Here is a 72,089-nt window from a genome sequence, read left to right on the forward strand (position 1 = left end):
TCAAAACTGAAATGTAAAGACTTTTTCTCCTTTTTAGATAAACGAGCATTAATTTGAATTTGATGTGTGTTTCGACAAAACTTTGCAATATATTTATTACTAATATGTAGTTGCTTCCTCTTACAAATATTTTACATTTACATTTACAGGGAGGAGATAATTCCAAAACTTGAAACCCAAAACTTACTTTTCTCAAATCCTTGAGGTGGAGATAGTCATTTTTCTTAAAATCCATTTTTTGTGCTCATGTTCCTTACACTCTGAAACGTGACACTTGTCCAGCTTGCAAAGGTTTTATGTTCATCTTTGCAAACCACATCACTAATGATCATAGCATAACTCATGCTCTGATCAAAACCCTCAACCATGAACAATGCACTTTCAAAGAAGATGAATGCTCTGTAGTTATCACAACTGTAAATAACATGATTGCTAGTAAGATTCTTTTCGAGCGCAGTCACACATGTTCCAACATGAACTATTTGTAGCGTCTCACAAGTCGCTTGGAGATCGTCAAGGATCCTCCCCAGTGCTTGCAACTCTAGCTTTTGGTAATCATTGTAAAAGAGAACAGCTAAGGTACTGCCTTCCTGAAGACTCGATGGATGAAATTGCTGACCATTAAGATTTAGAAATTTACATTTGCCATTGAAGAACTCGTAAATTCCTCTCATTAATTCTTCCAAATTTGGTGGTCGCTCTCCCCGCCCACCACTGGAAAAAGTCGAATATCACGCAATCCGCACAAGTCTCCGCCAAAAGCTTCTCAAATGGGGCTTCCAATCCATCCACGGCTGTGTTAAACAGAAGGGTCAAATGCATTGGGAGATTGGCGATGCTCTTTATTTCTTGTGGAAGTTTCGCTACTTTTGGCAATGGCAGCTCCAAAAGCTGAACTTGTGTGACGTAGCGGCTTGTAAAGAGGGGCTTTATCTTGGCTATATTTAGTGGAGTTGAAAAGAATGAAACTTTGATGCCTTTCTGCGTGAGCCTAATGGAGATCTCTACACAGGCGGAGATGTGACCGTGGGCTAACACATGAAGCAGCAAAGTGCCATTACTTTGATATCTGCCATTCTCCATTGTGCAACAAGAGATTTGAGTTTAAAATGTGATATTGGGATTGAGTTAGCTTTAAAGAGTGTGTAATATATAATAGAACAGGCTAGCTGAAAAAAGAGCATTCATTTTGCAAGAAAGACCATACCACTTTTCTGATTCATTAAACTTGAAATTCCATTTTGAAGTTCTTCGTATTTTCTACCAACCCTGACTTATAAAATTTATTTATTTCTGAAGTGAGAAACCCTAAAATTCATGCCAAGTGGTTGGTCTTCAAAATACTTAATTGTTGTGTAATTATGGGCCTCAGCTCGCCATAAATTAGGGAAAAAATAGAAAACTATCCTCAGAATTCCAGTTGACCGAACAAAGATAATTCATTTCAACATTGATATATAATATGCAAGATTGTTAAGCCTTTCAACAGGAGAAATGCTTGCAACACATAAAAAAATTGTAGCGAACGATTTAACCACCAACCCTAAAAAAACTATTGATATAATTGTGCAAAAAACATTAGCCATGTCGGAATTCCTTACCACACACATACCTAGGCGGCTGCCTTCACACAAACAAAAAATAATAATAATACAATAAAAATAAAGGGAAGACATTAGTGAGGTTGGAGGACAGGAGGTCCCCACTACCCCTCCCCATTCTTGGCGCCAACATCCTTCCTTAAGACATAAAGGTGCATTGGGCATTGGTTTCCACTGACACATGTCAGTGCCTTCTTGTAAAGGCTTCCCACCTCAATGAAAGTCAAACTCGACTTTTACCATCATTTGCTGCCATGATCCTTGCAAACAGGCGCAATAAAAGATGGTTTAGCCAAGGTCACATCGTCTTGGAAGTTGAGAAAGGTCGGGAACGTGCTCCTAACTTTGGAAATCGCCTGGGAGTAAAGGCAGGGGTGAAAGGGCGGACATAGGATTTAAATATAGTCATGTTTCATGATTAAGGGGAAGTGGTTTGGTAAATAGAAAATTTTGTTTTGAGTGTAATCCCAATAATTAGAAGGTAATTACTCTATCATAAAGTGTATGGAGAAGAGATAATAGGATGGGTGGCGAAGTGGGTGCTAAGAAAAAAACTACAAAATGTTATTTGGAGTAAGTAATAGTTCATGGGTAATAATTGTATTAATGGAGAGGGAGACTAGTATAGAGTGTCATTAATAAAATTAGTAGATGGCTCATATGGATCACTAGAATTGTTTAATAAATCAGTCTAGAAATTAATTTTCTTTAACACATAATTGTATGTCACTCTAAATGTGTATATCAAGTTTGCCTAACCCCTAGAATATTTTTACGTAAGAAGGGTATAGTATATGCGTGGAGTTAATACTTTAGTGGGATGAATAATTAATTGTGATGTTGTATTAGGAGATTTAATAGTTGAATTGGTTGTTAACTGAGTAATAATTAAATTCATAGTTAAAATTAGTTATAAATAAAATGGTAATTAAATTAGTAAGGTATGATGACTCTATTAAATTGAGAGAGTAGTTAGTGTAGAAATGTACTATCGATATCAAAGGAGAGAATGGCTAGTAAGAATATTTAGGATATAATCTTTCAAAGTTTAGGTGGTCACTAGACATCCTAATATGTTGTCAAGGGTGCCATCGACACATTTTATGCCATCTAGTTTATGACCCAATAAATTAACATCAATGTGAATTACAAACATATTTTTTTGTCACTCTTAAATCATTATGCAACATCGTATGTTGGAAATAAAATGAAATGTAATAATATGATGAAAAATGTTATTAAGTTCTAAGAGATGTATTGTCTAGGTTGCTAGTGAGGAATAATGTGTGGTTGAGTATTGAATTTCAATAAGATTTGCACAATTCTATTATAGACCGTGAGCTTCTAACTTCTTGATAATCAAAGGACAAATGTATAGTCCATCATGAGCAATCCTAAGTTATCCTTCAAAAAAAATACATATAAATATATAATTCGAATGGAAAGATGAATAACTGATGATATAGTTGAAAATAAAAGAAATAGTTGGTCATAGAACTCGTAGAAATTATTCCACGTGACCATGAAGTGGATAATCAATAGTTAAATTTATGGAGAAAAGAAGCCAAAAATAAATGAATATTAATAATGATAAAATAAGTAATGAAAATTCTAAAAAAAAGGAAAACAAGAGTGTTAGCTTTGGATAAATGCGATGATAGAAGGTAATGCTGCATAGGATATATAATTGAAAATCATCTTATAATACCTAAGTGATAAACATTAATTTTATCGAAAGACTATTGGAAACATAGTCATACCCTAAGATGGTAGAATTATTGTAGCTACATGGTTGCACTATTTGAATTGGATGTAGAGTCAATGTTAACCTAACTCACCCTTTTATGATATTACCTAGCTACTATGTTATACGTCAAAGTTTGATAGAACATTCAATTAAGTAAAGAACGATGCATCATGCTGCTAGATCACTCTTAAAAGGGGAAAAAATAAATAAAATATAAATATAAATAAAACAAAATTGTTGGTTGTGTTTTGCCTCATAAATTTAGGGCATGACAAGGTTACTATCCAGATTATAAATTATCATATAAGATTATCAAAGAAGTGTATGATTGATATTATCATAAGCTTATTAGAACATTTTCGAAGTTAACAACAAGATGGAGAATGAGATTAACCCTAAGATCTATGATCAAGATTATGTACAAGGTTAGCAAGAAATCATGACGTAATAATAGAGAGTGAGATACAAAGAGGGACATAAAGACATCGAGAGACACAAAAATATAAAGAACAAAGAGAACAACAAAAGAGGTCATCACAAATAGAGGAAAAAATAACAAAGGGATTGCATAACCTTAAGGAGAAGCACAAAAAAGATCAAGTTATCTTATACAAATACTTAATTAGTTTTCTACCAGATTTTAAAAGTATTTTAGAGGATTTGTTATGTTAATGTATGAACTTTTATTAAATCCATTAACAAGGTGAATGCCTAGATAGGCAGGATAAAATTACTTAATCGAGTGGTCTTAGTAGACTAATGATATAATTAGAATTGTATTAGTCTCTCCTCATAAGGAGCCATTAGAGTAATTAAGGAATAGGCCATTGGTTAAAATATTGAAAGAAAATTAAAAATTTCTTAAGTATGTATTCACCCCCCTTCCCCCTTTTCCCTTTTCTCAATACATAACCTTTCCTATCTATAATCGACAATTGGTATCAAAACTGATTTCTCTTAAAAGAAGTTTGAAAACTTGATAATAGATATAGGAAGATGGAAAGGTACAAGAAGAAAAGGCTACTTGAAGAATCCCTAAGTGCAGCCATAGCCCAAAATGATGAAATTAAAATTTTCATTTGCAAAAAGGAAGGAACTGTAATAAAGATTGAAAATAAGTCTTGAGGATCTTGAAGAACTTTCCCAAAATAGTACCAACTCTAAGGAATCTAGTGGTGTAATTCTAATCTATTAGATATAAATACTATTGATGTGGTGCAAGGTAGGAGAATCCCCAAAGGAGATACCCTAGCCCGCAACAAATAACCACACAACATAAACACAACAATCATGCAAGATCCAATACCAAATCACAACTCTTTGTTCATAAAATAACTGATTACATGCAATGTGTTAGGTTGTAAGACCTTCCTGTTTATGACCAAATACAAAGAAAATAATGGTTCTACAAGACCTCTCAAGATCTAATGCAAACCCTAGCTATCCAAATCCACACTCTGATAGAAACCTCCAAGGAAGATCTAAACTTGTGCTTGCAAGCCCACTAAGCAATCTCCTTCTTCCTCAAGCCTTAGCTACTAGCTCTTCTTAATGTTTTCTCCTCTACCACATCCTCTTCTCCAAGATGGATGAATAATGACTAAAAGCTCCACAAGACCCCCTACTTATACCCGATTAAGCCACAAGTTGGCCTAGTAAGCTACAAATTAAATAAACCCTTAAATTAAATACATGTTGAGCCACAAGTCGGCCTCTAATAGATATTAAATGCATGATTTAAGGAACTTTCCACAAACTTCTACAATTCCACCTACACACCTCGATAAATGGAATGAAAACCATTTTTCTTACTTTTCTTTTTATGCCACCCATTCACCTTCGTAAATGAAAAGCATTTTCTCTCCATTTTTCCATTTTCTATTTTATTTAAATTATTTTTCCTCTAATTTTTGTCACTTTCTCTCTCCTCCAATTTTTTAAATTATTTTTTATCACAACCCCTTTTATTTCATGAAGCAAGATGCTCCTACATCAACTATCCTCAAGGAAAATCTAGAACAAGCCAAAAGGGAACTTGAAAGTCAAGCTTTAAGAAAATTTGAGCTATTAGAGATAATGAAGATTGTCAAAGATGAAAAAGGAAAAATGGAAGCTAATAACAAAAATATAGAAAAGAGGATCAAAGATAAGGATAATGTCATCCTACACCTACAACATGAAAATAATACACTAAAAGGTTGCATGTGTGATACACATGAGGAAAATTAAAAAATCATTGTTGAGAATGAGAATTTGAGAAAGGAAGTAGAAGATCTAACAAACAAACTAAAGATAGAGCAAGAGGTGAATGAAAGACTCAGTTTGATCTAACCATGAAGAAGATTAATGAAAAGTTAAAATCTCAAAGGAAATTGGGTGATACAACTAGACTTGGTTATACCGATAACAATAAGTTTAAAATTGGTGAATCATCTAAAACAACCATAGAAAAGACATCTCAACCAACCAATAACCAACATAAGAAACCTGCATGTTACAACTGTGGAAAAGAAAGACATACATTAATGTATGTAGAAATATACCATCAAATGTCTCATTGAAAATATCCTTCAATTGTTACTGCTACAACTGTTACAAATTTGGACATAGAATAAGAGACTGCAAAATGAGAGCATCAAGTACTTCAACTGAAAGAAGCTTTACGTGTCATTGCTATAGTTGCAACATATTTGGTCACAAAGATGAACAATGTAGGAATGAAACATCACAATATGGAAACCAAGAAATATGCAATCCAATAATTATGAAAATTTTGGACACAAGACAAGAGAATGTGGGTTTATAGATGGAAATATGGGCACACCATCGACTTGTATACCATGTCATGTCTATAATAATTATGGTCATATAGCACGAGCTCATATGGATAGGAATTGTATGGGTATTAGAACACCAAAAATAAATGTTAAACAAGTGTAGATCAAGAAGGAAGATAAAAGTGTATCCAATACATATTAGTTTATATATAAATGTATAAACCAATATAACACTTAACTATAAAGGGCTAAATGTGTGTGTGTGTGTGAGAGAGAGAGAGAGAGAGTCATGTTCATTACATTATCCATTACCTTTGCAAGCCTTATAGAAAGCTTAACTATAAAAATACATAGAATCTCGAACCCAACCTTAAAGCTATCTACAACCCCTATTATAATCTTAAACAACAACATGTTTGACCCTTAGTACATAATTATACGTAACCAACTCTAATTCCAACTCTAATGCTAACTCTAAGACTAACTCTAATTTTAAATCTAACCCTAATCCTAACCCCAAATCCAACTCTAATTTAAGTTATGCAAATTAAACACCATATATAGAATTATAAATTTAAATGTTGAAGAATAATTTTATAGTAACTTAACTATAATTCATAATTTAATTAAACTTTATAAACTATAATTAATTTTTCCTAATAATTTGATACTAACTTTATGAAAAGTAGAAAAATAAAAAAAATACTTTTCATCAATTGCAATTCAGAAAAGGTAACCTTGATACTCTAAAAGTTATATAAATGTGTGTGCGGATGGACGTGTGTGTGTATATATATATATATATATAGTGGTTGTCATTTATCTCTTGTTTTCGACGATGTTTATGCCTATCCGTTCCCTTCTACTTTTATCAGTCTACCATTATTTACATATACATAATGAATGTTTGCACATTATTAACAGATTTTCACACAATTATACTCATCACTTGCCACCTCCTAGTCCCATGAAGGACGGACAAATTATAAATTACCGTTAATGTTCCCCCCATATTGGCACAAATAATCAATGCTTCTGAAGTGATCCTTTCATGGTTAAGAAAACACCAGTAGCTGTACATATATCAGACACACATAAAGACACCTTGCTGGTTACACGATGCCTTCAAAGACTGTTTGCATTGTAGTCGAAGGGTCTGGACAACAATTCAACTACATTATTACCGCTTCTTCAAATAGTTTATTCACTGAAACCATTCAGTTTTTCTAAAATTGTGGATTATAGTGTTAAAACATTTGCCTCGGCCATGGAGGAGGATAATCTAAACGCGTCTTTAATCCATAACAATGGCGATGATGATGAATTTAGTGGAGATCTTGCAGCCATTGAGGGATGGAGAGGCCTCCTCAAGGAAAGCTTTGGCGTTTGGCAGGCCCTGCTATTTTTTCCTCAATGTAGTTTGAATCTAATGGGATGGGAAACCATGATCAATATTGCCATCAGCTATGCTCTCATTAGTTTTACATGGATTTATGTATGTAACAGAATGTGTTGTATGAACTTCAAATAAGCAATTATAATATTAAATATTATGTGGACTACAAAGCAAAGGAATTTAAGAAACCCATTTTTTTAATGATTCTTCAGCGTAAGAGTTGCCAATGAATTGGGAGCTGGGCATCCGAGAGCTGCAAGATTTGCAGTGATAATTGTTCTTGGAACAGTCTTCACAATAGGAGTCATTTTAATGGGTGTAATCTTCATTGCTAGAAATGAATTCGCTCTAGAATTTACAAACACTGAAGAAGTGAGGAAAGCCGTTTCAAAGCTTGCAAATGTACTTGCTGTTACTATGATTTTAAATAGCATACAGCCTGTTTTGGGGGGTGAATAAGACTTACTCTTATTAGTTACTAATATTTATATATGGAATAAATATTAATATTTATTAGTTACTAATATTTATATATGGCAAGCTCTAGTAGCATATATTAACTTAGCCTGCTGTTACATTTTTGGAGTTCCCCTTGGCTGTTTGCTGGGTTATTTTTTTTGATTTGGGGGTGAACGTAGCGCTCATTTGTATCATAATATTACCGTCTCTTGTTTTATTTGAGTGTTATTACTATATAATATATTTTCGAAATGTGGGGAATTTGGGCTGGTATGATCTGTGGAACTGCCTTGCAAATAATTATTCTATGCATTATTACATTTAGAACCAAAAGAAGTAAGAATCATTGTTATAATATCTGTTTTTAATGTAAATTTTATAAAACAAACTAAAAATTTATTTCATGTTCATATGAAATTGAAATAATCTTGATTTATTTTTATCAATTATGTGTCCTTGGTGCAAGCTTCTTAAGCTATAGAGAGGATTGAAGTGTGGGGTAGGCCTATCTAAGATCAATGTAAAATGATCAAAGATCTCAACATGTGGTTTTCACAAAATGGTTATTGTGCTAGTGACGCTAAAGGCCTGTTTGAAAACAGGAATACAAGGAATAGGCATATGTATATTGTTAAAATTTTGAATTTTCTTTTGGATGCACCAAATTGAAATTGGAATAGGAATAAAATTGGAATGCATATTCCAATTTTGGCCCAAAATGAAGATTTGTTATTCCACCTAAATAAGTGGAATTGGAATATGTATTCCTCTTCCAATTTTTTTATTTTAGAAAACATAAATTTTTGAGTTTGTGAATTCCCCATCAAATTTTGGGTGAACCAAACAAGAATAGGAATACATAACTCCATTTTCTATTCAAGAATAAGTATTCCTATTCCCATTTTTATATTCCCACAGCCATACGGACCCTAACTGTTAGATCAACAATTATTACTGGTAGTCAAGTTGAAAAGGCCTACATACTAAACTCTTTGAATGGTGTTACACTATGATCTAAAGAGAGATTATTAAAGTTTGGGGAGGATGCACTTAAGATCTAAGTAGAACAACCAAGATCACAAGATGTGGTTTCTATAAAAATAGTTATCATGCTAATGACATAAAGTTTTAGATCAATAATTACTAATGGTAGCCAAATAGAAAAGAGCTATGAAAAACATTAATATGCATGTTGTTTATTTTCCCATTTCCTTTCATTATGAATGCTCATTACCCATACTATCCTTAAAGGGGGAATACTAAGCACACTATATATTCACATGTTGAGTTTCTTTCAATATCTATGATAACACATGTTGCTCAAATTTTTTTACTATAAAGCATAATATTTGTGGCTTTAGGGTTGCTATTATATATGAAGGCCACCTATAATTGAATGAAATGTATCCTTTATATCTAAAAAGAAACTAATCATGTGATGTAAAATTAGTCCACCAATAAAACATGACTTAGTGCAAAGTATTAGTCTCACTTTGTTTTGGGTCCTTTTGGACAACTTTGCAAAAAGTGTGTTGATATATCATCATGTTTGATGGTATGACCTTCAAATCTTAATTATATACAAGAGACTTGCCAAGTAAGTTATTATATAAAAATGAGACCTTAATTATATAATGGGAGTTTAAAAACTCTTGAAAACTTCTAATATTAAAAGCCAATAAATGAAATAATAGATCTAATTTACATTTCTAAGGTTTTTCATGATTTATCCTTCCAGGGTAGCATTTTGGTTAAGATGCTTAGTTTTTGTCAAACAAGAAAGCTTTAAATTTTTAAGGGCTCTTTCCGATGGAAGAATATTTTCAACTATAGTAGTAGTCAAGGTTTGGGATATTCCTCCCATGGAAGATCAGTTCTTCATCTAAGAATGGTTTTAAAGATCTCCTATGGGCTGGTACGTTGGCTCATAGGGCCATGGACTTAATGTGTTATGGTTTGGGGAACCTCAAAACCCCTTTGACCTCAACTCTATAAGAGTTTCAAGTTGAGCTAGCTTTATGTGCTAGTTTTACTTGAGTAAATTCTTTCTCTTTGCCTATATTTCTCATGAAGCTGCAACTTGTTTGTCTTTTTATGGATTCCTAGACAATAGTTTTTAATATTTGTGGCAGAGCTTCTTAGAGATGGGCTTCTAGATCCTTAGTAAAATATGTTTTTAAGGGGCTTTGGGTCCCCTCAAAACCTTCTTTATCCTTAATCAAAAAATTTTAGCATGGAAACTTTTTCATGTGAAACTTATCATTGGTAACGTCCTCGTATTCTTTCATCGCCTACCTACAATTATTTTTTGTGCTCAATGTAAAAACCATAAATATACCTTTTATCTTTTCCCTCATGTGTGGAGCATTTGGTATTCCCTATTGATATTGTCCTTGCGACTTGCCCCTTTCTTGTGCATTTGAACATGTAAAACCACTTTTCTTAGTATCTCTCTTATACATAATATTGTCACTTGATCATATAAGAAAGACATCCCTAATTTTGTCTCAAAGTTTCATTGTTTTGTTATTGTTTTTTAATACCTTGCCATTCCAAATAAAAAATAATGCCTATAATAAGATTTAAAATACTATTTACACTCTTCAAGAAGAGCTATAGTTGGTAGTTGAATATGATGCTACCACTTCAGATAATACTACTAAACTGGCTTTTGGTGGTGGTGTTCTTATTGTTGTCAAGAATGTTTATCAAGAAAATTGAGATTTTTTATTGTATTTTGAGGTGCCTTTTGTTTTATAATAAATTTGTAAAATCTTGGCACTATTCTAGTTCCCCTAATAGATTTTTTTTTTAAAAGATGATTTTGTGACATATATTTCAGTGTTGTTTTATAGACTATTTTTTTTGCTTATCTACCTCACATGACATATGAGTTGTAATTAGATAATTATTTTCCATTTCTTACTTAAATTTAAAAAAAACATTGTTTTATGATTTTAAAGTTAATTAATAAATAATAATAAATATCAATTCATTTTAGAAACTAGATTTCAATGTAAAGTAGGCTTAATTGTACAAGAAATTTTTTGGTTAAACATCTTTGAGTTGTAGTATACTAGGGTGGGTAACCTTCCTAGAAGTCCTAGTGACCTTTGTGAACATCACTTGGAAGCGGAAAATGTCAAGTGTTGCAATCATTCTCATGAGAGACTCATTTAGATGTGATTCAATATTACTGAAACATTCAATGACATTGACTTAAAAACTACATAATGAATTTTCTCTCTTGGAATGTGTGGGGGCTAATAGACCTTCCTAGAAAATATTATGTTTGTGATACCAAGAATAGGCTTGGCAATATTGATGTTTTGTGTTTGCAAGAAGTCAAAGTCGTTGGGTTCCTTCTCAACTCAACTTGCCATGTGATATGGCCAGATGGTGTTAGTTTTGCTTCTTAGCATGAAGCTAGTTAAGGTGATGTAGTCACTCTTCTCTCCCCTCAGCTTTTCCCTTTTGTTATTTCCCATGGTTTTGACCCCATGTAGTGAGTAGTTTGGATTTTGTTGTCTTTTCAAAATCATTCTTTTGGCATTGTCAATATCTATGCCCCTAATGATGTGATTGAGCGCTCACACTTGTAGGGGTGGCTAGCTGATTCTTTGCCACCTACCACCTAGTTTTTCTGCAGGGATTTTAATATGGTTGAGCTAGCTATTGATAAAGTGGGCCTTCTTCCTTTCAGATGGTCAACTGATGAGTGAGAAGTCTGGTTCTACATGCGAAACAAGTTGGGCCTTTTTTATCCCAATGTTCATCGCCGTCGGACTGATGGCATCTAGTACACGTGGTCCAACTTTTGAGAGGGAGCTGACAAGGTCCTTAAAAGGTTGGACCATGCTATGATTTTTTCTTAGTCCTTTTTTTTCTTTTCTCACACGAGTCTACTACCTGTCACTCTACTCCCTTATGTGACTCTTTTGGATCATTCTCCCATCCACTTCTCCATTACCTAGCATTATGCTCCTGCTCGTAATTGTAAAAGCCAATTTTACCTTAATACTTCCATGCTATCCCATCCGCCCAACCCTGCTCATATTTTACAAACTTGGAACCTTGAACCTAGGCACCACTCATCATCTGGGTGGATTCAATGGTGGAATGATGCCATCAACCATACTATGAGGTTTCTTTACATTTATGGGAGGCAATTGGCCACATACCGTAAGAGATCCTATGATTCCACTATCAAAGATCTTCGTATGGCCACTGAAGCTCTTGCCATGAATCTATCAGGTTTGCCAACCTTTTCCATCAAAAATAAGTTGCAGATAATTATACTGCCTAGGGAGCTCAACTCAAAGCCCACCTTCACTAGCTAGACGGTGGTGATCAAGCTTCCAAGGAATTCTTTAATGTGTTGAGGGCACGTCACTTTGTGGTAGGGATCAAACACATTTGGGAGGGTCAGCATACACTCTATGAGCTTCCTGATATTCTTCAGGCCTTTTTTCAACACTATGAAAAAAATTTCACAGCTCAAGGTCCCTTGGTGGCCAAGGACCAAGCCTTGCAAGCTTGTTTGGCTATCATGCATAAAAGACTCACTCTAGAATAATATGTGTTCTATGAGTAGAAGCTCACTCTAAAGGACCTCAACGAAGCTATTTTCTCCATGGTGGATGATAAGGCCCCTAGTTGTGATGGTTTCCCTTGTGAATTTTACAAAGCATTTTGGGATGTGATTGGTCTAGACTTGCATAACATTTATATTGAGGTATACAATTCCTATTCTCTGGGTAATCTTATTAATAAAGGGAATATTAAGTTCATACCTAAGGCGGGTGACCCTAAAGACATCTGCAATTGGAGGCCTATCACATTGTTGGAAATCTCCTATAAGATCATTGCAAAGGCTCTCTCACTAAAAATCCGTCATCTTCTTCCTCAAATCATTCACCCTGAACAAACAGGTTTTATCAAGTCCCATTATATCTTGGATAATATAATTGTTGTGTGGGAAGGGATGGAATGGACTTCTCATTCCAAGAAACAAGCCATCTTTCTCAAAATTGATTTTGCCTAAGCTTATGACAAGATTGAGTGGACTTTCATTCTAGCCATGCTTTAGGCTCTTAGGTTTGGCCCTACCTTTTTGTAGTCAGTCCAAATGCTCTTTGGAGATGCCTCTACTTGCATCTCTATTAATGGCTGTCAGTCTCAAGTGTTTGGGCTTTATCGATCAATTTGCCAAGGATGCTCACTGGTGCCCTCTTTATATGTATTAGCAGCAGAAGGTTTTGGGTATTTGCTCGCAAATGCCATCTCCCAAAGAAGGGTCTAAGGCATTTCCCTCCTAGATTCCCTTGATCAACTTGTGAATGGTCATTTTGCAGACGACTCTTTCCTCACTCTCATTGAGGATGAAGAGAATATTGCCTCCGCTTTGCAATGTCTTGACACATTCTGTCTTGCTTTAGGGTCTACCATTCAATGAGACAAAACCCTATGTTACAGGCAGTCTTACCTTTCTCATCCTACTTGGCTTGAGAAATATCAATGGAAATGGGTTCAACATGGGGAAGTTTTTCATTTTCTAGGTATCCCCTTCACCTTCCAAGCCTCAACTATTGAGCTCTAGAATGCAGTTCTTGCCAAAATAAAGTAGAAGTTGGAGTATTGGATCACCAAACCTCTTTCCCTAGCATGCAAATTCCAGATTTATTCCAAAGTGTTGGCGGCCACCCATGTTTATTATTCTTCCTATTGGGCTCCTTCAAAGGCCTCATAGCTCAAACTTGAGTGCCTTTTATGTGACTTCCTCTAGGTGTTAGACACTTCTCACCAGGGCTTTCATAGAGTTTCCTGGGATTTCTGTTGTCTTCCCAAGCAATCTGGTAGCCTAGGCTTGCTATCCACCTAGAAGAAAGGTACTATTTTATGTGCCAAATGGGTGATTTGAGCTCTTTCAAGCAATGAAGCCTGGATGATTTTGTTAAGACATTGCATTTCTTCTGGCTTTCTAATTCATCGGCTAGCCTAGAAGAGGATTGGGTTTCAAACCCTTCTAGTTACCCCTGAACCTATTCAAATTCAACGTAATTTTATTACCAAGAGTATTTGGAAAGTCTGGGAAGCAGTTAAGCCATGGCTTCATTGGGTAGGCAATGGATTCAGAGATGGGCTCTCCTTGAACCAACATAATCTTTGGTGGTTGCCTTTATTCACCATTCAAGGTGTTCCCCTGGCTAAGGTGCATTCGACTGGTGCTCTATGTTATTTCAAACATGGCATAAGGACCCCTAAAGATCTTTTCTCCAGAGCTACTATGAGCTTGTGTTTGTGGGAAGACATGAGGGTGCAATTCTGGCTCACTCTTCCAGATCAATAGACTTTTGATCTTCTAGTTTCTACGGTGCCTTCACATTTGTTACACAAAGTGGGCATTTAGTCTTGTTTCCCTTGGTAGAAAGATTGGAAGTGGTATCTAGACACTCTGGTAACTAGCTATAAACCTTAGTTGGGTTACTGATGGTTGGTTCCTCACCTGCCCATGGTTGATGTGCTCAACCAATGTTGGCATTTGTAATCCTTGCTTCGTACATGGAGTCATAGGTTCTCCACTGTGTGGCATGCCATTACTGAACCCAAAATTGCACATTTCACCTAGTGTATTACTTTCTAGGGCTTGCCTTTGGGCTCCCAGCTGCAACATCTAGGAGTTCCTGACCCCTGTTGCCCTTTTTGTGGTCAACCAGAGTCCTTTTTGCACATTTTTTGGTTTTGCAGATGGGCTCAATGTTACTGGTGATGGATACATGATCTCTTTGACCCCTTTTTCCTAGAACCTTTTTCTTGGCATATGATTCTCCTGGAGGATAATGCTTTGATACCCTTCAAATACCCCCAGATATGGCATACTTTCAAATTGGAGATCTTATTTACCATTTGGAAAGATCGCAATGCAGTCATTTATGCTCACAATACACTTGACATTAATGTGGCTATGTATGCTAAAGCATTTATTTATAACAATGTCATGTTGCAGATTCAAGTACAGATGGATAAAGTGGCTTTGGAGGTGGCTCACTTATAGGAGTTGTGTTAGGAACCTGTGTGTTCCTTCTGTTTATTTTGTTAGAGTAGAGTTGTTGGACGCATATGCTTTGTAAGTCGTCCCGTGAGTTTATTTTATTATCCCACATGCATAGGTAGTATTACTTTTCTAGATCGTACCCAGTATATAAGAATAGGTTGAGGCCCTTGATGGGTACGGACGAATTTATTGTATTGAGCTTGCTCAAACGAGGTTACCCCCTCGAAGTGGCCTGCGATCAGTAGATTTATTTTGAGTTCTGCTATCACTTTGCATTCTGTTATTTCGAGCATTCTCACGATATTGCTATAAGGAGGTTCTTCTCATCTGGTATCAGAGCACTCTCTTGGGCTCGCTGGGTGGAAATTACATCAAATTTTTTTCTGTCGTGGCCTTCAGGTTCCTCTCACTTCTAATATCTCTTGTTATTGCAATAACTCTTTTTAGTTGTTCTGTCTGTGAGTGAATTTTTTTAAGTCGACTGTTCAGAAAAAAAAAAAAAAAAAAAAAAAAAAAAAAAAAAAAACAAGAGTAAAATTTTTTCTGTTTTTTAGTCGTAGCTTCCTTGTTTGCTTTCTGTTTCTGCTCATACTTCCGCAGAACGTCTGCAATATCATTTAGCATACTTCCTTCCTTGGCGACCCAACCCCAAATTTTACATATCAAAGCCCTAAAACCCTCATTTATCTAATTTTAGGGTTTGCCCTATCTTTTTCACCTCTCATCCAATCGCCACCAAACTGAGCCACAAGATTCAATTCCTCATTTTGCTCCCTTATCCCTCTTGGACTGTTCGCCTCATTTCGCCTCCCTACCCTTGAAACCCTCATTTTTCTTTTTCCCTTGTCCCCAGATAGTCTCCCACCACCCGTCGAACACCCATTTCCTATATGAGTTTTACCCAAATCCAAGTTTGCCGTAACTAAAAAAGTTTTTGTTTCTCATCTTCTACCCATTTCAAAAAAAAAAAAAAAAAAAAAAAACCTTGTTTTATGGTTGTTACGCGTACAGGAGCAAAAATCATGGAAGAGGAAATTGCATCCCTCAAAACCAGACTTCAAGATCTGGATGACAAAATTCTGGGTCTTAACTTTCAGCAGTCAGCCATGAGCCGAAACCATTCAGGTGATACTGGGTCCTCTTCTGGCAATTTCCGTGGACCAAAGCTTGATTTTCCACGCTTCGATGGTTCTGATCCGACTGGATGGATCTATAGGGCAGAGCAGTATTTCAGCTTGCATAATACTTTGGATAACCACAAAGTCTCCCTTGCATCTTTTCATTTGGAACATGAAGCTCTTCAATGGTTCCGTTGGTACATCAAGGCTAATGTAGGCCCAACGTGGAGCGAATTGTGCACCCTCATTTTGGAGCGCTTTGGCCCTAGTTCCTTTGATGATTTCACAGGAGCACTCACTAAACTGCGTCAAACAGGCACTGTAAGAGAATACCAGACAGAGTTTGAAAAATTAGCTAATCACACAGAGGGCTTGTCTGATGAATTCTTCCGTAGTTGTTTTGTCAGTGGTCTGAAGGATGCACTTCGCTCAGAAGTCAAAATGTTTCGACCTACTACAATGATGGAAGCCCTTGGGTTGGCTAAGTTAGCGGAAGACAAGATTAGTGCTCTACAACGCTCCAGATCTAATTTTGTTCCATTCAGAAATACAGGTTCTCACAACCCTCCAGTCATACCAGCTCCCAGAACTACTCCGATCAAGCACTTGTCTGAAACAGAGATGCGAGTTAGGCGAGACAAAGGGCTTTGTTATAATTGTGATGAGAAATGGTCTCGGGGCCATAGATGTGTTCAGCAAAAGCTCTATCTCTTGGATGTGGATTCTCCACCGGAACTGGAAGAATATGTAGATGCTCAGGAAACAGTGGATGCTGAGGTTGAGCCTCACCAGCCTGAACCTCCTTCCCCAGAAGCTCCACCAGAGATATCTGTCCATGCTTTGGCAGGAGTCACTACTCCACAAACCATGCAGGTCCAGGGTTTCTTCAAGAAGATCCCTCTTACTATACTCATTGATTCTGGTAGCACTCATAACTTCATTGATCCACGCATAGCCAAACAGGCTGATTGCTTTATCCATCCCTGCTCTAGCTTTGAAGTCATGATTGCCAATGGGGGCACTTTACCTTGTAAAGGGAAATGTCGCAATGTGCGTCTCTCTATTGGAGATTATAACATGCGCTCTGACATGTTTGCCTTACCCTTAGGTGGCTGTGATGTGGTTTTGGGTGCCCAATGGTTACGCACTCTTGGCCCCATTCTCTGGGATTTTGCTGAACTTTGGATGCAGTTTTCAGCCGAGGGGCACCAACACACTTTGAAAGGCTTACAACCAGGGTCTCTCAGCATCATCAGTTCACACCGTATGGAAAAACTTCTTAAGAAGAATTCACATGGTGTCATCGCTCAGCTCCATTCCATTCAGATGCAGCCATCAGCAGTCTCTAGCACTCCTGCCGATCTCCAACACATTTTGGACAAGTATTCTGGTATATTTGCTGAACCTGTGGGATTACCTCCTTCTCATCCAGAGGACCACCGTATTCAGCTCCTTCCTGGTAGTGTTCCGCCCAACATCAGGCCCTACCGCTACCCATTTCATCAGAAGACCGAAATCGAGATACTTGTCCGTGACTTACTGAAGCAAGGTATTATTCGCCCTAGTACCAGTTCCTTTTCTTCTCCAGTTCTGCTTGTTCGCAAAAAAGATGGGTCATGGCGACTCTGCATTGATTTCCGAGCACTTAATCATCTCACTATAAAGGACAAGTTTCCCATTCCAGTTGTTGATGAACTTCTTGATGAACTTCATGGGGCTCATTTTTTCTCCAAGTTAGATCTTCGTTCTGGGTATCATCAAATTCGGGTTAATGAGGAGGATATACCTAAAACTGCCTTCCGCACACATGATGGTCACTATGAATTTTTAGTCATGCCCTTTGGCCTCACGAATGCTCCTTCAACATTTCAGGCAGTGATGAATAACATATTTCGACCATACCTCCGGAAATTCATTCTGGTCTTCTTTGATGATATCCTCATATATAGCAAAACTTGGGCTGAGCATCTCCATCATCTGGAGCTTGTCTTGCAACTTCTCTCTGATCATCAACTCTGTGCAAAACTATCTAAATGTGTGTTTGGCTAGGAGGAAGTGGAGTATCTCGGGCATATTGTTGCACACCATGGAGTGCGGGTGGATCCTACAAAAATAGATGCCATGAAAACTTGGCCGCATCCTAAAACTCTCAAGAGCCTTCGGGGTTTTTTGGGGTTGACTGGCTACTACCGCAAGTTTGTCAAAGATTACGGGAAAATTGCAGCACCATTGACAGCTCTGTTAAAAAAGGATGCCTTCTCCTGGACCCCTGTTGCTGAGACTGCATTTGAACAACTGAAACAGGCTATGTGCAGTACACCTGTTCTCGCGATGCCAGATTTTTCCAAACCCTTCACTATTGAGAGTGATGCTTGCGGCAATGGATTGGGTGCTGTTCTCCTGCAAGATGACCATCCTATTGCGTTCACTAGCAAAGCCCTCTCTGGTAAGAATCTAGCCCTCTCTACTTATGAAAAAGAAATGATGGCTATTTTGCATGCTGTACAGAAGTGGCGGCCATACCTCTTAGGGAGTCATTTTTGCATCAGAACCGATCACCAAAGTCTGAAATACTTCCTGGAACAACGGGTATCCTCTCCTACACAACAGAAATGGGTCAGCAAACTCATGGGGTATGATTATGAGATCACCTACAAGAAGGGTAAGGAGAATATTGTGGCAGATGCTCTTTCTCGCACATTTGATAATCAAGCTTCCCTTTCCGCTATTTCTAAGCCCATTCCCAATTGGTTAGCGTCTGTTCAGCAGGGCTATGATAGTGACTCTTCTTTATCTCAAATCATTCACCAGCTAGCCAATAATCCTTCTGCTATACCACATTACTCTTGGGATGGTGCTTCTCTTCGATACAAGGGTCGGCTAGTGCTTCCTCAGAACCCAGCTCTACATCAGGCTATTTTTTATGAACTCCATGCTTCTCCTTCAGCAGGGCACTCAGGCTTCCTCAAAACTTATGAGCGAGCAAGGAGAAACTTCTTTTGGAAAGGAATGAAACAGACGATTCAATAGATGGTGGCTGAATGTGATACTTGCCAACGCCACAAGGGTGAAACGACCCTCCTTCCTGGCTTGCTCGAACCATTGCCCATCCCTACACGGATTTGGACTGATATTTCTATGGATTTCATTGAAGGGCTTCCTAAATCCGGTGGCAAGACAGTGATCTTGGTTGTGGTTGATCGTCTCTCGAAATATAGTCATTTTTGTGCCCTCAGCCACCCCTATACTGCCTCCTCTGTTGCACAAATCTTCATGGACCAGATATTTCGTCTTCATGGACTCCCTTCTTCCATTGTCTCTGATCGTGATGCAACTTTTACCAGTCATTTTTGGACTGAACTGTTTCAGAAAACTGGCACCAAACTGAAGATGAGTTCGGGCTATCACCCACAAACTGATGGTCAAACGGAAATTGTCAATAAATGCTTGGAAACTTATCTTCGTTGCTTCACTTCCGAACAGCAACATCAGTGGGCCAAGTGGCTCCCTTTAGCTGAATGGTGGTATAATACCTCTTACCACACTGCCTCTAAAATGACTCCATATGAAGCAGTCTATGGTCAGGCACCTCCAGTGCTCCTTCCCTACACTCCCAACAGCTCACCAGTCCAGGTAGTTGACATAGTTCTCCGCAGCAGGGATCAGATTCTTCGTACCTTACAGGATAATCTTCACATGGCCCGTAATCGAATGAAACAGCAAGCAGATCAACACCGTTCTGAGCGCTCATTTCAAGTTGGGGATATGGTTTTTCTTCGTCTACAGCCATACAAACAATCCTCCCTAAAGCTGAAAGGGCGTCATAAGCTGGCCCCAAAATTTTATGGGCCTTATCAGGTTCTGCAGAAGATTGGTTCAGTTGCTTATAAACTGGAACTTCCTCCTTCTTCCCGCATTCATCCAGTTTTTCATGTTTCTTGTCTAAAGAAAGTTCTGGGTACCACTGTCAGAGCACAAACTACTCTCCCTGAAATGGATACGGAAGGATCCATTATCCTGGAGCCGGTAGCAATCATTGACCAGCGCACTCGCCAGCTTCGCTCTCGCTCCATCTCTGAGGTCTTGATTCAGTGGCATGGCATGCAACCAGAGGATGCTACCTGGGAACCCCTTCTTCAGATTCAACAACAATTTCCACACCTTAAGCTTTGAGGACAAAGCTTTTTTCTAAGGGAGAGGGGATGTTAGGAACCTGTGTGTTCCTTCTGTTTATTTTGTTAGAGTAGAGTTGTTGGACGCATATGCTTTGTAAGTCGTCCCGTGAGTTTATTTTATTATCCCACATGCATAGGTAGTATTACTTTTCTAGATCGTACCCAGTATATAAGAATAGGTTGAGGCCCTTGATGGGTACGGACGAATTTATTGTATTGAGCTTGCTCAAAGGAGGTTACCCCCTCGAAGTGGCCTACGATCAGTAGATTTATTTTGAGTTCTGCTATCACTTTGTATTCTGTTATTTCGAGCATTCTCACGATATTGCTATAAGGAGGTTCTTCTCAAGTTGTTGGCTCATTGGGGAAATGCCCCCTATATAGTTTCTCGTGTTCTGTCAAATTTGGCCTCCAACTACTATACCCCTCCTCGCAGTCATCATCAAGGGCATAGCAGTTCCACTCACTGCTCAGACACACCTCTCTCTCAACAATAGTTCTCTCCCAGCGGTGGTGCTTTTAGTAGATGCCGCACTTTTGGAGGTTTTGGTGGTAGGCACCCCTCAGCCTCACCTCCCCAGAGGTCTAGTTTGGGGTGGTCTCCAATGGCTCCTCCTACTGCTCCTGCTACAGGTTGGCCCTCTGCTCACTCAGACCCCAAGTGGGTGTTTCCCCAGCTAGACTTAGCCATTTCTCCTCCTAGGCTTGAGGGAGAGAAAGATGAAGATAATGTTGCTGCTATGGATGACAGTTGGGCTCCCCCTCGAACCATCTACTCTCCCCACTTTTGGGTGGGGCTCTGATGATAAGGATCCTCCTTCCTTGGCTGGAAATGCATTGGCAACATGAGGATTTCTTTGTTTTCTATTGTTTTCTAAATTTTTTTTGATGAATAGCTGATTTTCGGCCAATGGTCGTATGAACTCACGAGGTAATATTAAAAAATTTTAAAATCTAAAATCTAAACAATATGTAATATTACACAAGACATAATATAAATTGTTAAAGTGATTCATCTATTTTCCTTTTCTTAATGAGTGCTTAAACAGTTTGCAAAGAATGAAACATGTTGTGGTCAATAAAAATAAGTTAAATCAATTGTAAAGCAACATGAAGAAAGGACAACTTGGGTTATGTAGTTTGACTTTTATAGAGTAGCTTTTGTTATTATTTGCATTTTTTGAGTGGAAGAGAGACAATAGCCCAAGAGATAGTCAAGAGGTCAACCATGGTAATGACAAGTTTTCTCTTTCCATTCCATTTGCAAACCCAATGGGTTTACTTGATTTCTCATCTTTAACAAATAATTTTGCATCTATGTTTGGATTAAATTTGTTTGGTTTCCTTAAGCATATTTAGAATTTATTGGCAAAATTTAATATACTCTTTGTTCTAGTAGTATCATGGGGAAGAGGGCTCAGTACAAGAAAACATTTCAATTGTTTTGATAGTGATTGTTAACTAACCCAAACTTGCTGATTTAATATCTAGCATTTTTTTAAACATTATACCAATAGTTGTTTCTTTAAAGTTATTTTTTCTAATAATGGCTACCCATAACTAAATGAAATATGTCCTTATTTTTAAAAAAAACCAATTATGTGACACCACAACATTTGCACAAGAATGGGGTTTGCTAATGCACTATGATTAGTCTCATTTAAAATTTAAAAAAAAATATTTTATTTTACTTGGGGGTGGGGGGGGGTGTCAGTCTACAATCACCAATTTAATAATCTTTTAACAAATTCCTTTATTGTTTATCAATAAGATTCATTTTTGCCTATTCCATTGTTATTGGTTAAGTGCATAAACAATCACACAATAGTAACACCAATATTTATCTCATGGAAACCCAATTTTGGTGAAAACCACAATGTGATATTGGTGCTTACAAATGTTGTACTCTTTTGGAATATGCTCTATTAGGAGCTTTCCTGATTAACGATTACAAAATACTATCAAGTGTACCTTGTTAAGATATTTTCCTATAGATTAACGCAAGAGCGTCCCAGGCATGAGGGCAATCTTGCGTCACCCAAAAATATTTATATTTTCAGCCTTTTCTATTTTAATAATGACAAGTAGACAGGGGGGTTACTATTTCCCTAAACTTACTATTTTTAGTAAATTTGTCATACAGTCTTGGAATATTCTAATTTTAGAGGTGGATATTCATATTGGATATATTAAGCCTACCAATTAAAGCTCAATGCCATATCATGTGTATTCATGGGTTTATTCTGGATGAAACAGCTTACAATTTTGGTATATAAACTTCAAGCTCACTGTTGGAGGTCTTAGAGTGCCTGGATAAGGTTCGAAAGCTCAACAGATGGGTGCTTGCATTAAACTTATCCATACATACTTCAATATCATTTAGTGATAAGTCAGGACACAATTCTTTGAATACCTATTTTGTCACTTTCTCTGTCCTTTGATGCTCTGATATCAATTGTAGGTATAGGATTGATTACTACGAGGGGATGGGTGAATCAATAATCACCAATTTGATAATATTTTAAAACTTCCTTGATTGTTTCCCAATAAGATTTATTTTTTCCTATAACAGTGTTATTAGTTAAGTGCATAAACAATCACATAAAATAGTAAAAGCATTCACACAATAGTAACACAATTTTATTATACCAGATACTAAATTTATGGATGGATAGACACTACCTAGGGATCTAGAGAAGGTTGTTTTTGTGTCATAAGTATTCCAAGCAACCAAGTATTGTTTTTATGCATTCTTTATTAAATATATAATAATATATTTGATGTGACCTATATTGCATATGAGGCCCTATGAGGATGATTAACTGTATGTGAAAAATTTGTTCTTGACCCTATTCCAAGGATGATTTCGGAACAATGTGGTAAGATGAAAGGTTTGGGGAAAAATTTGGGCAAAGATAAAAGGATATTACATGAATTAGAAATGGAATCTCCTAGATCTTCAAAAAGAAAGAAGGATAAGGTTAATTATGTGGAGCTTGTCTCAGAACTAAAAGAAGAAAGTGAGGACAGAGAAGAAAAAAATGTGTTTGAGGGGAAGGAGAAAGCAGAAATGGATACACAAGATTCAGAGGAAACTAAAAATTATGAATTAGTTGAAAGATTATTTAGGGGTGGCAATGTCACTGTTTTCCCTCCCTCACTGTATTCAATTCATAATGAGATAAGCTCTCCTGTAGCTACTAAAGAAAAAGATAATTAAGCTACTCGAGAGAAAGTGGAAGAAGAGGGGCTCAAAGAAGCCATAAGAATTGTTGAGTATGATGAGTCTGATGAACATGATTTAATTATGTTTCTACAAGAAGTTGAAGGAAACGAGATTGAGAAACCTAATGAAAGTGTGGACCAGGCTTTATGGTAGGAAATAGAAAAGAGAAAGGCTAGGATTCCAATGTTGAAAGTGGTTGATGAGGAGGAGTTTAATGTCAAGCTTACGATAGAAGATATCAATGATTTAGCGGTTGACCCTCCTCATGGTGTTTTACAAACTGCAAAAGCAATCTCCCTCTACTCTCTCAGACTAGATAAACGTACTTTCCACTCCCTTAAAATGTTGAATTTATAAGACAAAGCTCTAGAAGGAAAAATTGAGGAGTTGCAGAGTAAAGAGGACAAGAAGGGGCTAAAGGAAAAGGAGATAGAGTAGAAGGGTAACCTAGAGATGATCAAAGATTTGAAAGAAAAATTGACAAAATTGAAAATGTAACCAAAGGTGCTTTGTTCAGATGCCAAGGTCTACTTGAAACTGTTGTTGAGTGTATGTACAGTCTTGGGTAATTCGGATCGAGAAAAGTAGGTGAAGCTTATGCTCGATCTGGAGGAAGATGAGAAGGAAGTGGAGGATACCAGTCTTGGAAAAATATACCCGATCTAACACCAAGAAGAAGCAGAAGAAAGGAAACGAGATAGACAAAAAAGATATTAAAAAAGTCACAAAGAATATCAAAGTCATTAACTAGGAGCTGAAAGATAAGGTGCAAGAGTTAGTCTAGCTCCTTTCACCTATGTGTTGTCTCGTTTTTATCTGCTCTAATTAGAATGTTAGTATTTTAGTTCGTTCTAATTTTTTCTTCCGGCGTTTTGCCAGGTAGTGCTAGTTTTGATTGTGGGTATGTCAGTTGTTCTGACCCTCATGCTGAAAGTTTAACTCAATGACTCAGTAGCAGTAATAAAAACTAACACAGATATGCATGCACTGCATGCTGTATTAGAAATAACAAACAAGTTTAATGAGATAACTATCCAACAAGTTTAATGAGACAACTATCGTAAATTATGAATGTTAACGCACAGGCTTATTCCTCACCAAATTTAATTGAATTTTTTTTCAAAAAAATTGTGCAATGATTTTGTGGACAACAATTTGCATAATAAAAGTCAAGTCACAGAATTAAATGTGGAGTTGCATGATCTCGAGCATCATAAATCTTCACAAATACAACTCGACAATAGTATGACTATTATATTTTATAATAGTAACTATTTAGATTCTCGGATATCTATCCTGAACTTTGAATCAACGGAATCAAAACTTTTCCGTGTATCCTACTTCCATTCATTCCCGACCACATCTGGTGGTAGGACTATTCATAATAGTTTTTAGCTGTGTGGAGAATCTTGCAGCTTTCTTTTCCTGATACAACATCAGACGGTATGGCACCTTTTAAACGTGAAATGTGTCTTTTCCATACAAAGGCCTCGCCGTGCATTCAAACACATAATTGCACGTTCCAATGATAGAATCTCACCTACCATGCCGTTTCTGCTACAGGTTTCCTATTCATCCATTCAGATTTAATAGCAAATTACTTAAAGCAGACAAGTTAATAATAGCTTTTCATTTGAATAAGACATTTAATATGTTATTGACTTTGTATTAGGTGCTATAGTTGAGCAAAAGGAGGATGCCAAAGCAGCGGTAAGGAGATTTATATATGATGTGTGAGGGAGTTTGCATAGGCAAAGTACAAGCATGCTGAAAACTTTGGAGAATAAGTGTAAGCAAGTGTTCAAGCTGGCTAAGTAAAAGTAAAGATAGCTATGAGCAGGATGAATGGTCATTTGAAGGTCAAGGTTTAAGATCATCGATTGATTGAAATAAAAATTAGTTTTCTATGGATTAAGTTATGTATGGAATAAGAATGAGAGAGATTGCTATTGTTTTTTATATTAAGATGGAATGTGAGGGCAATGAGTGAGTTTGTCTTTCATATCAAAATTTTAATTAAGATTATGATCGCAGTTACCAGTCATTTACAGTTATTGAATTATAATTTAATTAGGGTTGAATTATAATTTAATTAGAATAAAGAATATATATTATCAAAAGTAATTTTTAAACATATTTAAATGTTGATTGTTATAATTTTCAATTATAATCACGATTTATAAAGTTTGAATTCAAGACCTTTTAAGTAAAAAGCCCACAATTTAGTAATTTACTCATGTATTCTAAGCTCTTTCCTAGAATATAAATATGTTATTCCATAAGTACAAACTACTATATTTATTTTACAATATTTATTATAAATAAAAATAGAAATGTAGGAACTTATCCTGCACTGAAAATTATAAATTCTACTTTGAATACAAATTAAGAGTTTAACATCATTATGCAATAAAAATATGGTCAATACAGCAATAAAATAAATTATTAACGAGGAACCTTTACTCTTTGGATGCTACAGCATGGATATTGAACTGCGATGTTGAATCCAACTCTTAAAAGTGAGAATATTGTCCACATGAGGAACAAGCTGATCTGATTTCCTTGAATGAGTGGGCTTAACTAACACTGGTCTCATTCTTGGTCTATAATTTGGAAAGAAATCCCTTCTCCCTCAGACTCTCCACCGTCTCAGCCAAACAATCTTTTATAGGGGTGAACGAAAACCCCAATTCCCTCAGCTTCTGATTGCTGAATCTATATGCCACTTTCCTTGGATTTTTCACGTCCGAGCACCTACAATAAAGCAAATCGAGATCAGCGTTACTCAACTATCCCTAAAACCTAAAACCTAAATCATGTTAGAAATGGTCTTCCCTAGTATGAAATGTGCAATAACAAAAATTCAATATACTTTGTAGGAAGTGGGTATTGTGGGAACATTTGTGCCAACATATCCATAAGCTCCCCTCTGTGCAGACTTCTCTCTGCACACAAATATCGACCAGAGGCAGATGGAGTTTCATAGAGCAATATATGCGCTCTTGCTACATCTCTCACGTCCACATAAACCTGAGTTTCGTTTTCATAGGTCTTGGCCAACCCTTTGAAAGATTATAACAAAATAGTTAGTCTCATTTCCATGAATGAGAAGATAGAAAGGAATTACTATGGTATTAACTCACCAATTAAATATCTGAAAACATGAGCAGTGCTGCCATTAATAGTGGGCTGCAGAAGAGGACCCAACACAATACATGGATGAATTCTTATCAAATCCAGACCCACCTCGTCTGCATACGCACACGCTGATTTCTCTGCAACTGTCTTTGCATAGCAATACCAATTCTGAGCACCAAAAGAGAAAGAGAACATAATTCAACAATGTTGGTTGGATAGTTTACAAATCTATCTATGCTATATTACAAACTAGTTTATTCTTAGGCTTGTTTTATTCTGATGATGATGGATCATAAAGTATGATTCTAAAACTTAATACAATCAAATCTAAAAATTATTGTAACGAATAGGTTACCCTGGTTCGAAGGCAGTAATCAAGGTCGCTCCAACAGTCCTCATCGACTATGTCTTTCGGATTTCTGTTGGGGTTGAGGTAAATGGCACCGATGGTGGATGTAAGTATAACACGCTTCACTCCCACTTCTTTGCAGGCCTTCAATACATTGAGGGTTCCATTCACAGCGCCCTCCACCACTTGTTCCTGTAAAAGTGTCACTGTCAAACCATTAGTTCTCTTCTTAACAACATTTAATACATTTGTTCTACAGGTTCTATCCCACTTTATCTAATCAGAACATTTAATACATTTATCAATTGAATAAGCGTGCATACCCGATCTTTCACAATAGGGCAAGCCGTGTGAAAGACTCCTTTGCACCCTCTCATGGCTATCACCAAGCTGTCATAGTCCAGAATATCGGCCTTCACAAGCTCAAGCCTCTCTTCTGCTCCTTCCAACTCTTTCAGATGCTTATACTTTCTATCATCTGCACATAATTTGAAATGTATTCCCAATTCATAAGAATCTGATATAGCTTATAAGTTTGTACAATGTGGGTGAAAATAAATACTGACCAGGGTCACGGAGTGTTCCTCTAACAGTGTAACCTCTGTTCAAGAGCATCTTGACAAGCCAAGAGGCAATGAAACCTCCAGCCCCTGTTACGCACACACTCTCCATCCTCACTTTCTTCTACTGATACTCACTTTGCTATTTCCTGCCGATTATCTTGTGTCCGGCAACAAACTATCTTATAAAGATAATTAGACAATGTTCTCACTTAGATCAAGATTGATAGGGAAATTTTTATTGGTAGGTTGTGGGGTCCAAGTATTAGGCTGGACAATGGAATATTGTTGTCAATGTCGAAACAGTAATAATTATCAAGGTGATTGATGTTACAAAAGTATCAAGAGGATAAAAAGTCTGACCAATCTGAATAATCTTAGAGTCTTTGTAATCTCTAGAGAGGTTCAGCTCAACAGAAACTAATTGATGAAGATTGGCTGAATAATTTCTTTTAATTCTACGCGAACAATAGAACCAAGAATAGGCTAGAAAACGTTTTGGTATTAAGCAGAAATCAGTGTGACAGATGCAACCAAAGAAATTGAATCCAAACAGAGATGCAGAAGAACTATTTATTAGAGATGAGAAAATCCTAAACCCACGGTTTGAAACTGCTCCAATAGAGGACAACCTGTGCGCTTGGCCTCAAGAAGAGTGTTGTTTTGTCGTTAGTCGTCTCTGTCAAAATCAGACTTCAAATTGAAAAAAGCACTGTCAAAACCAGACTCCTTAGACGTCGTTTCAGCTTTCCACGTAACCTATTTTTATTGATCACCACTTATTTTTTGCCTGTCATATATAAAGGGACATCAAAAAAGCAAAAGAATATTGGAGGGTGACTTTAAAAAAAGATAATGTATATTACGACTTGTCAGATGTTACTACATGGGGATTAGCTTTTAGATTGAATGAATAACTTGATTAGCACATTTTCAAGCCGTGGGCTTACGACTTCTCTTCAGAGCTGACAAAATTCTAAACCCACGGTTTGAAAATGAGAAGGAAAGATCAAACCTGCCATTACATGATTGGCCTCATAACAATGGAAAATTCCTTAATCGCTTTATAAATATCTGTTGATTTCTTTCTTCCATTCGCAAAATGCAGATAAGATAATAACGAAAAGTACTTTTTCTATACTGCACTCTCATTCTGATGATGGATTACAGAGTGCGATTTCTCATTCTGATGATGGATTACAAAGTGTGATTTTAAACGTTAATGCCAAAAAATCATGCACAATTTAAATCAGAAATACAACAAAGAATTCTAATAGATTGTGGAAATCTGATGATATTGAAAAAGTACTCTGTCAAAATCAAACTATATGACCTGAGTTGTCCTTCCTCTTGCATTACAGTTGAAGTAGCCTCGTTTTATTGATCTCTGAGTGTTTCTGGCATGACAAAGTGCACAGGAAACTCTTAAAAGTGAAGGAACACTAGTGGTTAATGTTAATAATGTTTATTATGTCTTGTCATATGTTGTGTGGTGATTAGTTTTTGTATTTATTTAAATGCTCAATCTTTTTGTTATTGGAATAAGAGTAAATATTACAAGGAAATAGATAAAAGATAGTTAATTTATAAAACTAGTAATCTGTGTGCAATAGGTACGTCCAATAGATATGGCAGTCAACTAATCAAGATTTTGCTTTTGCTTACATTTTATAGTGCAATACCTTTAAGTTTGTACATCATTTTATTTCTTTGCCCGTCTCGCCTATCTCTATCTTGTTATTGCTCCATCACTCTATATCTTGATTTATCACCCCCTCACTCTCAATCACACTTATTAGCCAACATGAAAAATATGATATATCACTAATATATTTTGCCCCCTCACCAATATTTTTGTTTGGTGTAAGAAAGAAAATTAATAATTACTCCTCAAATGGGAAGGATGAATCATCCCTTCTTTTCTACTCCCATATCATACATATATCATCCACAAATTCATTGGTGAATTATAATAAAAGATAATCTTAAATATGTTGGTTTGTCAAAGCACGTATGGTGCTCACCATGTAGAGAGATCACTATACAATGTGTCCATTGTACACTGAGACACCATAGTGAGTCACGCAATGGTGAAGACAATACAAGTCTAAAGCAGTACAATGAAGTCAGTACGCCAAGGCAAAGGGAATGGTTCCATGGCGAAGAAATATTACTTCGGTGAATTAAGATTCTTCTGGCAAATTAAGATTCATGAGGCGAACAAAATGTCCCGAGGTGAAGAAAGATTCCCATGGCAAATAAAGATTCTCGAGGTGAAGGGAATGTCTTTGAGGCATATAGAGTGATTAGAGGCATCCACATCACTAGAGCCATCTATGTCACAAAAGGCGTCCACATCGCCAGAGCCATTCGCATCACGGAAGGTGTCAGTGTTGCCAAAGTCGTCCACATGACTGGAGGTGTCCAAGTGATTAAAAACATATAATACTTGAAGGAGTGGAGTGACAATCAGATAGATGATTGACTATTGAATGGATGAGTTCCAAGGCTACCAATTATACAATTATTCTGTGACAGTTAATGCACTAGATTCCATAAGAAATTTTAGAGAGTATAAATGTCTATGAGATTTGTTACGAATGGAAAAGGAAAAAAGTGCAAAATTTAGGTTGATTATAAATGCAATCTAAGCTTGTGAACCTGTGCTAGAAACTAGAGTTAATTGTATGTAAATTTTTTACTATAATACAAAGTTGCTCAAAGGTTTTTGGGTGGTGGGTTTTCTTCCAAAAGGGTTTCCCACGTTAAAATTGCTCTCTTGTGTTTATCTTGTGTCCATCATATTTTGAGTGTTCTTGCTTTTCCTCTACAACATCTCAATGTTGATGAAGTGGCTTTGAAATCCTTCTTATTTCCCCTATAAACTAGCATTAAGAAGGCATTTATGCACGTAGCTTTCCTATCAAGTGGTATAAGAGCCTAGGTTACCCTTGTTGTGTAGGGTTGTTTTCAGTGTCAATTTGGCTCTAGTGGGAGTTTGCAAAGTGTTTACCTAGAATTGAGATGGTGGGTACATGGAGAGTAGAGATTGAAAATTTTAATATCACAAACTTTGAGTTGTGGAAACTTAAAGTTGAAGATATATTGGTTGATCGTGATCTGTGGGTTGTTGTGTCTAGTAACAAGCCTTTGGGCATGAAGCAAGAATATTGGGTTTTAGAAGATTGAAAGGCCAAAGGATTGATAAGGCTATGTCTTGTGGATTCTATTCTATTGAATGTTCATGAGAAGAAAATTGGACATTCTTTGTGGAAGAAGTTGGGAGATATTTATCAAGGAAAATCCTTGGTAAACAAATTCTTCCTAAGAAAGAAGTTGTACTCTTTGAAGATGGATGGAGGAATCATGGTGGTAGATCATTTAAACGTGTTCTATATGGTGACTACACAATTGACATATGTTGGTGTGTCTGTTAGTGAAGAAGAGTGTTGCATGTTACTATTGTGCTCATTGCATGATTCATGGGATAATCTTGTGATGACCATTGGAGGTACTACCACCTAGTTCAAAATGGATGAAGTAGTTGTTGCACTTCTATCAGAGGAGAAATGGAGGAAATCTTCTGAGATGGCTAAAGAAGCTCTTAGCGTTCGAGAGAAAGAAAGAAAGAAGGACATGGAGCCTAAATGTTCTGGAAAGAAGTCTAAAGTGAAGTGTTGGAATTGTGACCTAACTGGCCATATCCAAAAGGATTGTAAAGAGAAGAAGAAAATGAAAAGTTCTTCCAATTTTAATTCTTCTCAAAGTGGTGATAAATTTTTCATCATTATTGCTTTGGCTAATCAGTCATCTGCTAATGACTGGTTAGAGCAATTCAATCTTTGTGTGGAAGATGTTCATCATGATTTCATGTGTGACTCAACACCACTATTCAATGGGAGTCGTTGATAGTGATGTAGATGCCATGTGTAACTTGACACCACAGTTTAGTGGGAGTTGTTGGCAATGACATCTAGTACAACTGATCTTCATTAGTATTGCAGATGTTGAAGGCCCAAGATTCTAATGTAGCAAAAGGATCTTTTCACATTTTTGGAAGTACTATATGGAGATGTTAATCTTCATATCACTGAAGATGTTGACATCTTGAGGGCTCAATAAAGTCTTTGATAAAGGTGTAGTTTATGTTATCTCTCTAGTTGAGAATGTTTAGATCATGTTGTCATGATTATGTTCCTAAGACCATGGTTAGACCTTGGACATGTTGATATTGGTTTAGTTTCATTGTTTTGAGTACATTGATCATTTGTCAAATACTTCATGATATTGTAATGTTGCGTTTGGAGCTAGCATGGATTGATCAATTCAAAGTACTTGTGAATACTTAGAGACTGTGGTGATGTTGTTTAATGGATTCATATCAGACTGACATTAATTTTTGAATGGAAGCTTCTTAGTGTATATGTGGCAGATTGGCTTTGAGGCTTGAGACTCTAGTAACAAGTATAATATGTTGTTGATTTTGAATTCATGTTGTATTCCTTGGAGGTATCAAACTGATAACAATTAAGTTTGAATGGTTCATGGCCTTGTTAAGTAACTCTATGGATATGAGTATGTACTTTGTCAAGTGGGAGATTGTTGGTTTGTTGAAGCATGTACGGTGCTCACCATACAGAGAGATCATTGTATGGTGTGTCCACTGTACACTGAGACACTACAATGAGTTACCCAATGGTGAAGATAGTACAAGGTTGAAGTGGTATGGTGAAGTCAGTAGGCCAAGGAAAAGGGAATGGTTGTATGGAAAATAAATATTTCCATGGTGAATTAAGATTCTCAAGGTGAAGGAAATGTCCTGAGGTGAAGAAAGATTCATGAGGCAAATAAAGATTCCTATGGTGAAGGGAATGTCTTTGAGGCATATGGAGTAATAAGAGGAATTTGTGTTGCCAAAGGTAGCCATGTCCATGGAGTTGTCTACATCATCAGAGCCATTTGCGTCATCGAAGTCACCTGCATTGCTAAAGGCATCCACATCACCAAAGCCATCCGCGTTGTCAAAGTTGTCTACATCACTAGAGTTGTCTACGTTGTTGAAGGTGTCCATGTTGTTAGAGCCACCTACATGATTGGAGGCCTCTAAATGACCAGAGGCAACAAATACTTGAAGGAGTGACCATCGGATAGATGATTGAGCTTTGGATGGATGAGTTCCAAGGCTTCCAATAACTGAATTTTTATGTGATAGTTAATGTACTAGATTCTGTAAAGAATTATAGAGTGTATAAATGTCTGCAAAATTCATTAGGAATGGAATAGGCTGAAAGTGTGAAAGTTAGGTTGATTGTAAAGGAAATCTGAGCCTACAAACCTGTGCTAGAAACTAGAGTTTATTGCATGTAAATTGTTTATTGTAACACAAAGTTGCTCAAGGGTTTTTGGGTGCTAGGTTTTTTCCCGAAACGGTTACCCACATTAAAATTGGTCTCATGTGTTATCTTGTGTCCATCGTATTTTCAATGTTGATGATGTCGCTTTGAAATCTTTCTTATTTCCCCTATAAATTGGAAATAGGAAGATGTTTCCGCATGTAGCTTTCCTAGAAAAATAGACATATATACTAATGAGGAAAAATAGTTAAACTATTTTATTTTTCACACTTTTTCACCAACACCATAATGAAAAGGATATAAACCACTATCAGCTTCCACACTTCTTACCAAACATTATAATGAAAGAGATATCACCACACATTTTGTTTTGTTTATGCTCTCTAATAACATTTAGTTTGTGTGAGGAAGAGCACAACTAACCACTCCTCCTCTAATGGGAATACCATTAATACTTATAATGAAATCTATGAATCATCTCTTCTTCTCTATTCTGCTACCAAGTGTGCATCATAAATGGAAGAAATCACATGATATATCACCACATCAACTTACCTAAAGATAACAACAACAATTTGAACACAATCGTCCACTTCTAATGTAGAATATTTTGCAAATATTTTGTTATACACAAGGTCAATTACCTGGCATGATGTTATTTTGTAATAAAAGAATCAACAAAGAAATGATAACTTCAAATCCATATGGATCAAAGCATAATGAAAACAAAGTCTTTCAACCAAGAAATAATTACATTTTATTTTCAAGAGGTTGGTGTCATGTGTGTGTGTCTGAGAGAGAGAGAGAGAGAGAGAGAGAGAGAGAGAGAGAGAGAGAGAGAGAGAGAGAGAGAGAGAGAGAGAGAGAGAGAGAGATGTTGGGAACTTACAATTGGAATAATTATTATTTTGTCATTGATCTAAAATCTATGGCTAATATATCTTACTACCTAATCTAAATATCATATCTATTTGATTGATGAAGAGGATATGAGATGTTTCTCATAACAATAGCACCTAGAGGAAAGGTTGAGTTATCAAAAGGAAGTTGCAATGGATATTTTATTAGACAGACTTTGATAAAGAAAACTAATTGTTTATTTCAAGAAAGCTAATCAAAGTCGAGTGGAATTATAAAATACAATTAGTGCCAAGTAATGATAGTGTCAACTAAGCTACAATTAGTGCTGAGAAAATCTAGTGTTGATTGAGCATTAGCATCAACCAAGCAAGATAGTTGATGCCGAGCTAGAAAGCTTTATAGCGACCGAGTAAATCAATGATGACCAAGTGCTAGAATTTAGAGATTTCTGAGTTATAGTATAAGACTGAATTCAAGGAAATCATGAGATCAAGCTAAATCATTTGATTCATTGGTAGATGTAAACCAATTTGAAGATAATATTGATGAGTTGGATAATTGAATTCAAGGAAAGGTTTAGGTAAAGACCTAACAGACGAATTCTAGAGAAGTTTTTAGAAGAAGATCAAGAAGATGGATAGACAAAGTGAATCAAGTTGAACCTGATTGTAAACCCTAAGATCTATGGTGGATGTAGAAAATGGTAAAGCACAAACTGCCTATTTAAAGAGATATAGAGATTAACAAGAGTACAAGTGTGTGTTTGGTGTGTGTGAGTGTATATGTATGAAACTTGTATGTGAAGAGATACATACAGAGAAAGGTTGATCATAAATGCACAAGAGTGTTAGTGGATATGAGGCCAATAGAGAAGGCTTGCAGATATGATGTTGTTATTGATAATATCATTTAGCATACTTCCTTCCTTGGCGACCCAACCCCAAATTTTACATATCAAAGCCCTAAAACCCTCATTTATCTAATTTTAGGGTTTGCCCTATCTTTTTCACCTCTCATCCAATCGCCACCAAACTGAGCCACAAGATTCAATTCCTCATTTTGCTCCCTTATCCCTCTTGGACTGTTCGCCTCATTTCGCCTCCCTACCCTTGAAACCCTCATTTTTCTTTTTCCCTTGTCCCCAGATAGTCTCCCACCACCCGTCGAACACCCATTTCCTATATGAGTTTTACCCAAATCCAAGTTTGCCGTAACTAAAAAAGTTTTTGTTTCTCATCTTCTACCCATTTCAAAAAAAAAAAAAAAAAAAAAAAAAAAAAACCTTGTTTTATGGTTGTTACGCGTACAGGAGCAAAAATCATGGAAGAGGAAATTGCATCCCTCAAAACCAGACTTCAAGATCTGGATGACAAAATTCTGGGTCTTAACTTTCAGCAGTCAGCCATGAGCCGAAACCATTCAGGTGATACTGGGTCCTCTTCTGGCAATTTCCGTGGACCAAAGCTTGATTTTCCACGCTTCGATGGTTCTGATCCGACTGGATGGATCTATAGGGCAGAGCAGTATTTCAGCTTGCATAATACTTTGGATAACCACAAAGTCTCCCTTGCATCTTTTCATTTGGAACATGAAGCTCTTCAATGGTTCCGTTGGTACATCAAGGCTAATGTAGGCCCAACGTGGAGCGAATTGTGCACCCTCATTTTGGAGCGCTTTGGCCCTAGTTCCTTTGATGATTTCACAGGAGCACTCACTAAACTGCGTCAAACAGGCACTGTAAGAGAATACCAGACAGAGTTTGAAAAATTAGCTAATCACACAGAGGGCTTGTCTGATGAATTCTTCCGTAGTTGTTTTGTCAGTGGTCTGAAGGATGCACTTCGCTCAGAAGTCAAAATGTTTCGACCTACTACAATGATGGAAGCCCTTGGGTTGGCTAAGTTAGCGGAAGACAAGATTAGTGCTCTACAACGCTCCAGATCTAATTTTGTTCCATTCAGAAATACAGGTTCTCACAACCCTCCAGTCATACCAGCTCCCAGAACTACTCCGATCAAGCACTTGTCTGAAACAGAGATGCGAGTTAGGCGAGACAAAGGGCTTTGTTATAATTGTGATGAGAAATGGTCTCGGGGCCATAGATGTGTTCAGCAAAAGCTCTATCTCTTGGATGTGGATTCTCCACCGGAACTGGAAGAATATGTAGATGCTCAGGAAACAGTGGATGCTGAGGTTGAGCCTCACCAGCCTGAACCTCCTTCCCCAGAAGCTCCACCAGAGATATCTGTCCATGCTTTGGCAGGAGTCACTACTCCACAAACCATGCAGGTCCAGGGTTTCTTCAAGAAGATCCCTCTTACTATACTCATTGATTCTGGTAGCACTCATAACTTCATTGATCCACGCATAGCCAAACAGGCTGATTGCTTTATCCATCCCTGCTCTAGCTTTGAAGTCATGATTGCCAATGGGGGCACTTTACCTTGTAAAGGGAAATGTCGCAATGTGCGTCTCTCTATTGGAGATTATAACATGCGCTCTGACATGTTTGCCTTACCCTTAGGTGGCTGTGATGTGGTTTTGGGTGCCCAATGGTTACGCACTCTTGGCCCCATTCTCTGGGATTTTGCTGAACTTTGGATGCAGTTTTCAGCCGAGGGGCACCAACACACTTTGAAAGGCTTACAACCAGGGTCTCTCAGCATCATCAGTTCACACCGTATGGAAAAACTTCTTAAGAAGAATTCACATGGTGTCATCGCTCAGCTCCATTCCATTCAGATGCAGCCATCAGCAGTCTCTAGCACTCCTGCCGATCTCCAACACATTTTGGACAAGTATTCTGGTATATTTGCTGAACCTGTGGGATTACCTCCTTCTCATCCAGAGGACCACCGTATTCAGCTCCTTCCTGGTAGTGTTCCGCCCAACATCAGGCCCTACCGCTACCCATTTCATCAGAAGACCGAAATCGAGATACTTGTCCGTGACTTACTGAAGCAAGGTATTATTCGCCCTAGTACCAGTTCCTTTTCTTCTCCAGTTCTGCTTGTTCGCAAAAAAGATGGGTCATGGCGACTCTGCATTGATTTCCGAGCACTTAATCATCTCACTATAAAGGACAAGTTTCCCATTCCAGTTGTTGATGAACTTCTTGATGAACTTCATGGGGCTCATTTTTTCTCCAAGTTAGATCTTCGTTCTGGGTATCATCAAATTCGGGTTAATGAGGAGGATATACCTAAAACTGCCTTCCGCACACATGATGGTCACTATGAATTTTTAGTCATGCCCTTTGGCCTCACGAATGCTCCTTCAACATTTCAGGCAGTGATGAATAACATATTTCGACCATACCTCCGGAAATTCATTCTGGTCTTCTTTGATGATATCCTCATATATAGCAAAACTTGGGCTGAGCATCTCCATCATCTGGAGCTTGTCTTGCAACTTCTCTCTGATCATCAACTCTGTGCAAAACTATCTAAATGTGTGTTTGGCTAGGAGGAAGTGGAGTATCTCAGGCATATTGTTGCACACCATGGAGTGCGGGTGGATCCTACAAAAATAGATGCCATGAAAACTTGGCCGCATCCTAAAACTCTCAAGAGCCTTCGGGGTTTTTTGGGGTTGACTGGCTACTACCGCAAGTTTGTCAAAGATTACGGGAAAATTGCAGCACCATTGACAGCTCTGTTAAAAAAGGATGCCTTCTCCTGGACCCCTGTTGCTGAGACTGCATTTGAACAACTGAAACAGGCTATGTGCAGTACACCTGTTCTCGCGATGCCAGATTTTTCCAAACCCTTCACTATTGAGAGTGATGCTTGCGGCAATGGATTGGGTGCTGTTCTCCTGCAAGATGACCATCCTATTGCGTTCACTAGCAAAGCCCTCTCTGGTAAGAATCTAGCCCTCTCTACTTATGAAAAAGAAATGATGGCTATTTTGCATGCTGTACAGAAGTGGCGGCCATACCTCTTAGGGAGTCATTTTTGCATCAGAACCGATCACCAAAGTCTGAAATACTTCCTGGAACAACGGGTATCCTCTCCTACACAACAGAAATGGGTCAGCAAACTCATGGGGTATGATTATGAGATCACCTACAAGAAGGGTAAGGAGAATATTGTGGCAGATGCTCTTTCTCGCACATTTGATAATCAAGCTTCCCTTTCCGCTATTTCTAAGCCCATTCCCAATTGGTTAGCGTCTGTTCAGCAGGGCTATGATAGTGACTCTTCTTTATCTCAAATCATTCACCAGCTAGCCAATAATCCTTCTGCTATACCACATTACTCTTGGGATGGTGCTTCTCTTCGATACAAGGGTCGGCTAGTGCTTCCTCAGAACCCAGCTCTACATCAGGCTATTTTTTATGAACTCCATGCTTCTCCTTCAGCAGGGCACTCAGGCTTCCTCAAAACTTATGAGCGAGCAAGGAGAAACTTCTTTTGGAAAGGAATGAAACAGACGATTCAATAGATGGTGGCTGAATGTGATACTTGCCAACGCCACAAGGGTGAAACGACCCTCCTTCCTGGCTTGCTCGAACCATTGCCCATCCCTACACGGATTTGGACTGATATTTCTATGGATTTCATTGAAGGGCTTCCTAAATCCGGTGGCAAGACAGTGATCTTGGTTGTGGTTGATCGTCTCTCGAAATATAGTCATTTTTGTGCCCTCAGCCACCCCTATACTGCCTCCTCTGTTGCACAAATCTTCATGGACCAGATATTTCGTCTTCATGGACTCCCTTCTTCCATTGTCTCTGATCGTGATGCAACTTTTACCAGTCATTTTTGGACTGAACTGTTTCAGAAAACTGGCACCAAACTGAAGATGAGTTCGGGCTATCACCCACAAACTGATGGTCAAACGGAAATTGTCAATAAATGCTTGGAAACTTATCTTCGTTGCTTCACTTCCGAACAGCAACATCAGTGGGCCAAGTGGCTCCCTTTAGCTGAATGGTGGTATAATACCTCTTACCACACTGCCTCTAAAATGACTCCATATGAAGCAGTCTATGGTCAGGCACCTCCAGTGCTCCTTCCCTACACTCCCAACAGCTCACCAGTCCAGGTAGTTGACATAGTTCTCCGCAGCAGGGATCAGATTCTTCGTACCTTACAGGATAATCTTCACATGGCCCGTAATCGAATGAAACAGCAAGCAGATCAACACCGTTCTGAGCGCTCATTTCAAGTTGGGGATATGGTTTTTCTTCGTCTACAGCCATACAAACAATCCTCCCTAAAGCTGAAAGGGCGTCATAAGCTGGCCCCAAAATTTTATGGGCCTTATCAGGTTCTGCAGAAGATTGGTTCAGTTGCTTATAAACTGGAACTTCCTCCTTCTTCCCGCATTCATCCAGTTTTTCATGTTTCTTGTCTAAAGAAAGTTCTGGGTACCACTGTCAGAGCACAAACTACTCTCCCTGAAATGGATACGGAAGGATCCATTATCCTGGAGCCGGTAGCAATCATTGACCAGCGCACTCGCCAGCTTCGCTCTCGCTCCATCTCTGAGGTCTTGATTCAGTGGCATGGCATGCAACCAGAGGATGCTACCTGGGAACCCCTTCTTCAGATTCAACAACAATTTCCACACCTTAAGCTTTGAGGACAAAGCTTTTTTCTAAGGGAGAGGGGATGTTAGGAACCTGTGTGTTCCTTCTGTTTATTTTGTTAGAGTAGAGTTGTTGGACGCATATGCTTTGTAAGTCGTCCCGTGAGTTTATTTTATTATCCCACATGCATAGGTAGTATTACTTTTCTAGATCGTACCCAGTATATAAGAATAGGTTGAGGCCCTTGATGGGTACGGACGAATTTATTGTATTGAGCTTGCTCAAAGGAGGTTACCCCCTCGAAGTGGCCTGCGATCAGTAGATTTATTTTGAGTTCTGCTATCACTTTGTATTCTGTTATTTCGAGCATTCTCACGATATTGCTATAAGGAGGTTCTTCTCAAGTTGTTGGCTCATTGGGGAAATGCCCCCTATATAGTTTCTCGTGTTCTGTCAAATTTGGCCTCCAACTACTATACCCCTCCTCGCAGTCATCATCAAGGGCATAGCAGTTCCACTCACTGCTCAGACACACCTCTCTCTCAACAATAGTTCTCTCCCAGCGGTGGTGCTTTTAGTAGATGCCGCACTTTTGGAGGTTTTGGTGGTAGGCACCCCTCAGCCTCACCTCCCCAGAGGTCTAGTTTGGGGTGGTCTCCAATGGCTCCTCCTACTGCTCCTGCTACAGGTTGGCCCTCTGCTCACTCAGACCCCAAGTGGGTGTTTCCCCAGCTAGACTTAGCCATTTCTCCTCCTAGGCTTGAGGGAGAGAAAGATGAAGATAATGTTGCTGCTATGGATGACAGTTGGGCTCCCCCTCGAACCATCTACTCTCCCCACTTTTGGGTGGGGCTCTGATGATAAGGATCCTCCTTCCTTGGCTGGAAATGCATTGGCAACATGAGGATTTCTTTGTTTTCTATTGTTTTCTAAATTTTTTTTGATGAATAGCTGATTTTCGGCCAATGGTCGTATGAACTCACGAGGTAATATTAAAAAATTTTAAAATCTAAAATCTAAACAATATGTAATATTACACAAGACATAATATAAATTGTTAAAGTGATTCATCTATTTTCCTTTTCTTAATGAGTGCTTAAACAGTTTGCAAAGAATGAAACATGTTGTGGTCAATAAAAATAAGTTAAATCAATTGTAAAGCAACATGAAGAAAGGACAACTTGGGTTATGTAGTTTGACTTTTATAGAGTAGCTTTTGTTATTATTTGCATTTTTTGAGTGGAAGAGAGACAATAGCCCAAGAGATAGTCAAGAGGTCAACCATGGTAATGACAAGTTTTCTCTTTCCATTCCATTTGCAAACCCAATGGGTTTACTTGATTTCTCATCTTTAACAAATAATTTTGCATCTATGTTTGGATTAAATTTGTTTGGTTTCCTTAAGCATATTTAGAATTTATTGGCAAAATTTAATATACTCTTTGTTCTAGTAGTATCATGGGGAAGAGGGCTCAGTACAAGAAAACATTTCAATTGTTTTGATAGTGATTGTTAACTAACCCAAACTTGCTGATTTAATATCTAGCATTTTTTTAAACATTATACCAATAGTTGTTTCTTTAAAGTTATTTTTTCTAATAATGGCTACCCATAACTAAATGAAATATGTCCTTATTTTTAAAAAAAACCAATTATGTGACACCACAACATTTGCACAAGAATGGGGTTTGCTAATGCACTATGATTAGTCTCATTTAAAATTTAAAAAAAAATATTTTATTTTACTTGGGGGTGGGGGGGGGTGTCAGTCTACAATCACCAATTTAATAATCTTTTAACAAATTCCTTTATTGTTTATCAATAAGATTCATTTTTGCCTATTCCATTGTTATTGGTTAAGTGCATAAACAATCACACAATAGTAACACCAATATTTATCTCATGGAAACCCAATTTTGGTGAAAACCACAATGTGATATTGGTGCTTACAAATGTTGTACTCTTTTGGAATATGCTCTATTAGGAGCTTTCCTGATTAACGATTACAAAATACTATCAAGTGTACCTTGTTAAGATATTTTCCTATAGATTAACGCAAGAGCGTCCCAGGCATGAGGGCAATCTTGCGTCACCCAAAAATATTTATATTTTCAGCCTTTTCTATTTTAATAATGACAAGTAGACAGGGGGGTTACTATTTCCCTAAACTTACTATTTTTAGTAAATTTGTCATACAGTCTTGGAATATTCTAATTTTAGAGGTGGATATTCATATTGGATATATTAAGCCTACCAATTAAAGCTCAATGCCATATCATGTGTATTCATGGGTTTATTCTGGATGAAACAGCTTACAATTTTGGTATATAAACTTCAAGCTCACTGTTGGAGGTCTTAGAGTGCCTGGATAAGGTTCGAAAGCTCAACAGATGGGTGCTTGCATTAAACTTATCCATACATACTTCAATATCATTTAGTGATAAGTCAGGACACAATTCTTTGAATACCTATTTTGTCACTTTCTCTGTCCTTTGATGCTCTGATATCAATTGTAGGTATAGGATTGATTACTACGAGGGGATGGGTGAATCAATAATCACCAATTTGATAATATTTTAAAACTTCCTTGATTGTTTCCCAATAAGATTTATTTTTTCCTATAACAGTGTTATTAGTTAAGTGCATAAACAATCACATAAAATAGTAAAAGCATTCACACAATAGTAACACAATTTTATTATACCAGATACTAAATTTATGGATGGATAGACACTACCTAGGGATCTAGAGAAGGTTGTTTTTGTGTCATAAGTATTCCAAGCAACCAAGTATTGTTTTTATGCATTCTTTATTAAATATATAATAATATATTTGATGTGACCTATATTGCATATGAGGCCCTATGAGGATGATTAACTGTATGTGAAAAATTTGTTCTTGACCCTATTCCAAGGATGATTTCGGAACAATGTGGTAAGATGAAAGGTTTGGGGAAAAATTTGGGCAAAGATAAAAGGATATTACATGAATTAGAAATGGAATCTCCTAGATCTTCAAAAAGAAAGAAGGATAAGGTTAATTATGTGGAGCTTGTCTCAGAACTAAAAGAAGAAAGTGAGGACAGAGAAGAAAAAAATGTGTTTGAGGGGAAGGAGAAAGCAGAAATGGATACACAAGATTCAGAGGAAACTAAAAATTATGAATTAGTTGAAAGATTATTTAGGGGTGGCAATGTCACTGTTTTCCCTCCCTCACTGTATTCAATTCATAATGAGATAAGCTCTCCTGTAGCTACTAAAGAAAAAGATAATTAAGCTACTCGAGAGAAAGTGGAAGAAGAGGGGCTCAAAGAAGCCATAAGAATTGTTGAGTATGATGAGTCTGATGAACATGATTTAATTATGTTTCTACAAGAAGTTGAAGGAAACGAGATTGAGAAACCTAATGAAAGTGTGGACCAGGCTTTATGGTAGGAAATAGAAAAGAGAAAGGCTAGGATTCCAATGTTGAAAGTGGTTGATGAGGAGGAGTTTAATGTCAAGCTTACGATAGAAGATATCAATGATTTAGCGGTTGACCCTCCTCATGGTGTTTTACAAACTGCAAAAGCAATCTCCCTCTACTCTCTCAGACTAGATAAACGTACTTTCCACTCCCTTAAAATGTTGAATTTATAAGACAAAGCTCTAGAAGGAAAAATTGAGGAGTTGCAGAGTAAAGAGGACAAGAAGGGGCTAAAGGAAAAGGAGATAGAGTAGAAGGGTAACCTAGAGATGATCAAAGATTTGAAAGAAAAATTGACAAAATTGAAAATGTAACCAAAGGTGCTTTGTTCAGATGCCAAGGTCTACTTGAAACTGTTGTTGAGTGTATGTACAGTCTTGGGTAATTCGGATCGAGAAAAGTAGGTGAAGCTTATGCTCGATCTGGAGGAAGATGAGAAGGAAGTGGAGGATACCAGTCTTGGAAAAATATACCCGATCTAACACCAAGAAGAAGCAGAAGAAAGGAAACGAGATAGACAAAAAAGATATTAAAAAAGTCACAAAGAATATCAAAGTCATTAACTAGGAGCTGAAAGATAAGGTGCAAGAGTTAGTCTAGCTCCTTTCACCTATGTGTTGTCTCGTTTTTATCTGCTCTAATTAGAATGTTAGTATTTTAGTTCGTTCTAATTTTTTCTTCCGGCGTTTTGCCAGGTAGTGCTAGTTTTGATTGTGGGTATGTCAGTTGTTCTGACCCTCATGCTGAAAGTTTAACTCAATGACTCAGTAGCAGTAATAAAAACTAACACAGATATGCATGCACTGCATGCTGTATTAGAAATAACAAACAAGTTTAATGAGATAACTATCCAACAAGTTTAATGAGACAACTATCGTAAATTATGAATGTTAACGCACAGGCTTATTCCTCACCAAATTTAATTGAATTTTTTTTCAAAAAAATTGTGCAATGATTTTGTGGACAACAATTTGCATAATAAAAGTCAAGTCACAGAATTAAATGTGGAGTTGCATGATCTCGAGCATCATAAATCTTCACAAATACAACTCGACAATAGTATGACTATTATATTTTATAATAGTAACTATTTAGATTCTCGGATATCTATCCTGAACTTTGAATCAACGGAATCAAAACTTTTCCGTGTATCCTACTTCCATTCATTCCCGACCACATCTGGTGGTAGGACTATTCATAATAGTTTTTAGCTGTGTGGAGAATCTTGCAGCTTTCTTTTCCTGATACAACATCAGACGGTATGGCACCTTTTAAACGTGAAATGTGTCTTTTCCATACAAAGGCCTCGCCGTGCATTCAAACACATAATTGCACGTTCCAATGATAGAATCTCACCTACCATGCCGTTTCTGCTACAGGTTTCCTATTCATCCATTCAGATTTAATAGCAAATTACTTAAAGCAGACAAGTTAATAATAGCTTTTCATTTGAATAAGACATTTAATATGTTATTGACTTTGTATTAGGTGCTATAGTTGAGCAAAAGGAGGATGCCAAAGCAGCGGTAAGGAGATTTATATATGATGTGTGAGGGAGTTTGCATAGGCAAAGTACAAGCATGCTGAAAACTTTGGAGAATAAGTGTAAGCAAGTGTTCAAGCTGGCTAAGTAAAAGTAAAGATAGCTATGAGCAGGATGAATGGTCATTTGAAGGTCAAGGTTTAAGATCATCGATTGATTGAAATAAAAATTAGTTTTCTATGGATTAAGTTATGTATGGAATAAGAATGAGAGAGATTGCTATTGTTTTTTATATTAAGATGGAATGTGAGGGCAATGAGTGAGTTTGTCTTTCATATCAAAATTTTAATTAAGATTATGATCGCAGTTACCAGTCATTTACAGTTATTGAATTATAATTTAATTAGGGTTGAATTATAATTTAATTAGAATAAAGAATATATATTATCAAAAGTAATTTTTAAACATATTTAAATGTTGATTGTTATAATTTTCAATTATAATCACGATTTATAAAGTTTGAATTCAAGACCTTTTAAGTAAAAAGCCCACAATTTAGTAATTTACTCATGTATTCTAAGCTCTTTCCTAGAATATAAATATGTTATTCCATAAGTACAAACTACTATATTTATTTTACAATATTTATTATAAATAAAAATAGAAATGTAGGAACTTATCCTGCACTGAAAATTATAAATTCTACTTTGAATACAAATTAAGAGTTTAACATCATTATGCAATAAAAATATGGTCAATACAGCAATAAAATAAATTATTAACGAGGAACCTTTACTCTTTGGATGCTACAGCATGGATATTGAACTGCGATGTTGAATCCAACTCTTAAAAGTGAGAATATTGTCCACATGAGGAACAAGCTGATCTGATTTCCTTGAATGAGTGGGCTTAACTAACACTGGTCTCATTCTTGGTCTATAATTTGGAAAGAAATCCCTTCTCCCTCAGACTCTCCACCGTCTCAGCCAAACAATCTTTTATAGGGGTGAACGAAAACCCCAATTCCCTCAGCTTCTGATTGCTGAATCTATATGCCACTTTCCTTGGATTTTTCACGTCCGAGCACCTACAATAAAGCAAATCGAGATCAGCGTTACTCAACTATCCCTAAAACCTAAAACCTAAATCATGTTAGAAATGGTCTTCCCTAGTATGAAATGTGCAATAACAAAAATTCAATATACTTTGTAGGAAGTGGGTATTGTGGGAACATTTGTGCCAACATATCCATAAGCTCCCCTCTGTGCAGACTTCTCTCTGCACACAAATATCGACCAGAGGCAGATGGAGTTTCATAGAGCAATATATGCGCTCTTGCTACATCTCTCACGTCCACATAAACCTGAGTTTCGTTTTCATAGGTCTTGGCCAACCCTTTGAAAGATTATAACAAAATAGTTAGTCTCATTTCCATGAATGAGAAGATAGAAAGGAATTACTATGGTATTAACTCACCAATTAAATATCTGAAAACATGAGCAGTGCTGCCATTAATAGTGGGCTGCAGAAGAGGACCCAACACAATACATGGATGAATTCTTATCAAATCCAGACCCACCTCGTCTGCATACGCACACGCTGATTTCTCTGCAACTGTCTTTGCATAGCAATACCAATTCTGAGCACCAAAAGAGAAAGAGAACATAATTCAACAATGTTGGTTGGATAGTTTACAAATCTATCTATGCTATATTACAAACTAGTTTATTCTTAGGCTTGTTTTATTCTGATGATGATGGATCATAAAGTATGATTCTAAAACTTAATACAATCAAATCTAAAAATTATTGTAACGAATAGGTTACCCTGGTTCGAAGGCAGTAATCAAGGTCGCTCCAACAGTCCTCATCGACTATGTCTTTCGGATTTCTGTTGGGGTTGAGGTAAATGGCACCGATGGTGGATGTAAGTATAACACGCTTCACTCCCACTTCTTTGCAGGCCTTCAATACATTGAGGGTTCCATTCACAGCGCCCTCCACCACTTGTTCCTGTAAAAGTGTCACTGTCAAACCATTAGTTCTCTTCTTAACAACATTTAATACATTTGTTCTACAGGTTCTATCCCACTTTATCTAATCAGAACATTTAATACATTTATCAATTGAATAAGCGTGCATACCCGATCTTTCACAATAGGGCAAGCCGTGTGAAAGACTCCTTTGCACCCTCTCATGGCTATCACCAAGCTGTCATAGTCCAGAATATCGGCCTTCACAAGCTCAAGCCTCTCTTCTGCTCCTTCCAACTCTTTCAGATGCTTATACTTTCTATCATCTGCACATAATTTGAAATGTATTCCCAATTCATAAGAATCTGATATAGCTTATAAGTTTGTACAATGTGGGTGAAAATAAATACTGACCAGGGTCACGGAGTGTTCCTCTAACAGTGTAACCTCTGTTCAAGAGCATCTTGACAAGCCAAGAGGCAATGAAACCTCCAGCCCCTGTTACGCACACACTCTCCATCCTCACTTTCTTCTACTGATACTCACTTTGCTATTTCCTGCCGATTATCTTGTGTCCGGCAACAAACTATCTTATAAAGATAATTAGACAATGTTCTCACTTAGATCAAGATTGATAGGGAAATTTTTATTGGTAGGTTGTGGGGTCCAAGTATTAGGCTGGACAATGGAATATTGTTGTCAATGTCGAAACAGTAATAATTATCAAGGTGATTGATGTTACAAAAGTATCAAGAGGATAAAAAGTCTGACCAATCTGAATAATCTTAGAGTCTTTGTAATCTCTAGAGAGGTTCAGCTCAACAGAAACTAATTGATGAAGATTGGCTGAATAATTTCTTTTAATTCTACGCGAACAATAGAACCAAGAATAGGCTAGAAAACGTTTTGGTATTAAGCAGAAATCAGTGTGACAGATGCAACCAAAGAAATTGAATCCAAACAGAGATGCAGAAGAACTATTTATTAGAGATGAGAAAATCCTAAACCCACGGTTTGAAACTGCTCCAATAGAGGACAACCTGTGCGCTTGGCCTCAAGAAGAGTGTTGTTTTGTCGTTAGTCGTCTCTGTCAAAATCAGACTTCAAATTGAAAAAAGCACTGTCAAAACCAGACTCCTTAGACGTCGTTTCAGCTTTCCACGTAACCTATTTTTATTGATCACCACTTATTTTTTGCCTGTCATATATAAAGGGACATCAAAAAAGCAAAAGAATATTGGAGGGTGACTTTAAAAAAAGATAATGTATATTACGACTTGTCAGATGTTACTACATGGGGATTAGCTTTTAGATTGAATGAATAACTTGATTAGCACATTTTCAAGCCGTGGGCTTACGACTTCTCTTCAGAGCTGACAAAATTCTAAACCCACGGTTTTGAAAATGAGAAGGAAAGATCAAACCCTGCCATTACATGATTGGCCTCATAACAATGGAAAATTCCTTAATCGCTTTATAAATATCTGTTGATTTCTTTCTTCCATTCGCAAAATGCAGATAAGATAATAACGAAAAGTACTTTTTCTATACTGCACTCTCATTCTGATGATGGATTACAGAGTGCGATTTCTCATTCTGATGATGGATTACAAAGTGTGATTTTAAACGTTAATGCCAAAAAATCATGCACAATTTAAATCAGAAATACAACAAAGAATTCTAATAGATTGTGGAAATCTGATGATATTGAAAAAGTACTCTGTCAAAATCAAACTATATGACCTGAGTTGTCCTTCCTTCTTGCATTTACAGTTGAAGTAGCCTCGTTTTGTATTGATCTCTGAGTGTTTCTGGCATGACAAAGTGCACAGGAAACTCTTAAAAGTGAAGGAACACTAGTGGTTAATGTTAATAATGTTTATTATGTTCTTGTCATATGTTGTGTGGTGATTAGTTTCTTGTATTTATTTAAATGCTCAATCTTTTTGTTATTGGAATAAGAGTAAATATTACAAGGAAATAGATAAAAGATAGTTAATTTATAAAACTAGTAATCTGTGTGCAATAGGTACGTCCAATAGATATGGCAGTCAACTAATCAAGATTTTGCTTTTGCTTACATTTTATAGTGCAATACCTTTAAGCTTTGTACATCATTTTATTTCTTTGCCCGTCTCGCCTATCTCTATCTTGTTATTGCTCCATCACTCTATATCTTGATTATCACCCCCTCACTCTCAATCACACTTATTAGCCAACATGAAAAATATGATATATCACTAATATATTTTGCCCCCTCACCAATATTTTTGTTTGGTGTAAGAAAGAAAATTAATAATTACTCCTCAAATGGGAAGGATGAATCATCCCTTCTTTTCTACTCCCATATCATACATATATCATCCACAAATTCATTGGTGAATTATAATAAAAGATAATCTTAAATATGTTGGTTTGTCAAAGCACGTATGGTGCTCACCATGTAGAGAGATCACTATACAATGTGTCCATTGTACACTGAGACACCATAGTGAGTCACGCAATGGTGAAGACAATACAAGTCTAAAGCAGTACAATGAAGTCAGTACGCCAAGGCAAAGGGAATGGTTCCATGGCGAAGAAATATTACTTCGGTGAATTAAGATTCTTCTGGCAAATTAAGATTCATGAGGCGAACAAAATGTCCCGAGGTGAAGAAAGATTCCCATGGCAAATAAAGATTCTCGAGGTGAAGGGAATGTCTTTGAGGCATATAGAGTGATTAGAGGCATCCACATCACTAGAGCCATCTATGTCACAAAAGGCGTCCACATCGCCAGAGCCATTCGCATCACGGAAGGTGTCAGTGTTGCCAAAGTCGTCCACATGACTGGAGGTGTCCAAGTGATTAAAAACATATAATACTTGAAGGAGTGGAGTGACAATCAGATAGATGATTGACTATTGAATGGATGAGTTCCAAGGCTACCAATTATACAATTATTCTGTGACAGTTAATGCACTAGATTCCATAAGAAATTTTAGAGAGTATAAATGTCTATGAGATTTGTTACGAATGGAAAAGGAAAAAAGTGCAAAATTTAGGTTGATTATAAATGCAATCTAAGCTTGTGAACCTGTGCTAGAAACTAGAGTTAATTGTATGTAAATTTTTTACTATAATACAAAGTTGCTCAAAGGTTTTTGGGTGGTGGGTTTTCTTCCAAAAGGGTTTCCCACGTTAAAATTGCTCTCTTGTGTTTATCTTGTGTCCATCATATTTTGAGTGTTCTTGCTTTTCCTCTACAACATCTCAATGTTGATGAAGTGGCTTTGAAATCCTTCTTATTTCCCCTATAAACTAGCATTAAGAAGGCATTTATGCACGTAGCTTTCCTATCAAGTGGTATAAGAGCCTAGGTTACCCTTGTTGTGTAGGGTTGTTTTCAGTGTCAATTTGGCTCTAGTGGGAGTTTGCAAAGTGTTTACCTAGAATTGAGATGGTGGGTACATGGAGAGTAGAGATTGAAAATTTTAATATCACAAACTTTGAGTTGTGGAAACTTAAAGTTGAAGATATATTGGTTGATCGTGATCTGTGGGTTGTTGTGTCTAGTAACAAGCCTTTGGGCATGAAGCAAGAATATTGGGTTTTAGAAGATTGAAAGGCCAAAGGATTGATAAGGCTATGTCTTGTGGATTCTATTCTATTGAATGTTCATGAGAAGAAAATTGGACATTCTTTGTGGAAGAAGTTGGGAGATATTTATCAAGGAAAATCCTTGGTAAACAAATTCTTCCTAAGAAAGAAGTTGTACTCTTTGAAGATGGATGGAGGAATCATGGTGGTAGATCATTTAAACATGTTCTATATGGTGACTACACAATTGACATATGTTGGTGTGTCTGTTAGTGAAGAAGAGTGTTGCATGTTACTATTGTGCTCATTGCATGATTCATGGGATAATCTTGTGATGACCATTGGAGGTACTACCACCTAGTTCAAAATGGATGAAGTAGTTGTTGCACTTCTATCAGAGGAGAAATGGAGGAAATCTTCTGAGATGGCTAAAGAAGCTCTTAGCGTTCGAGAGAAAGAAAGAAAGAAGGACATGGAGCCTAAATGTTCTGGAAAGAAGTCTAAAGTGAAGTGTTGGAATTGTGACCTAACTGGCCATATCCAAAAGGATTGTAAAGAGAAGAAGAAAATGAAAAGTTCTTCCAATTTTAATTCTTCTCAAAGTGGTGATAAATTTTTCATCATTATTGCTTTGGCTAATCAGTCATCTGCTAATGACTGGTTAGAGCAATTCAATCTTTGTGTGGAAGATGTTCATCATGATTTCATGTGTGACTCAACACCACTATTCAATGGGAGTCGTTGATAGTGATGTAGATGCCATGTGTAACTTGACACCACAGTTTAGTGGGAGTTGTTGGCAATGACATCTAGTACAACTGATCTTCATTAGTATTGCAGATGTTGAAGGCCCAAGATTCTAATGTAGCAAAAGGATCTTTTCACATTTTTGGAAGTACTATATGGAGATGTTAATCTTCATATCACTGAAGATGTTGACATCTTGAGGGCTCAATAAAGTCTTTGATAAAGGTGTAGTTTATGTTATCTCTCTAGTTGAGAATGTTTAGATCATGTTGTCATGATTATGTTCCTAAGACCATGGTTAGACCTTGGACATGTTGATATTGGTTTAGTTTCATTGTTTTGAGTACATTGATCATTTGTCAAATACTTCATGATATTGTAATGTTGCGTTTGGAGCTAGCATGGATTGATCAATTCAAAGTACTTGTGAATACTTAGAGACTGTGGTGATGTTGTTTAATGGATTCATATCAGACTGACATTAATTTTTGAATGGAAGCTTCTTAGTGTATATGTGGCAGATTGGCTTTGAGGCTTGAGACTCTAGTAACAAGTATAATATGTTGTTGATTTTGAATTCATGTTGTATTCCTTGGAGGTATCAAACTGATAACAATTAAGTTTGAATGGTTCATGGCCTTGTTAAGTAACTCTATGGATATGAGTATGTACTTTGTCAAGTGGGAGATTGTTGGTTTGTTGAAGCATGTACGGTGCTCACCATACAGAGAGATCATTGTATGGTGTGTCCACTGTACACTGAGACACTACAATGAGTTACCCAATGGTGAAGATAGTACAAGGTTGAAGTGGTATGGTGAAGTCAGTAGGCCAAGGAAAAGGGAATGGTTGTATGGAAAATAAATATTTCCATGGTGAATTAAGATTCTCAAGGTGAAGGAAATGTCCTGAGGTGAAGAAAGATTCATGAGGCAAATAAAGATTCCTATGGTGAAGGGAATGTCTTTGAGGCATATGGAGTAATAAGAGGAATTTGTGTTGCCAAAGGTAGCCATGTCCATGGAGTTGTCTACATCATCAGAGCCATTTGCGTCATCGAAGTCACCTGCATTGCTAAAGGCATCCACATCACCAAAGCCATCCGCGTTGTCAAAGTTGTCTACATCACTAGAGTTGTCTACGTTGTTGAAGGTGTCCATGTTGTTAGAGCCACCTACATGATTGGAGGCCTCTAAATGACCAGAGGCAACAAATACTTGAAGGAGTGACCATCGGATAGATGATTGAGCTTTGGATGGATGAGTTCCAAGGCTTCCAATAACTGAATTTTTATGTGATAGTTAATGTACTAGATTCTGTAAAGAATTATAGAGTGTATAAATGTCTGCAAAATTCATTAGGAATGGAATAGGCTGAAAGTGTGAAAGTTAGGTTGATTGTAAAGGAAATCTGAGCCTACAAACCTGTGCTAGAAACTAGAGTTTATTGCATGTAAATTGTTTATTGTAACACAAAGTTGCTCAAGGGTTTTTGGGTGCTAGGTTTTTTCCCGAAACGGTTACCCACATTAAAATTGGTCTCATGTGTTATCTTGTGTCCATCGTATTTTCAATGTTGATGATGTCGCTTTGAAATCTTTCTTATTTCCCCTATAAATTGGAAATAGGAAGATGTTTCCGCATGTAGCTTTCCTAGAAAAATAGACATATATACTAATGAGGAAAAATAGTTAAACTATTTTATTTTTCACACTTTTTCACCAACACCATAATGAAAAGGATATAAACCACTATCAGCTTCCACACTTCTTACCAAACATTATAATGAAAGAGATATCACCACACATTTTGTTTTGTTTATGCTCTCTAATAACATTTAGTTTGTGTGAGGAAGAGCACAACTAACCACTCCTCCTCTAATGGGAATACCATTAATACTTATAATGAAATCTATGAATCATCTCTTCTTCTCTATTCTGCTACCAAGTGTGCATCATAAATGGAAGAAATCACATGATATATCACCACATCAACTTACCTAAAGATAACAACAACAATTTGAACACAATCGTCCACTTCTAATGTAGAATATTTTGCAAATATTTTGTTATACACAAGGTCAATTACCTGGCATGATGTTATTTTGTAATAAAAGAATCAACAAAGAAATGATAACTTCAAATCCATATGGATCAAAGCATAATGAAAACAAAGTCTTTCAACCAAGAAATAATTACATTTTATTTTCAAGAGGTTGGTGTCATGTGTGTGTGTCTGAGAGAGAGAGAGAGAGAGAGAGAGAGAGAGAGAGAGAGAGAGAGAGAGAGAGAGAGAGAGAGAGAGATGTTGGGAACTTACAATTGGAATAATTATTATTTTGTCATTGATCTAAAATCTATGGCTAATATATCTTACTACCTAATCTAAATATCATATCTATTTGATTGATGAAGAGGATATGAGATGTTTCTCATAACAATAGCACCTAGAGGAAAGGTTGAGTTATCAAAAGGAAGTTGCAATGGATATTTTATTAGACAGACTTTGATAAAGAAAACTAATTGTTTATTTCAAGAAAGCTAATCAAAGTCGAGTGGAATTATAAAATACAATTAGTGCCAAGTAATGATAGTGTCAACTAAGCTACAATTAGTGCTGAGAAAATCTAGTGTTGATTGAGCATTAGCATCAACCAAGCAAGATAGTTGATGCCGAGCTAGAAAGCTTTATAGCGACCGAGTAAATCAATGATGACCAAGTGCTAGAATTTAGAGATTTCTGAGTTATAGTATAAGACTGAATTCAAGGAAATCATGAGATCAAGCTAAATCATTTGATTCATTGGTAGATGTAAACCAATTTGAAGATAATATTGATGAGTTGGATAATTGAATTCAAGGAAAGGTTTAGGTAAAGACCTAACAGACGAATTCTAGAGAAGTTTTTAGAAGAAGATCAAGAAGATGGATAGACAAAGTGAATCAAGTTGAACCTGATTGTAAACCCTAAGATCTATGGTGGATGTAGAAAATGGTAAAGCACAAACTACCTATTTAAAGAGATATAGAGATTAACAAGAGTACAAGTGTGTGTTTGGTGTGTGTGAGTGTATATGTATGAAACTTGTATGTGAAGAGATACATACAGAGAAAGGTTGATCATAAATGCACAAGAGTGTTAGTGGATATGAGGCCAATAGAGAAGGCTTGCAGATATGATGTTGTTATTGATAATATCATTTAGCATACTTCCTTCCTTGGCGACCCAACCCCAAATTTTACATATCAAAGCCCTAAAACCCTCATTTATCTAATTTTAGGGTTTGCCCTATCTTTTTCACCTCTCATCCAATCGCCACCAAACTGAGCCACAAGATTCAATTCCTCATTTTGCTCCCTTATCCCTCTTGGACTGTTCGCCTCATTTCGCCTCCCTACCCTTGAAACCCTCATTTTTCTTTTTCCCTTGTCCCCAGATAGTCTCCCACCACCCGTCGAACACCCATTTCCTATATGAGTTTTACCCAAATCCAAGTTTGCCGTAACTAAAAAAGTTTTTGTTTCTCATCTTCTACCCATTTCAAAAAAAAAAAAAAAAAAAAAAAAAAAAAAAAACCTTGTTTTATGGTTGTTACGCGTACAGGAGCAAAAATCATGGAAGAGGAAATTGCATCCCTCAAAACCAGACTTCAAGATCTGGATGACAAAATTCTGGGTCTTAACTTTCAGCAGTCAGCCATGAGCCGAAACCATTCAGGTGATACTGGGTCCTCTTCTGGCAATTTCCGTGGACCAAAGCTTGATTTTCCACGCTTCGATGGTTCTGATCCGACTGGATGGATCTATAGGGCAGAGCAGTATTTCAGCTTGCATAATACTTTGGATAACCACAAAGTCTCCCTTGCATCTTTTCATTTGGAACATGAAGCTCTTCAATGGTTCCGTTGGTACATCAAGGCTAATGTAGGCCCAACGTGGAGCGAATTGTGCACCCTCATTTTGGAGCGCTTTGGCCCTAGTTCCTTTGATGATTTCACAGGAGCACTCACTAAACTGCGTCAAACAGGCACTGTAAGAGAATACCAGACAGAGTTTGAAAAATTAGCTAATCACACAGAGGGCTTGTCTGATGAATTCTTCCGTAGTTGTTTTGTCAGTGGTCTGAAGGATGCACTTCGCTCAGAAGTCAAAATGTTTCGACCTACTACAATGATGGAAGCCCTTGGGTTGGCTAAGTTAGCGGAAGACAAGATTAGTGCTCTACAACGCTCCAGATCTAATTTTGTTCCATTCAGAAATACAGGTTCTCACAACCCTCCAATCATACCAGCTCCCAGAACTACTCCGATCAAGCACTTGTCTGAAACAGAGATGCGAGTTAGGCGAGACAAAGGGCTTTGTTATAATTGTGATGAGAAATGGTCTCGGGGCCATAGATGTGTTCAGCAAAAGCTCTATCTCTTGGATGTGGATTCTCCACCGGAACTGGAAGAATATGTAGATGCTCAGGAAACAGTGGATGCTGAGGTTGAGCCTCACCAGCCTGAACCTCCTTCCCCAGAAGCTCCACCAGAGATATCTGTCCATGCTTTGGCAGGAGTCACTACTCCACAAACCATGCAGGTCCAGGGTTTCTTCAAGAAGATCCCTCTTACTATACTCATTGATTCTGGTAGCACTCATAACTTCATTGATCCACGCATAGCCAAACAGGCTGATTGCTTTATCCATCCCTGCTCTAGCTTTGAAGTCATGATTGCCAATGGGGGCACTTTACCTTGTAAAGGGAAATGTCGCAATGTGCGTCTCTCTATTGGAGATTATAACATGCGCTCTGACATGTTTGCCTTACCCTTAGGTGGCTGTGATGTGGTTTTGGGTGCCCAATGGTTACGCACTCTTGGCCCCATTCTCTGGGATTTTGCTGAACTTTGGATGCAGTTTTCAGCCGAGGGGCACCAACACACTTTGAAAGGCTTACAACCAGGGTCTCTCAGCATCATCAGTTCACACCGTATGGAAAAACTTCTTAAGAAGAATTCACATGGTGTCATCGCTCAGCTCCATTCCATTCAGATGCAGCCATCAGCAGTCTCTAGCACTCCTGCCGATCTCCAACACATTTTGGACAAGTATTCTGGTATATTTGCTGAACCTGTGGGATTACCTCCTTCTCATCCAGAGGACCACCGTATTCAGCTCCTTCCTGGTAGTGTTCCGCCCAACATCAGGCCCTACCGCTACCCATTTCATCAGAAGACCGAAATCGAGATACTTGTCCGTGACTTACTGAAGCAAGGTATTATTCGCCCTAGTACCAGTTCCTTTTCTTCTCCAGTTCTGCTTGTTCGCAAAAAAGATGGGTCATGGCGACTCTGCATTGATTTCCGAGCAATTAATCATCTCACTATAAAGGACAAGTTTCCCATTCCAGTTGTTGATGAACTTCTTGATGAACTTCATGGGGCTCATTTTTTCTCCAAGTTAGATCTTCGTTCTGGGTATCATCAAATTCGGGTTAATGAGGAGGATATACCTAAAACTGCCTTCCGCACACATGATGGTCACTATGAATTTTTAGTCATGCCCTTTGGCCTCACGAATGCTCCTTCAACATTTCAGGCAGTGATGAATAACATATTTCGACCATACCTCCGGAAATTCATTCTGGTCTTCTTTGATGATATCCTCATATATAGCAAAACTTGGGCTGAGCATCTCCATCATCTGGAGCTTGTCTTGCAACTTCTCTCTGATCATCAACTCTGTGCAAAACTATCTAAATGTGTGTTTGGCTAGGAGGAAGTGGAGTATCTCGGGCATATTGTTGCACACCATGGAGTGCGGGTGGATCCTACAAAAATAGATGCCATGAAAACTTGGCCGCATCCTAAAACTCTCAAGAGCCTTCGGGGTTTTTTGGGGTTGACTGGCTACTACCGCAAGTTTGTCAAAGATTACGGGAAAATTGCAGCACCATTGACAGCTCTGTTAAAAAAGGATGCCTTCTCCTGGACCCCTGTTGCTGAGACTGCATTTGAACAACTGAAACAGGCTATGTGCAGTACACCTGTTCTCGCGATGCCAGATTTTTCCAAACCCTTCACTATTGAGAGTGATGCTTGCGGCAATGGATTGGGTGCTGTTCTCCTGCAAGATGACCATCCTATTGCGTTCACTAGCAAAGCCCTCTCTGGTAAGAATCTAGCCCTCTCTACTTATGAAAAAGAAATGATGGCTATTTTGCATGCTGTACAGAAGTGGCGGCCATACCTCTTAGGGAGTCATTTTTGCATCAGAACCGATCACCAAAGTCTGAAATACTTCCTGGAACAACGGGTATCCTCTCCTACACAACAGAAATGGGTCAGCAAACTCATGGGGTATGATTATGAGATCACCTACAAGAAGGGTAAGGAGAATATTGTGGCAGATGCTCTTTCTCGCACATTTGATAATCAAGCTTCCCTTTCCGCTATTTCTAAGCCCATTCCCAATTGGTTAGCGTCTGTTCAGCAGGGCTATGATAGTGACTCTTCTTTATCTCAAATCATTCACCAGCTAGCCAATAATCCTTCTGCTATACCACATTACTCTTGGGATGGTGCTTCTCTTCGATACAAGGGTCGGCTAGTGCTTCCTCAGAACCCAGCTCTACATCAGGCTATTTTTTATGAACTCCATGCTTCTCCTTCAGCAGGGCACTCAGGCTTCCTCAAAACTTATGAGCGAGCAAGGAGAAACTTCTTTTGGAAAGGAATGAAACAGACGATTCAATAGATGGTGGCTGAATGTGATACTTGCCAACGCCACAAGGGTGAAACGACCCTCCTTCCTGGCTTGCTCGAACCATTGCCCATCCCTACACGGATTTGGACTGATATTTCTATGGATTTCATTGAAGGGCTTCCTAAATCCGGTGGCAAGACAGTGATCTTGGTTGTGGTTGATCGTCTCTCGAAATATAGTCATTTTTGTGCCCTCAGCCACCCCTATACTGCCTCCTCTGTTGCACAAATCTTCATGGACCAGATATTTCGTCTTCATGGACTCCCTTCTTCCATTGTCTCTGATCGTGATGCAACTTTTACCAGTCATTTTTGGACTGAACTGTTTCAGAAAACTGGCACCAAACTGAAGATGAGTTCGGGCTATCACCCACAAACTGATGGTCAAACGGAAATTGTCAATAAATGCTTGGAAACTTATCTTCGTTGCTTCACTTCCGAACAGCAACATCAGTGGGCCAAGTGGCTCCCTTTAGCTGAATGGTGGTATAATACCTCTTACCACACTGCCTCTAAAATGACTCCATATGAAGCAGTCTATGGTCAGGCACCTCCAGTGCTCCTTCCCTACACTCCCAACAGCTCACCAGTCCAGGTAGTTGACATAGTTCTCCGCAGCAGGGATCAGATTCTTCGTACCTTACAGGATAATCTTCACATGGCCCGTAATCGAATGAAACAGCAAGCAGATCAACACCGTTCTGAGCGCTCATTTCAAGTTGGGGATATGGTTTTTCTTCGTCTACAGCCATAGAAACAATCCTCCCTAAAGCTGAAAGGGCGTCATAAGCTGGCCCCAAAATTTTATGGGCCTTATCAGGTTCTGCAGAAGATTGGTTCAGTTGCTTATAAACTGGAACTTCCTCCTTCTTCCCGCATTCATCCAGTTTTTCATGTTTCTTGTCTAAAGAAAGTTCTGGGTACCACTGTCAGAGCACAAACTACTCTCCCTGAAATGGATACGGAAGGATCCATTATCCTGGAGCCGGTAGCAATCATTGACCAGCGCACTCGCCAGCTTCGCTCTCGCTCCATCTCTGAGGTCTTGATTCAGTGGCATGGCATGCAACCAGAGGATGCTACCTGGGAACCCCTTCTTCAGATTCAACAACAATTTCCACACCTTAAGCTTTGAGGACAAAGCTTTTTTCTAAGGGAGAGGGGATGTTAGGAACCTGTGTGTTCCTTCTGTTTATTTTGTTAGAGTAGAGTTGTTGGACGCATATGCTTTGTAAGTCGTCCCGTGAGTTTATTTTATTATCCCACATGCATAGGTAGTATTACTTTTCTAGATCGTACCCAGTATATAAGAATAGGTTGAGGCCCTTGATGGGTACGGACGAATTTATTGTATTGAGCTTGCTCAAAGGAGGTTACCCCCTCGAAGTGGCCTGCGATCAGTAGATTTATTTTGAGTTCTGCTATCACTTTGTATTCTGTTATTTCGAGCATTCTCACGATATTGCTATAAGGAGGTTCTTCTCAAGTTGTTGGCTCATTGGGGAAATGCCCCCTATATAGTTTCTCGTGTTCTGTCAAATTTGGCCTCCAACTACTATACCCCTCCTCGCAGTCATCATCAAGGGCATAGCAGTTCCACTCACTGCTCAGACACACCTCTCTCTCAACAATAGTTCTCTCCCAGCGGTGGTGCTTTTAGTAGATGCCGCACTTTTGGAGGTTTTGGTGGTAGGCACCCCTCAGCCTCACCTCCCCAGAGGTCTAGTTTGGGGTGGTCTCCAATGGCTCCTCCTACTGCTCCTGCTACAGGTTGGCCCTCTGCTCACTCAGACCCCAAGTGGGTGTTTCCCCAGCTAGACTTAGCCATTTCTCCTCCTAGGCTTGAGGGAGAGAAAGATGAAGATAATGTTGCTGCTATGGATGACAGTTGGGCTCCCCCTCGAACCATCTACTCTCCCCACTTTTGGGTGGGGCTCTGATGATAAGGATCCTCCTTCCTTGGCTGGAAATGCATTGGCAACATGAGGATTTCTTTGTTTTCTATTGTTTTCTAAATTTTTTTTGATGAATAGCTGATTTTCGGCCAATGGTCGTATGAACTCACGAGGTAATATTAAAAAATTTTAAAATCTAAAATCTAAACAATATGTAATATTACACAAGACATAATATAAATTGTTAAAGTGATTCATCTATTTTCCTTTTCTTAATGAGTGCTTAAACAGTTTGCAAAGAATGAAACATGTTGTGGTCAATAAAAATAAGTTAAATCAATTGTAAAGCAACATGAAGAAAGGACAACTTGGGTTATGTAGTTTGACTTTTATAGAGTAGCTTTTGTTATTATTTGCATTTTTTGAGTGGAAGAGAGACAATAGCCCAAGAGATAGTCAAGAGGTCAACCATGGTAATGACAAGTTTTCTCTTTCCATTCCATTTGCAAACCCAATGGGTTTACTTGATTTCTCATCTTTAACAAATAATTTTGCATCTATGTTTGGATTAAATTTGTTTGGTTTCCTTAAGCATATTTAGAATTTATTGGCAAAATTTAATATACTCTTTGTTCTAGTAGTATCATGGGGAAGAGGGCTCAGTACAAGAAAACATTTCAATTGTTTTGATAGTGATTGTTAACTAACCCAAACTTGCTGATTTAATATCTAGCATTTTTTTAAACATTATACCAATAGTTGTTTCTTTAAAGTTATTTTTTCTAATAATGGCTACCCATAACTAAATGAAATATGTCCTTATTTTTAAAAAAAACCAATTATGTGACACCACAACATTTGCACAAGAATGGGGTTTGCTAATGCACTATGATTAGTCTCATTTAAAATTTAAAAAAAAATATTTTATTTTACTTGGGGGTGGGGGGGGGTGTCAGTCTACAATCACCAATTTAATAATCTTTTAACAAATTCCTTTATTGTTTATCAATAAGATTCATTTTTGCCTATTCCATTGTTATTGGTTAAGTGCATAAACAATCAGACAATAGTAACACCAATATTTATCTCATGGAAACCCAATTTTGGTGAAAACCACAATGTGATATTGGTGCTTACAAATGTTGTACTCTTTTGGAATATGCTCTATTAGGAGCTTTCCTGATTAACGATTACAAAATACTATCAAGTGTACCTTGTTAAGATATTTTCCTATAGATTAACGCAAGAGCGTCCCAGGCATGAGGGCAATCTTGCGTCACCCAAAAATATTTATATTTTCAGCCTTTTCTATTTTAATAATGACAAGTAGACAGGGGGGTTACTATTTCCCTAAACTTACTATTTTTAGTAAATTTGTCATACAGTCTTGGAATATTCTAATTTTAGAGGTGGATATTCATATTGGATATATTAAGCCTACCAATTAAAGCTCAATGCCATATCATGTGTATTCATGGGTTTATTCTGGATGAAACAGCTTACAATTTTGGTATATAAACTTCAAGCTCACTGTTGGAGGTCTTAGAGTGCCTGGATAAGGTTCGAAAGCTCAACAGATGGGTGCTTGCATTAAACTTATCCATACATACTTCAATATCATTTAGTGATAAGTCAGGACACAATTCTTTGAATACCTATTTTGTCACTTTCTCTGTCCTTTGATGCTCTGATATCAATTGTAGGTATAGGATTGATTACTACGAGGGGATGGGTGAATCAATAATCACCAATTTGATAATATTTTAAAACTTCCTTGATTGTTTCCCAATAAGATTTATTTTTTCCTATAACAGTGTTATTAGTTAAGTGCATAAACAATCACATAAAATAGTAAAAGCATTCACACAATAGTAACACAATTTTATTATACCAGATACTAAATTTATGGATGGATAGACACTACCTAGGGATCTAGAGAAGGTTGTTTTTGTGTCATAAGTATTCCAAGCAACCAAGTATTGTTTTTATGCATTCTTTATTAAATATATAATAATATATTTGATGTGACCTATATTGCATATGAGGCCCTATGAGGATGATTAACTGTATGTGAAAAATTTGTTCTTGACCCTATTCCAAGGATGATTTCGGAACAATGTGGTAAGATGAAAGGTTTGGGGAAAAATTTGGGCAAAGATAAAAGGATATTACATGAATTAGAAATGGAATCTCCTAGATCTTCAAAAAGAAAGAAGGATAAGGTTAATTATGTGGAGCTTGTCTCAGAACTAAAAGAAGAAAGTGAGGACAGAGAAGAAAAAAATGTGTTTGAGGGGAAGGAGAAAGCAGAAATGGATACACAAGATTCAGAGGAAACTAAAAATTATGAATTAGTTGAAAGATTATTTAGGGGTGGCAATGTCACTGTTTTCCCTCCCTCACTGTATTCAATTCATAATGAGATAAGCTCTCCTGTAGCTACTAAAGAAAAAGATAATTAAGCTACTCGAGAGAAAGTGGAAGAAGAGGGGCTCAAAGAAGCCATAAGAATTGTTGAGTATGATGAGTCTGATGAACATGATTTAATTATGTTTCTACAAGAAGTTGAAGGAAACGAGATTGAGAAACCTAATGAAAGTGTGGACCAGGCTTTATGGTAGGAAATAGAAAAGAGAAAGGCTAGGATTCCAATGTTGAAAGTGGTTGATGAGGAGGAGTTTAATGTCAAGCTTACGATAGAAGATATCAATGATTTAGCGGTTGACCCTCCTCATGGTGTTTTACAAACTGCAAAAGCAATCTCCCTCTACTCTCTCAGACTAGATAAACGTACTTTCCACTCCCTTAAAATGTTGAATTTATAAGACAAAGCTCTAGAAGGAAAAATTGAGGAGTTGCAGAGTAAAGAGGACAAGAAGGGGCTAAAGGAAAAGGAGATAGAGTAGAAGGGTAACCTAGAGATGATCAAAGATTTGAAAGAAAAATTGACAAAATTGAAAATGTAACCAAAGGTGCTTTGTTCAGATGCCAAGGTCTACTTGAAACTGTTGTTGAGTGTATGTACAGTCTTGGGTAATTCGGATCGAGAAAAGTAGGTGAAGCTTATGCTCGATCTGGAGGAAGATGAGAAGGAAGTGGAGGATACCAGTCTTGGAAAAATATACCCGATCTAACACCAAGAAGAAGCAGAAGAAAGGAAACGAGATAGACAAAAAAGATATTAAAAAAGTCACAAAGAATATCAAAGTCATTAACTAGGAGCTGAAAGATAAGGTGCAAGAGTTAGTCTAGCTCCTTTCACCTATGTGTTGTCTCGTTTTTATCTGCTCTAATTAGAATGTTAGTATTTTAGTTCGTTCTAATTTTTTCTTCCGGCGTTTTGCCAGGTAGTGCTAGTTTTGATTGTGGGTATGTCAGTTGTTCTGACCCTCATGCTGAAAGTTTAACTCAATGACTCAGTAGCAGTAATAAAAACTAACACAGATATGCATGCACTGCATGCTGTATTAGAAATAACAAACAAGTTTAATGAGATAACTATCCAACAAGTTTAATGAGACAACTATCGTAAATTATGAATGTTAACGCACAGGCTTATTCCTCACCAAATTTAATTGAATTTTTTTTCAAAAAAATTGTGCAATGATTTTGTGGACAACAATTTGCATAATAAAAGTCAAGTCACAGAATTAAATGTGGAGTTGCATGATCTCGAGCATCATAAATCTTCACAAATACAACTCGACAATAGTATGACTATTATATTTTATAATAGTAACTATTTAGATTCTCGGATATCTATCCTGAACTTTGAATCAACGGAATCAAAACTTTTCCGTGTATCCTACTTCCATTCATTCCCGACCACATCTGGTGGTAGGACTATTCATAATAGTTTTTAGCTGTGTGGAGAATCTTGCAGCTTTCTTTTCCTGATACAACATCAGACGGTATGGCACCTTTTAAACGTGAAATGTGTCTTTTCCATACAAAGGCCTCGCCGTGCATTCAAACACATAATTGCACGTTCCAATGATAGAATCTCACCTACCATGCCGTTTCTGCTACAGGTTTCCTATTCATCCATTCAGATTTAATAGCAAATTACTTAAAGCAGACAAGTTAATAATAGCTTTTCATTTGAATAAGACATTTAATATGTTATTGACTTTGTATTAGGTGCTATAGTTGAGCAAAAGGAGGATGCCAAAGCAGCGGTAAGGAGATTTATATATGATGTGTGAGGGAGTTTGCATAGGCAAAGTACAAGCATGCTGAAAACTTTGGAGAATAAGTGTAAGCAAGTGTTCAAGCTGGCTAAGTAAAAGTAAAGATAGCTATGAGCAGGATGAATGGTCATTTGAAGGTCAAGGTTTAAGATCATCGATTGATTGAAATAAAAATTAGTTTTCTATGGATTAAGTTATGTATGGAATAAGAATGAGAGAGATTGCTATTGTTTTTTATATTAAGATGGAATGTGAGGGCAATGAGTGAGTTTGTCTTTCATATCAAAATTTTAATTAAGATTATGATCGCAGTTACCAGTCATTTACAGTTATTGAATTATAATTTAATTAGGGTTGAATTATAATTTAATTAGAATAAAGAATATATATTATCAAAAGTAATTTTTAAACATATTTAAATGTTGATTGTTATAATTTTCAATTATAATCACGATTTATAAAGTTTGAATTCAAGACCTTTTAAGTAAAAAGCCCACAATTTAGTAATTTACTCATGTATTCTAAGCTCTTTCCTAGAATATAAATATGTTATTCCATAAGTACAAACTACTATATTTATTTTACAATATTTATTATAAATAAAAATAGAAATGTAGGAACTTATCCTGCACTGAAAATTATAAATTCTACTTTGAATACAAATTAAGAGTTTAACATCATTATGCAATAAAAATATGGTCAATACAGCAATAAAATAAATTATTAACGAGGAACCTTTACTCTTTGGATGCTACAGCATGGATATTGAACTGCGATGTTGAATCCAACTCTTAAAAGTGAGAATATTGTCCACATGAGGAACAAGCTGATCTGATTTCCTTGAATGAGTGGGCTTAACTAACACTGGTCTCATTCTTGGTCTATAATTTGGAAAGAAATCCCTTCTCCCTCAGACTCTCCACCGTCTCAGCCAAACAATCTTTTATAGGGGTGAACGAAAACCCCAATTCCCTCAGCTTCTGATTGCTGAATCTATATGCCACTTTCCTTGGATTTTTCACGTCCGAGCACCTACAATAAAGCAAATCGAGATCAGCGTTACTCAACTATCCCTAAAACCTAAAACCTAAATCATGTTAGAAATGGTCTTCCCTAGTATGAAATGTGCAATAACAAAAATTCAATATACTTTGTAGGAAGTGGGTATTGTGGGAACATTTGTGCCAACATATCCATAAGCTCCCCTCTGTGCAGACTTCTCTCTGCACACAAATATCGACCAGAGGCAGATGGAGTTTCATAGAGCAATATATGCGCTCTTGCTACATCTCTCACGTCCACATAAACCTGAGTTTCGTTTTCATAGGTCTTGGCCAACCCTTTGAAAGATTATAACAAAATAGTTAGTCTCATTTCCATGAATGAGAAGATAGAAAGGAATTACTATGGTATTAACTCACCAATTAAATATCTGAAAACATGAGCAGTGCTGCCATTAATAGTGGGCTGCAGAAGAGGACCCAACACAATACATGGATGAATTCTTATCAAATCCAGACCCACCTCGTCTGCATACGCACACGCTGATTTCTCTGCAACTGTCTTTGCATAGCAATACCAATTCTGAGCACCAAAAGAGAAAGAGAACATAATTCAACAATGTTGGTTGGATAGTTTACAAATCTATCTATGCTATATTACAAACTAGTTTATTCTTAGGCTTGTTTTATTCTGATGATGATGGATCATAAAGTATGATTCTAAAACTTAATACAATCAAATCTAAAAATTATTGTAACGAATAGGTTACCCTGGTTCGAAGGCAGTAATCAAGGTCGCTCCAACAGTCCTCATCGACTATGTCTTTCGGATTTCTGTTGGGGTTGAGGTAAATGGCACCGATGGTGGATGTAAGTATAACACGCTTCACTCCCACTTCTTTGCAGGCCTTCAATACATTGAGGGTTCCATTCACAGCGCCCTCCACCACTTGTTCCTGTAAAAGTGTCACTGTCAAACCATTAGTTCTCTTCTTAACAACATTTAATACATTTGTTCTACAGGTTCTATCCCACTTTATCTAATCAGAACATTTAATACATTTATCAATTGAATAAGCGTGCATACCCGATCTTTCACAATAGGGCAAGCCGTGTGAAAGACTCCTTTGCACCCTCTCATGGCTATCACCAAGCTGTCATAGTCCAGAATATCGGCCTTCACAAGCTCAAGCCTCTCTTCTGCTCCTTCCAACTCTTTCAGATGCTTATACTTTCTATCATCTGCACATAATTTGAAATGTATTCCCAATTCATAAGAATCTGATATAGCTTATAAGTTTGTACAATGTGGGTGAAAATAAATACTGACCAGGGTCACGGAGTGTTCCTCTAACAGTGTAACCTCTGTTCAAGAGCATCTTGACAAGCCAAGAGGCAATGAAACCTCCAGCCCCTGTTACGCACACACTCTCCATCCTCACTTTCTTCTACTGATACTCACTTTGCTATTTCCTGCCGATTATCTTGTGTCCGGCAACAAACTATCTTATAAAGATAATTAGACAATGTTCTCACTTAGATCAAGATTGATAGGGAAATTTTTATTGGTAGGTTGTGGGGTCCAAGTATTAGGCTGGACAATGGAATATTGTTGTCAATGTCGAAACAGTAATAATTATCAAGGTGATTGATGTTACAAAAGTATCAAGAGGATAAAAAGTCTGACCAATCTGAATAATCTTAGAGTCTTTGTAATCTCTAGAGAGGTTCAGCTCAACAGAAACTAATTGATGAAGATTGGCTGAATAATTTCTTTTAATTCTACGCGAACAATAGAACCAAGAATAGGCTAGAAAACGTTTTGGTATTAAGCAGAAATCAGTGTGACAGATGCAACCAAAGAAATTGAATCCAAACAGAGATGCAGAAGAACTATTTATTAGAGATGAGAAAATCCTAAACCCACGGTTTGAAACTGCTCCAATAGAGGACAACCTGTGCGCTTGGCCTCAAGAAGAGTGTTGTTTTGTCGTTAGTCGTCTCTGTCAAAATCAGACTTCAAATTGAAAAAAGCACTGTCAAAACCAGACTCCTTAGACGTCGTTTCAGCTTTCCACGTAACCTATTTTTATTGATCACCACTTATTTTTTGCCTGTCATATATAAAGGGACATCAAAAAAGCAAAAGAATATTGGAGGGTGACTTTAAAAAAAGATAATGTATATTACGACTTGTCAGATGTTACTACATGGGGATTAGCTTTTAGATTGAATGAATAACTTGATTAGCACATTTTCAAGCCGTGGGCTTACGACTTCTCTTCAGAGCTGACAAAATTCTAAACCCACGGTTTGAAAATGAGAAGGAAAGATCAAACCTGCCATTACATGATTGGCCTCATAACAATGGAAAATTCCTTAATCGCTTTATAAATATCTGTTGATTTCTTTCTTCCATTCGCAAAATGCAGATAAGATAATAACGAAAAGTACTTTTTCTATACTGCACTCTCATTCTGATGATGGATTACAGAGTGCGATTTCTCATTCTGATGATGGATTACAAAGTGTGATTTTAAACGTTAATGCCAAAAAATCATGCACAATTTAAATCAGAAATACAACAAAGAATTCTAATAGATTGTGGAAATCTGATGATATTGAAAAAGTACTCTGTCAAAATCAAACTATATGACCTGAGTTGTCCTTCCTCTTGCATTACAGTTGAAGTAGCCTCGTTTTATTGATCTCTGAGTGTTTCTGGCATGACAAAGTGCACAGGAAACTCTTAAAAGTGAAGGAACACTAGTGGTTAATGTTAATAATGTTTATTATGTCTTGTCATATGTTGTGTGGTGATTAGTTTTTGTATTTATTTAAATGCTCAATCTTTTTGTTATTGGAATAAGAGTAAATATTACAAGGAAATAGATAAAAGATAGTTAATTTATAAAACTAGTAATCTGTGTGCAATAGGTACGTCCAATAGATATGGCAGTCAACTAATCAAGATTTTGCTTTTGCTTACATTTTATAGTGCAATACCTTTAAGTTTGTACATCATTTTATTTCTTTGCCCGTCTCGCCTATCTCTATCTTGTTATTGCTCCATCACTCTATATCTTGATTTATCACCCCCTCACTCTCAATCACACTTATTAGCCAACATGAAAAACATGATATATCACTAATATATTTTGCCCCCTCACCAATATTTTTGTTTGGTGTAAGAAAGAAAATTAATAATTACTCCTCAAATGGGAAGGATGAATCATCCCTTCTTTTCTACTCCCATATCATACATATATCATCCACAAATTCATTGGTGAATTATAATAAAAGATAATCTTAAATATGTTGGTTTGTCAAAGCACGTATGGTGCTCACCATGTAGAGAGATCACTATACAATGTGTCCATTGTACACTGAGACACCATAGTGAGTCACGCAATGGTGAAGACAATACAAGTCTAAAGCAGTACAATGAAGTCAGTACGCCAAGGCAAAGGGAATGGTTCCATGGCGAAGAAATATTACTTCGGTGAATTAAGATTCTTCTGGCAAATTAAGATTCATGAGGCGAACAAAATGTCCCGAGGTGAAGAAAGATTCCCATGGCAAATAAAGATTCTCGAGGTGAAGGGAATGTCTTTGAGGCATATAGAGTGATTAGAGGCATCCACATCACTAGAGCCATCTATGTCACAAAAGGCGTCCACATCGCCAGAGCCATTCGCATCACGGAAGGTGTCAGTGTTGCCAAAGTCGTCCACATGACTGGAGGTGTCCAAGTGATTAAAAACATATAATACTTGAAGGAGTGGAGTGACAATCAGATAGATGATTGACTATTGAATGGATGAGTTCCAAGGCTACCAATTATACAATTATTCTGTGACAGTTAATGCACTAGATTCCATAAGAAATTTTAGAGAGTATAAATGTCTATGAGATTTGTTACGAATGGAAAAGGAAAAAAGTGCAAAATTTAGGTTGATTATAAATGCAATCTAAGCTTGTGAACCTGTGCTAGAAACTAGAGTTAATTGTATGTAAATTTTTTACTATAATACAAAGTTGCTCAAAGGTTTTTGGGTGGTGGGTTTTCTTCCAAAAGGGTTTCCCACGTTAAAATTGCTCTCTTGTGTTTATCTTGTGTCCATCATATTTTGAGTGTTCTTGCTTTTCCTCTACAACATCTCAATGTTGATGAAGTGGCTTTGAAATCCTTCTTATTTCCCCTATAAACTAGCATTAAGAAGGCATTTATGCACGTAGCTTTCCTATCAAGTGGTATAAGAGCCTAGGTTACCCTTGTTGTGTAGGGTTGTTTTCAGTGTCAATTTGGCTCTAGTGGGAGTTTGCAAAGTGTTTACCTAGAATTGAGATGGTGGGTACATGGAGAGTAGAGATTGAAAATTTTAATATCACAAACTTTGAGTTGTGGAAACTTAAAGTTGAAGATATATTGGTTGATCGTGATCTGTGGGTTGTTGTGTCTAGTAACAAGCCTTTGGGCATGAAGCAAGAATATTGGGTTTTAGAAGATTGAAAGGCCAAAGGATTGATAAGGCTATGTCTTGTGGATTCTATTCTATTGAATGTTCATGAGAAGAAAATTGGACATTCTTTGTGGAAGAAGTTGGGAGATATTTATCAAGGAAAATCCTTGGTAAACAAATTCTTCCTAAGAAAGAAGTTGTACTCTTTGAAGATGGATGGAGGAATCATGGTGGTAGATCATTTAAACATGTTCTATATGGTGACTACACAATTGACATATGTTGGTGTGTCTGTTAGTGAAGAAGAGTGTTGCATGTTACTATTGTGCTCATTGCATGATTCATGGGATAATCTTGTGATGACCATTGGAGGTACTACCACCTAGTTCAAAATGGATGAAGTAGTTGTTGCACTTCTATCAGAGGAGAAATGGAGGAAATCTTCTGAGATGGCTAAAGAAGCTCTTAGCGTTCGAGAGAAAGAAAGAAAGAAGGACATGGAGCCTAAATGTTCTGGAAAGAAGTCTAAAGTGAAGTGTTGGAATTGTGACCTAACTGGCCATATCCAAAAGGATTGTAAAGAGAAGAAGAAAATGAAAAGTTCTTCCAATTTTAATTCTTCTCAAAGTGGTGATAAATTTTTCATCATTATTGCTTTGGCTAATCAGTCATCTGCTAATGACTGGTTAGAGCAATTCAATCTTTGTGTGGAAGATGTTCATCATGATTTCATGTGTGACTCAACACCACTATTCAATGGGAGTCGTTGATAGTGATGTAGATGCCATGTGTAACTTGACACCACAGTTTAGTGGGAGTTGTTGGCAATGACATCTAGTACAACTGATCTTCATTAGTATTGCAGATGTTGAAGGCCCAAGATTCTAATGTAGCAAAAGGATCTTTTCACATTTTTGGAAGTACTATATGGAGATGTTAATCTTCATATCACTGAAGATGTTGACATCTTGAGGGCTCAATAAAGTCTTTGATAAAGGTGTAGTTTATGTTATCTCTCTAGTTGAGAATGTTTAGATCATGTTGTCATGATTATGTTCCTAAGACCATGGTTAGACCTTGGACATGTTGATATTGGTTTAGTTTCATTGTTTTGAGTACATTGATCATTTGTCAAATACTTCATGATATTGTAATGTTGCGTTTGGAGCTAGCATGGATTGATCAATTCAAAGTACTTGTGAATACTTAGAGACTGTGGTGATGTTGTTTAATGGATTCATATCAGACTGACATTAATTTTTGAATGGAAGCTTCTTAGTGTATATGTGGCAGATTGGCTTTGAGGCTTGAGACTCTAGTAACAAGTATAATATGTTGTTGATTTTGAATTCATGTTGTATTCCTTGGAGGTATCAAACTGATAACAATTAAGTTTGAATGGTTCATGGCCTTGTTAAGTAACTCTATGGATATGAGTATGTACTTTGTCAAGTGGGAGATTGTTGGTTTGTTGAAGCATGTACGGTGCTCACCATACAGAGAGATCATTGTATGGTGTGTCCACTGTACACTGAGACACTACAATGAGTTACCCAATGGTGAAGATAGTACAAGGTTGAAGTGGTATGGTGAAGTCAGTAGGCCAAGGAAAAGGGAATGGTTGTATGGAAAATAAATATTTCCATGGTGAATTAAGATTCTCAAGGTGAAGGAAATGTCCTGAGGTGAAGAAAGATTCATGAGGCAAATAAAGATTCCTATGGTGAAGGGAATGTCTTTGAGGCATATGGAGTAATAAGAGGAATTTGTGTTGCCAAAGGTAGCCATGTCCATGGAGTTGTCTACATCATCAGAGCCATTTGCGTCATCGAAGTCACCTGCATTGCTAAAGGCATCCACATCACCAAAGCCATCCGCGTTGTCAAAGTTGTCTACATCACTAGAGTTGTCTACGTTGTTGAAGGTGTCCATGTTGTTAGAGCCACCTACATGATTGGAGGCCTCTAAATGACCAGAGGCAACAAATACTTGAAGGAGTGACCATCGGATAGATGATTGAGCTTTGGATGGATGAGTTCCAAGGCTTCCAATAACTGAATTTTTATGTGATAGTTAATGTACTAGATTCTGTAAAGAATTATAGAGTGTATAAATGTCTGCAAAATTCATTAGGAATGGAATAGGCTGAAAGTGTGAAAGTTAGGTTGATTGTAAAGGAAATCTGAGCCTACAAACCTGTGCTAGAAACTAGAGTTTATTGCATGTAAATTGTTTATTGTAACACAAAGTTGCTCAAGGGTTTTTGGGTGCTAGGTTTTTTCCCGAAACGGTTACCCACATTAAAATTGGTCTCATGTGTTATCTTGTGTCCATCGTATTTTCAATGTTGATGATGTCGCTTTGAAATCTTTCTTATTTCCCCTATAAATTGGAAATAGGAAGATGTTTCCGCATGTAGCTTTCCTAGAAAAATAGACATATATACTAATGAGGAAAAATAGTTAAACTATTTTATTTTTCACACTTTTTCACCAACACCATAATGAAAAGGATATAAACCACTATCAGCTTCCACACTTCTTACCAAACATTATAATGAAAGAGATATCACCACACATTTTGTTTTGTTTATGCTCTCTAATAACATTTAGTTTGTGTGAGGAAGAGCACAACTAACCACTCCTCCTCTAATGGGAATACCATTAATACTTATAATGAAATCTATGAATCATCTCTTCTTCTCTATTCTGCTACCAAGTGTGCATCATAAATGGAAGAAATCACATGATATATCACCACATCAACTTACCTAAAGATAACAACAACAATTTGAACACAATCGTCCACTTCTAATGTAGAATATTTTGCAAATATTTTGTTATACACAAGGTCAATTACCTGGCATGATGTTATTTTGTAATAAAAGAATCAACAAAGAAATGATAACTTCAAATCCATATGGATCAAAGCATAATGAAAACAAAGTCTTTCAACCAAGAAATAATTACATTTTATTTTCAAGAGGTTGGTGTCATGTGTGTGTGTCTGAGAGAGAGAGAGAGAGAGAGAGAGAGAGAGAGAGAGAGAGAGAGAGAGAGAGAGAGAGAGAGATGTTGGGAACTTACAATTGGAATAATTATTATTTTGTCATTGATCTAAAATCTATGGCTAATATATCTTACTACCTAATCTAAATATCATATCTATTTGATTGATGAAGAGGATATGAGATGT

The 72,089-nt window shown here is 37.2% G+C and overlaps 4 protein-coding genes across 4 annotated transcripts; all 4 read right to left on the bottom strand.

The window, feature by feature from the left end:
* Positions 1–636: 636 nt before the first annotated feature.
* Positions 637–1,083, bottom strand: LOC149569962 (beta-D-glucosyl crocetin beta-1,6-glucosyltransferase-like). The gene has a single exon (XM_089817057.1). The coding sequence runs from the start codon at positions 1,081–1,083 to the stop codon at positions 637–639; it is 447 nt and encodes a 148-aa protein (XP_089673183.1).
* Positions 1,084–25,833: 24,750 nt separating this feature from the next.
* On the bottom strand, positions 25,834–28,222 carry LOC149569963 (cinnamoyl-CoA reductase 1-like). The gene is made up of 6 exons (XM_089817841.1): positions 27,607–28,222; positions 27,364–27,518; positions 27,047–27,232; positions 26,697–26,859; positions 26,426–26,615; positions 25,834–26,307 (listed from the first exon to the last, which is right to left on the bottom strand). The coding sequence occupies exons 1-6, from the start codon at positions 27,710–27,712 to the stop codon at positions 26,157–26,159; spliced, it is 951 nt and encodes a 316-aa protein (XP_089673967.1). The 5' UTR covers positions 27,713–28,222; the 3' UTR covers positions 25,834–26,156.
* Positions 28,223–44,912: 16,690 nt separating this feature from the next.
* Positions 44,913–47,301, bottom strand: LOC149569964 (cinnamoyl-CoA reductase 1-like). The gene is made up of 6 exons (XM_089817842.1): positions 46,686–47,301; positions 46,443–46,597; positions 46,126–46,311; positions 45,776–45,938; positions 45,505–45,694; positions 44,913–45,386 (listed from the first exon to the last, which is right to left on the bottom strand). The coding sequence occupies exons 1-6, from the start codon at positions 46,789–46,791 to the stop codon at positions 45,236–45,238; spliced, it is 951 nt and encodes a 316-aa protein (XP_089673968.1). The 5' UTR covers positions 46,792–47,301; the 3' UTR covers positions 44,913–45,235.
* A 16,687-nt stretch (positions 47,302–63,988) lies between these two features.
* LOC149569965 (cinnamoyl-CoA reductase 1-like) lies at positions 63,989–66,377 on the bottom strand. Its single transcript, XM_089817843.1, has 6 exons — positions 65,762–66,377; positions 65,519–65,673; positions 65,202–65,387; positions 64,852–65,014; positions 64,581–64,770; positions 63,989–64,462 (listed from the first exon to the last, which is right to left on the bottom strand). Exons 1-6 carry the CDS (start codon positions 65,865–65,867, stop codon positions 64,312–64,314), a joined length of 951 nt encoding a protein of 316 aa, XP_089673969.1. The 5' UTR covers positions 65,868–66,377; the 3' UTR covers positions 63,989–64,311.
* Between the last annotated feature and the right edge of the window lie 5,712 nt (positions 66,378–72,089).

The sequence above is a fragment of the Cupressus sempervirens genome, chromosome 3 (assembly GCF_028749045.1).
Source record: "Cupressus sempervirens isolate cs-2001-9-10 chromosome 3, ASM2874904v1, whole genome shotgun sequence".
Taxonomy (NCBI): Eukaryota; Viridiplantae; Streptophyta; class Pinopsida; order Cupressales; family Cupressaceae; genus Cupressus; species Cupressus sempervirens.

Coding starts and splice junctions, on each gene's coding strand:
- LOC149569962 (XM_089817057.1), bottom strand. CDS start 1,083: ATGGAGAATGGCAGATATCAAAGTAATGGCACTTTGCTGCTTCATGTG.
- LOC149569963 (XM_089817841.1), bottom strand. CDS start 27,712: ATGGAGAGTGTGTGCGTAACAGGGGCTGGAGGTTTCATTGCCTCTTGG. Junction 27,519..27,606: donor AGGAACACTCCGTGACCCTG/GTCAGTATTTAT, acceptor AATTATGTGCAG/ATGATAGAAAGTATAAGCAT. Junction 26,308..26,425: donor CAATACCCACTTCCTACAAA/GTATATTGAATT, acceptor GCTTTATTGTAG/GTGCTCGGACGTGAAAAATC.
- LOC149569964 (XM_089817842.1), bottom strand. CDS start 46,791: ATGGAGAGTGTGTGCGTAACAGGGGCTGGAGGTTTCATTGCCTCTTGG. Junction 46,312..46,442: donor GCCCTATTGTGAAAGATCGG/GTATGCACGCTT, acceptor ACACTTTTACAG/GAACAAGTGGTGGAGGGCGC. Junction 45,939..46,125: donor ATTACTGCCTTCGAACCAGG/GTAACCTATTCG, acceptor TTTGGTGCTCAG/AATTGGTATTGCTATGCAAA.
- LOC149569965 (XM_089817843.1), bottom strand. CDS start 65,867: ATGGAGAGTGTGTGCGTAACAGGGGCTGGAGGTTTCATTGCCTCTTGG. Junction 65,015..65,201: donor ATTACTGCCTTCGAACCAGG/GTAACCTATTCG, acceptor TTTGGTGCTCAG/AATTGGTATTGCTATGCAAA. Junction 64,463..64,580: donor CAATACCCACTTCCTACAAA/GTATATTGAATT, acceptor GCTTTATTGTAG/GTGCTCGGACGTGAAAAATC.